Below are 71177 nucleotides of genomic sequence, written 5' to 3' on the forward strand. Positions count from 1 at the left end.
TAACACTTTTCGTAACAAAATTTTATTCCAACTAACACTTTTCGTAACAAAATTTTGTTCCAACTAACACTTTTCGTAACAAAATTTTGTTCCAGCTAACACTTTCCGTAACAAAATTTTGTTCCAACTAACACTTTTCGTAACAAAATTTTGTTCGAGCTAACACTTTCCGTAACAAAATTTTGTTCCAACTAACACTTTTCCGTAACAAATTTTCTTAGAGCTTTAGCGTTTTGCGAGCTAAATTTCTTGAAACCGTTGATTTTCGCAACTTAAAGTATGTTTCAAACTAACCCTTTTTGTAACAAAATTTTGTTCCAACTAACACTTTTCGTAACAAAATTTTGTTCCAACTAACACTTTTCCGTAACAAATTTTCTTAGAGCTTTAGCGTTTTGCGAGCTAAATTGATTGAAAACCGATAATTTTCGCAACTTAAAGTATGTTTCAAACTAACACTTTTCGTCACAAAATTTTGTTCGAGCTAACACTTTTCGTAACAAAATTTTGTTCCAGCTAACACTTTTCGTAACAAAATTTTGTTCCATCTAACACTTTTCGTAACAAAATTTTGTTCCAGCTAACATTTTTTGTAACAAAATTTTGTTCCAACCAACACTTTCCGTAACAAAATTTTGTTCCAGCTAACACTTTTTGTAACAAAATTTTGTTCCAACTAACACTTTTCCGTAACAAATTTTCTTAGAGCTTTAGCGTTTTGCAAGCTAAATTTATTGAAAACCGATGATTTTCGCAACTTAAAGTATGTTTCAAACTAACACTTTCCGTAACAAAATTTTGTTCCAACCAACACTTTTCGTAACAAAATTTTGTTCCAGCTAACACTTTTCGTAACAAAATTTTGTTCCAACTAACACTTTCCGTAACAGAATTTTGTTCGAGCTAAAACTTTTCGTAACAAAATTTAATTCCAACTAACAATTTTCGTAACAAAATTTTGTTCCAACTAACACTTTTCGTAACAAAATTTTGTTCCAACTAACACTTTCCGTAACAAAATTTTGTTCCAACCAACACTTTTCGTAACAAAATTTTGTTCGAGCTAACACTTTCCGTAACAAAATTTTGTTCCAACTAACACTTTTCCGTAACAAATTTTCTTAGAGCTTTAGCGTTTTGCGAGCTAAATTGATTGAAAACCGATAATTTTCGCAACTTAAAGTATGTTTCAAACTAACACTTTTCGTCACAAAATTTTGTTCGAGCTAACACTTTTCGTAACAAAATTTTGTTCCAACTAACACTTTTCGTAACAAAATTTTGTTCCAACTAACACTTTTCGTAACAAAATTTTCTTGCGGCTAAAGCTTTTTGCGAGCTAAATTTCTTGAAACCGTTGATTTTCGCAACTTAAAGTATGTTTCAAACTAACACTTTTTTTAACAAAATTTTGTTCCAACTAACACTTTTCCGTAACAAATTTTCTTAGAGCTTTAGCGTTTTGCAAGCTAAATTTATTGAAAACCGATGATTTTCGCAACTTAAAGTATGTTTCAAACTGACACTTTCCGTAACAAAATTTTGTTCCAACCAACACTTTTCGTAACAAAATTTTGTTCCAGCTAACACTTTTCGTAACAAAATTTTGTTCCAACTAACACTTTCCGTAACAGAATTTTGTTCGAGCTAACACTTTTCGTAACAAAATTTTGTTCCAACTAACACTTTTCGTAACAAAATTTTGTTCCAACTAACACTTTCCGTAACAAAATTTTGTTCCAACCAACACTTTTCGTAACAAAATTTTGTTCGAGCTAACACTTTCCGTAACAAAATTTTGTTCCAACTAACACTTTTCCGTAACAAATTTTCTTAGAGCTTTAGCGTTTTGCGAGCTAAATTGATTGAAAACCGATAATTTTCGCAACTTAAAGTATGTTTCAAACTAACACTTTTCGTCACAAAATTTTGTTCGAGCTAACACTTTTCGTAACAAAATTTTATTCCAACTAACACTTTTCGTAACAAAATTTTGTTCCAACTAACACTTTTCGTAACAAAATTTTGTTCCAACTAACACTTTCCGTAACAAAATTTTGTTCCAACCAACACTTTTCGTAACAAAATTTTGTTCCAGCTAACACTTTCCGTAACAAAATTTTGTTCCAACTAACACTTTTCCGTAACAAATTTTCTTAGAGCTTTAGCGTTTTGCGAGCTAAATTGATTGAAAACCGATAATTTTCGCAACTTAAAGTATGTTTCAAACTAACACTTTTTGTAACAAAATTTTGTTCCAGCTAACACTTTTCCGTAACAAAATTTTGTTCCAGCTAACACTTTTTGTAACAAAATTTTGTTCCAACTAACACTTTTCGTAACAAAATTTTGTTCCAGCTAACACTTTTCGTAACAAAATTTTGTTCCAACTAACACTTTCCGTAACAAATTTTGTTCGAGCTAACACTTTTCGTAACAAAATTTTGTTCCAACTAACACTTTCCGTAACAAATTTTGTTCCAGCTAACACTTTTCGTAACAAAATTTTGTTCCAGCTAACACTTTTCCGTAACAAAATTTTCTTGCGGCTAAAGCTTTTTGCGAGCTAAATTTCTTGAAACCGTTGATTTTCGCAACTTAAAGTATGTTTCAAACTAACCCTTTTTTTAACAAAATTTTGTTCCAACTAACACTTTTCCGTAACAAATTTTCTTAGAGCTTTAGCGTTTTGCGAGCTAAATTGATTGAAAACCGATAATTTTCGCAACTTAAAGTATGTTTCAAACTAACACTTTTCGTCACAAAATTTTGTTCGAGCTAACACTTTTCGTAACAAAATTTTGTTCCAGCTAACACTTTTCGTAACAAAATTTTGTTCCATCTAACACTTTTCGTAACAAAATTTTGTTCCAGCTAACATTTTTTGTAACAAAATTTTGTTCCAACCAACACTTTCCGTAACAAAATTTTGTTCCAGCTAACACTTTTTGTAACAAAATTTTGTTCCAACTAACACTTTTCCGTAACAAATTTTCTTAGAGCTTTAGCGTTTTGCAAGCTAAATTTATTGAAAACCGATGATTTTCGCAACTTAAAGTATGTTTCAAACTGACACTTTCCGTAACAAAATTTTGTTCCAACCAACACTTTTCGTAACAAAATTTTGTTCCAGCTAACACTTTTCGTAACAAAATTTTGTTCCAACTAACACTTTCCGTAACAGAATTTTGTTCGAGCTAACACTTTTCGTAACAAAATTTTATTCCAACTAACACTTTTCGTAACAAAATTTTGTTCCAACTAACACTTTTCGTAACAAAATTTTGTTCCAACTAACACTTTCCGTAACAAAATTTTGTTCCAACCAACACTTTTCGTAACAAAATTTTGTTCGAGCTAACACTTTCCGTAACAAAATTTTGTTCCAACTAACACTTTTCCGTAACAAATTTTCTTAGAGCTTTAGCGTTTTGCGAGCTAAATTGATTGAAAACCGATAATTTTCGCAACTTAAAGTATGTTTCAAACTAACACTTTTCGTCACAAAATTTTGTTCGAGCTAACACTTTTCGTAACAAAATTTTATTCCAACTAACACTTTTCGTAACAAAATTTTGTTCCAACTAACACTTTTCGTAACAAAATTTTGTTCCAACTAACACTTTCCGTAACAAAATTTTGTTCCAACCAACACTTTTCGTAACAAAATTTTGTTCCAGCTAACACTTTCCGTAACAAAATTTTGTTCCAACTAACACTTTTCCGTAACAAATTTTCTTAGAGCTTTAGCGTTTTGCGAGCTAAATTGATTGAAAACCGATAATTTTCGCAACTTAAAGTATGTTTCAAACTAACACTTTTCGTAACAAAATTTTGTTCCAACTAACACTTTTCCGTAACAAATTTTCTTAGAGCTTTAGCGTTTTGCGAGCTAAATTGATTGAAAACCGATAATTTTCGCAACTTAAAGTATGTTTCAAACTAACACTTTTCGTAACAAAATTTTGTTCCAACTAACACTTTTCCGTAACAAATTTTCTTAGAGCTTTAGCGTTTTGCGAGCTAAATTGATTGAAAACCGATAATTTTCGCAACTTAAAGTATGTTTCAAACTAACACTTTTCGTAACAAAATTTTGTTCCAACTAACACTTTTCGTAACAAATTTTGTTCCAGCTAACACTTTTCGTAACAAAATTTTGTTCCAGCTAACACTTTTCCGTAACAAAATTTTCTTGCGGCTAAAGCTTTTTGCGAGCTAAATTTCTTGAAACCGTTGATTTTCGCAACTTAAAGTATGTTTCAAACTAACCCTTTTTGTAACAAAATTTTGTTCCAACTAACACTTTTCCGTAACAAATTTTCTTAGAGCTTTAGCGTTTTGCGAGCTAAATTGATTGAAAACCGATAATTTTCGCAACTTAAAGTATGTTTCAAACTATCACTTTTCGTAACAAAATTTTGTTCCAGCTAACACTTTTCCGTAACAAATTTTCTTAGAGCTTTAGCGTTTTGCGAGCTAAATTGATTGAAAACCGATAATTTTCGCAACTTAAAGTATGTTTCAAACTAACACTTTTCGTAACAAAATTTTGTTCCAACTAACACTTTTCCGTAACAAAATTTTCTTGCGGCTAAAGCTTTTTGCGAGCTAAATTTCTTGAAACCGTTGATTTTCGCAACTTAAAGTATGTTTCAAACTAACCCTTTTTGTAACAAAATTTTGTTCCAACTAACACTTTTCCGTAACAAATTTTCTTAGAGCTTTAGCGTTTTGTGAGCTAAATTTGTTTAAAACCGATGATTTTGAAACTTAAAGTATGTTTCCAGCTAACACTTTTCGCAACAAAATTTTGTTCTAACTAACACTTTTCCGTGACCAAATTTTCTGCTAACAAATACCTTTTCTAACACATTTTAGTTCCAGCTAACACTTTTCCGTAACAAAATTTTGTTCCACCAAATAGTTTTGTAACGTAATTTCTTCCAATTAACAATTTTGTATCAAAATTTTGTGACAGCTAACACTTTTGGGAACGAGATTCAATTTGTATGGTTTCACCATGTATGTACAGATTTAAAACACAAAATGTTTAAAATATGCTTAAAAAATTTTCTTTGTCGCCACCTAATGAACAAAAAAATACGGTAACAAAATTTTTTGTTACACCCAATTTAACGATGTTTTTCTGTTCAAAAATTTTCGTTACGACATACCAGAAATTTTTGTAACTTGGAACAAAATTCGGAACAAAATTTTCGTTCCGAAACGAAATTGTTCAATTTGGAACGAAATTTTGTTACTCGGAACGGTTTCGCTAACGGTATTTCCGAGTTAATGGAAAATTGCATTATGCCCCATTACCCGGAAGACGTACGTAAAATCCCTGGACTCCAAAACCGTATAAGGTCACCAGAACCTTTCTAATTCTAAAACCCACATTGTTTCACACACAATAAAGCGAAATCGATTGTAATCAATTTTCGTTACTTTTACTATTATTACGTTCAGGAAGTTTCCTAAAAATAACATTGTTTTACACACAAGAAAGCAACAGCTTTTTTATTTTATTGCGATTTTTAATTTTCGTTGCTTCTACTATTAAGCTTCTTGCTAATTTCGATTTTTTAAAAACAACATTGTTTCACACGTGAAAGCAAAACCCATTGGACTTTATTGTGTTTTCGTTGCTTCTAACTAACCTTAATCTAACCTTAATTGCAACTTCGTTTATGAAATTTATAAAACAGCGCGTCTCCTGTGCGATATTTTGAAACTTGTGGTAATGTTTATCAATTTATATTGCTCTGTTAAATTGCAAATTAACACAAACCTAGGTTAAGCCGGGAAACCAAGTCTTCGCTAACTCGTTTGCATCGTTTGCACCCAAACATTTGTCAGGATTACACCAAGGTTCACTGTATGTTTCATATTCAGTTCTATTTTTAGCCAATAAAATTCAAAAACTACTCACAGAATTAAGTTAAATCTCAAGTGCAGTTTATCCACAAAACGTCGAAAAAAATTAACAAGAGTCATGGACAGTTTTTTTTTTGCGGCACAAAAGCAAAAATCTTATAGTGGTCGGTAAATCAAGATGAGAATCAGTCTTGAATTCGTATTGGAATCAGCCTTCTTTCTCGGACTCGCGCTCTAACAACTGAGCTGCGTAGGCTCATTAGTGAACCCGTCAAAAGTTGAATTACAATCACTGTCGCAGTGTTGAGGCAGCCTGCCTCGTATGCTGCACATTTTAGCGTTGTAATACGAGATCACCAGTTTGATCATTGATCAGCCATGGTTACACACGTACTGAGATCGGAAGTATCCATGCAGACCAGCGATCACGGCACACTCATATATAAATCACAATGCGCCAGACCCATTGAAGGAGCCACACCGAATAGCTTAGTTGAAAGGACGCCCCGTCAAGGCTTTTGACATAGGTTCGAACCCAACCACAGGCAAAATGTTGCTAGTCAATATCCTCTGTCATATGGAAATGCTTGGTACCGGCTGATGTGGGTTCTAATCTTATATCGACTATTGGGTTTTCCTGCGCACTTTCGGGTTCGAGTTCCAATTTCAGGCTGTTTTTTCACAACCTTATTGGCAACACCTGTTCGGCTGTGTAATGTTGTTTACATCGTCTTTCGAGAAATAATTAACGTTTACATGTAGCGATGCCCTTAAGCAACGTGCAGAGCAAGCCCTAAGGCAGTTTTCAAATCGTTTCGGGCCATGGATCACCGGCCCAGCAAAAATAATATCGTGGACGATTTCTTTTTGGAGCAAGATTGAAGTATGCATGCGAAACAACCATTTAAGCTTAAAACATAATTCTTTAAAATCAAGTTTTAAGAAGTGAGATTTAAGTATTAACAGCTAACATTTTGATACTCTTTCAATATGGAATATGCAATCATCTCTAGTTTATCAACAAATTTAGTGGACGTCCTATGGACCACCAAAAGAGTCATCATCAACCACTAGTGGTCCATGAACCACCAGTTGAGAACCACTGCCCTAAGAAAACGTCAATCATTTTTCTGCTGCTTTAACTAACAACAAATCACCTGCTGAGCGGAGGTTACCAGTTGATGACTGGTGTGTTCATACGGATGAGAAACTGACCAAACCCACGTATATCCAGGATATGTGTACATGTGTTGGATTGTGATTTCCAGGACATTTATTTTCCGCGTCACAACCTGAAAACATACAGTTTGCATGAATATATTGTCAGTAAAAGTTGTAAGTTGGCCTGGCAGGCAGGTTCTGGCTTCAGTTTAAATAAAACGGACCTGGATTTGTCGTAATTTCCACTTGTTATTTTGAAAAAATTGGCTTCAAACCCAAGTTTGGTTTCGCTTACAGTTCTGCTATTAGTGACATTTGTGATCAGTTACATACAACGAAGGTGCTCATTGGGGGACGAATAAGTTATTAAGTGAAAAAGACATCTGGCAAAAATGATTTTTAGATTTATTGAGACTTGGAAATCGTACTTGGACATTTTTTGTAATTATTGTAATTTCTCATTTTCTTCTGAGTAGAAATTATAAAAGATTTTTCTGAGATGCAAATAAAAATGAACTGCAAAGTTTTATTAGTATTCACAGCTTTGTTTGTTGGATGTAAGTTTGTATATTGATTTCGGTTTGGGCATAATATAAAACCCGAGTAAAAAAACTGTCAGTCAGATTAATGTCGCAAAGCAAACGATACATTCAATTGCAGAATAAAAATATTACACCAATTCGAAAAGCATAACAAATGTACAAAATGAAACCGGAGTTTACCAACAAATTTTTGCTCTTTTTATTGCCAAAAATGATTGCAAGGCAATATGGGTTATTGGAACAATGTATGTATTTGGAAACCCTTTATGTTGTTTTTTGGTTTTTGGAACAATGTTGGTTGTAAAAGTTCAGACAGTACAATAATGAGAGCGAAAGCCACGATGTTATGCCTTATATGGGCACATGCTTCAATCAGCGCTTCCTGAGTCGGGTTAAAGACTTTCGATGTCAAAATGGCTTATGACTTTACAATTAAATACAAAAAATAACACTGAAAATTTGGCTGTTAAAACTATTGGTGGCCTTCATTGTTCTAAAGCCCTTCTAAGCACGTGCTTTTTTGTTTATAGATTATTTGTTGCTTGTTTTATCCAGGCAATGCACTTAAGTGCTACTTTTGCGCATACAACTCAGCGGTGGGAGCAGCATCAGACTGCAAAACTGCACCCATTCCCGAAAAATACGTGACTGAATGCGCTTCTACTGAAACGGCCTGCCTTAAAGCGACCAATGAAGACGCAGGTAATGATGATGTGTGACTTCTGGACGTATTGTGTGACGTATTTGTGTGACGTATAGTGGACATATTGTGTGACGTATTTGTGTAAAGTATTTTTGTGAAGTAGCTTAATGTTAAGAACCACCGATCTAGAGTTTTAATAACAACATTTTGCAAATGTGAGCAATTCCTACACTCTGTGTTGTACAGGTACGAAACTGCTAGCTCGCGGCTGCGGCATCGCTACTGTCGATGTTTGTACTGACAGAGGGTGCGTATCCTCTTGCACGACCGGTGAGTACATGTGGTTCGCTATACATTGAGAACTTATATAAACCCAGTGTGGGTTGGTGGCGACATAACCACGTGATCAGACATAACGGATTTATTAAGTGCGTAAACCGCATCGGAAAATGACCACTTGTTATTTGTTCAATCTTATTATCAGTGGGCGGGCAACGCCTGGATGCGTTACGTTCGCAATGAGTCCACATACCTGTCTGTTTTAGGGCAAGTGCGTTGAATAATTTAGTCAAAGTTTTTGCATCAGGGAGTTGGCGACCCCGATTTAGCTTGGGTTGGAACAGTGCTGCCTAAGTTTCTTGCTCAGGGAAACACAAGTAGCTCCCTGAGCCAGGATTAGAACCATAAACTTCTTGAGCACAAGACGGTTGGGCAAACGGCAACATGACAATATATTTACCAGAATAATACAGCACAAAATTATTTTCACACATACCTAATTATAGTTTTGTATTCTGCAGACCTCTGCAACAGCTCAAACAGTGTGAAGATAAGCATCCTCGCTATGTTTGGAGCAATCGTCCGGGTTGCTACTGGCAAACTTTTGAACGGGCAAAGTTCACCACCTATGCATATATACAGGAAGTCAACCCGTTATGTCATTCTTTATTAGTCGACAACAACTATTGCTTTCACTCGAAACTAAAAACTCACTTACCTAAATATTTTGTATTGGGATCAATCATTCCACTATTTCTTTCTCAACCGGGGTGGCCGACTACTTTTGAGGAGTCACAAGGATAGTTTATTTGGTGTAAAAAAATATCTCTGACACTTGGGTTTCTTCTAAATGATTCCTCTGTGACAATTTTATATTTTAACCTCTGCAATGGCTCATCTATCTAAAAAAAAACGAAACAAATCTTAACATAGTATTTTGCTTTTATGTGTGTGACTTAGCAATCTAAATCTAAATGGTGTACGCAGGTTGGGCTTTGGCATAAACACCAACATAAGGACAAAACATTATAAGTTTACGTGAAACGTAACAAACGTTATTAGCCAAATCTTTGCAACTACACCAGCCATGGTGCATCACATTCCATATTTTTTCAAAACTAATCAGTTGCAGCAACTTCTTGTTCGTTTAAAATACTTGTGCATCTCGCGACAGCTCAGGTCTAGGTTTACTTTTCCCTGTAGCAGGCATTTCACTGTCCTTCCAGTCAGTCTGTTCCTTGTAATTGTTGAAAATAAAACAAAATAAGTACTTAAATAAGTCAAAGACATTTCTTAGAAATAAGGACGTGATGGCAACCCTGGTCGTATTAAATATGTCAGTGTCTGTTACGTCACGTAATTGTGCAACGAGAGGTTTTCTTTACTATTGTGGTTATAATACCTCATCAGTTTCATTCAGCATTTAATTGAGATCACAATATTAACTTGTATAATTTATGTTGACCACAACCAGTGGTATTGGTTTTATCACAAAAGTCATATTTTTCAGCCGGTTCTATCACAAAAAGTCCATTGACAGTAACCAGTAATGCTAACCGGTTCGCTAAACTCATAAAACTTTGTCAGCCGGTTCTATCACAAGAGTCGCATTTTTTAGCAGGTTCTGTTACAAAAAGTCCATTGACAGTAACCAGTAATGCTAACCGGTTCGCTGAACTCATAAAATTTCGTGAGACGGTTCAATAGAACCGGTGCGAACCGGCTGAATGCCACCACTAACCACAACTTAACATGAACAATTAAGTTTCAGTCCAAATGAGTCGAGTTTGACGAAATGAACGCTTACAAAACCCAAATAGACCATAATCCGTTTATTAGGGGAACACGCGTTTTAATATTTGTGGCAAAACAGAAAAGTAGGTGTCATGTACATTTGTTATCGTAAACAAGACATATTTGGATGATTTTCGTGTTTCTTGGTTGGTGATGTTAATCAGAATAAATCAAGCATGTGCGTTTTTTTTTTTAAATTAGAAAGGAGACATTATCATCAAAGAAACAAAAAAACAAATAAGTTTTGATACAATGACATAATTTATAGATGCTGCATTTGAAAAAATTCAGCTGAAAAAGTTAGAAATTAAAACTCAATTGTGTTGTAGACAAGTTGTAATATAGTGAGGAGTTAAAGATGCTGTATTCGTTTCTTCAATAGTTTTCCATAAAAAACCCGAAAACGACTGCTCCAATCATAGCGAGGATGCTTATCTTCACACTGTTTGAGTTGTTGTGGAGATCTACAAAAAAAAACTATAATTAGGTCTGTGTGAACATAATGTTTTATCGAAGTTATATGGAAACATATATTGTCATGTTATTTTTGTCATATAGTGGCCAAGATGGCCGAACTGTTTGTATTTAACGGCTTCGTGTTCACAAGGTTTCTGTTCCTATATCGACAGTTGGGTTTTCCTGTGCACTTTCGGGTTAAAGTTACTGTTTCAGGCCGTTTTGTTACAGCCCTATTGGCAATACCTGTTGGATTTTGTGTCTTCACACTGTTTGGGCCATTGCATCTATCTGCAAACACGAAAAAGTTAATTTGAATTTTGATTACTGTGAGTTTGATAAGTTAGTAAGAATAGTCCAATATGAGATATTGAGCTGATCCCCGTTTTGACCCATAAGGCCACATTAGTGAGGCTGGTGACAAGAGATAGGCCGTATTGGCCAGTTATGTAACTGAATGCGTGGTCAGTTTTCACCAACACGTCGTGACTGTGGAAGACATCTCATATCAACTTACCGGTTTTACACGACGAAGTGCATATTCCTGCAGCACAACTACCAGTTATTGCTCCTCCCACTCCACAACTACGAACTGTTGTGGTTCAGCCTGTTTAATAAAGTTAAGGGTAAAAAATGTAGCATTCCAATGTGGTACAACACAACATCTGAAACTTTGTATCAAAATCGTTCCTAATTTTTGATAGTTGTGGGTTATGTATTTGAAACATAAAATATACACGGAATTGGGCACAACGAGTTTTGATGATAAACACATTTTAAAATCGCACAACAGCATGTCAAGGTGAATCAATTTATAACCACTAACATCAAATATTATTCCGTATAGATCTGCAGAAAACTCATTTTTCTGTTTTTGTATTTGGGGGCCTAAAAACTAAAATAAATAAAAAATAACTTTGTACACACCCAAAATTGTTGTGGCTACTTTCATGCAAGATTTGCTGAGACTCGGACAATCTTGGAGATAATTGTCAGGAACCGGTGAGTTGTCGCAGTCTAATTCTCCACCCAAGACAGAGCCGCAACTGTAGCACTTGATAGCATTGCCTGAAATAAACCACAAATATAAGATATAAGGTCTCATCAGTGCAGCTGATGACAAGATATAGACCGTATTGGCTAGTGCAGCTATCCAACGGCACTCAGTTATTGGGAGCAACAGGGTAAAAACCCATGTTTTACCTATTCTGCGCGATTCCACAACTGGGCATACACCACAGAGTAAACTGGCTCACAATGGCCAAGCAACTTCCTGGGAACTAAAGTGAAGTCGGCAGAGTGACAATATATCAATATAAAACTGTTTACTTCCAATTATTAAGGATATTTAGCTTACATTCTTTTTTGTTCGCAAACCTTTTCAAATCAACGAAACATTTTTTGTACAAGATTTGAAAATGCAATTATTTTTTTACATTAAATTTTAATTTTTTGAAACACTGTTTCATGCAAAACGCCATCTTACCTCCCACAAACAATGCTGCAAAGATTAGAAGGATTTTGCAATTCATTTTATTCATTTTTATCGGAATTTCACAACTGTCATTTTAGGTAACCTACAAATTAAAACAATGCAAAAAGTAAATCAAAAAAACATTTTAGGCGCAGAATATGAATAAAGTTCAAATCTTTTGATGCATTAACAAGCAGCGTAGCTCATTGTAAAAAAACTGTCAAACTATCACAAAACTAAGCAGAAATGTTGCTTGTTGTTAACGCCCAGTCTATGACCAACTAAAGCAACATTTTTCCAAACTGCAATATTTAAAAAATTCAAAAACCGTTACCCGGAAAACGAACGTAAATTCCCTTAACTCCAAAACCCAATGGAATTACCAGGAACTTTCGTATACTTTTTCGTTTAGGAAATTTTCTAAGACCCACATTGTTATAAACAAGGAAGCAAAACCCACTGTGGTATTCAATTTCAGTTGCTTCTACTATTAACCTCCTTGCATTTGGGATTTCGTTTAGGATATTTCCCAAAACCCATATTGTTTCCCACACAAGGAAGCAAAACCCATTGTACTTTACTGTTTGAGCTAGAGATCTGCAACAACAAAACTATAATTAGGTCTGTGTAAAAATAATATTTTGTAGAAATTATATGGAAACATATATTAATGGTGTTTTTGACATATGAGTTAGTGGTCAAGATGGCCGAACTGTTTGTATCCAACCGCTTTTGGGTTAGAGTTCCAATTTTGGGTTAGAGTCCCAATTTTGGGTTAGAATCCCAATTTTGGGTTAGAGTCCCAATTTTGGGTTAGAATCCCAATTTTGGGTTAGAATCCCAATTTTGGGTTAGAATCCCAGGCCGTTTTCTTACAACCCTTTTGGAAACACTTTTTCGACTGTGTAATATTCTTTGCATCGTATCTCAAGAAATAGTTTATGTTTGAATGTAGTGATGCTGTTAAGCAGCAGGGAACAAGCCCTGAGGAAACGTCAATCATTTGACTACTTTAACTTTGACTATCAACAAACCACCTGTTGTGCAAATGTCACGTTTTGTTGAAGATTTAGCTGTGAGCGGATGAGAAACTGATCAAACGGGCGTAAAATTGGAAACAAAACCTGAAGTCCGAAACTCGACTCAAAACATTTTGTTAATCCAAGGTGACATTATTACAAATGTGACCGAATGTGAAATCAGGTTTAATCAAACCCCTTTTATTTAAACTCATCAGCTGTTTCCTGCTTGATGAATCAATTAGTTGTAATTAATTTGCTATCAAATTTATAGAGTTATTCTGGCAAATGTATTTTTATTCCAGCGTTTCGACGTCCTATACAGGTCGCCTTCATTAGGGTAAATAACACTGAACGCGACTAGTACAGTGCACGATAAACAATGGGAAAAATACGGAAACACGTTACAATTCAACGAAACCTCTGTGCGAAAACAAATGGTTGGGCCACTAATCTTTGTATTGGACGTCGAAACGTCGGGATAAAAATACAGTTGCCAAAAGTTGATATTATGCCTGACGGCGACAACTCATAATTTATATTGAGATGTTTTCTTTACTATTGTGGTGATAATACATCATCAGTTTAATTTGGCATTTAATTTAGATCACATTCGTAACTTGTAAAATTTATGTTGACCAAAACCCAACATGATCAAACATTAGGTTTCAGTCCAAATGACTCCGGTTTGACGAAATGAACGCTTACAAAGCCCAAATAAGTCAAAATCCGTTTATTAGGCGAACACGCGATTAAATAGTGGTGGCAAAACGGAAAAGTAGGTTTCAAGTGCATCTGTTATCGTAAACAAGACATATTTAGATTATTTTCGTGTTTCTTGGTTGGTGATGTTAATCAGAATAAAATCAAGTTTGTTCGTTTTATTTAAATTGGAAAAGAGACATTATCATCAAAAAAACAAATAAGTTTTAATACAGTAACATAATTAATAGATGCTGTATTTGAAAAATTTAGCTGAAAAAGTTAGAAATTAAAAGTCAATTGTGTTGTAAATAAGTTGTAATATAGTGAGGTGTTTATAGATGCTGTTTTCGTTGCTTTAATAGTTTGCCAGCAGAAACCCGGAAACGATTGCTCCAATCATAGCGAGGATGCTTATCTTCACACTGTTTAAGTTGTTGTGGAGATCTACAAAAACAAAACTATAATTAGGTCTGTGTGAACATAATGTTTTATCGAAGTTATATGGAAACATATATTGTCATGTTATTTTTGACATATAGTGGCCAAGATGGCCGAACTGTTTGTATTTAACGGCTTTGTGTTCACAAGGTTTCTATTCCTATATCGACAGTTGGGTTTTCTTGTGCACTTACGGGTTAAAGTTGCTGTTTCAGGCCGTTTTGTTACAGCCCTATTGGCAATACCTGTTGGACTTTGTGTCTTCACACTGGTTTGGCCATTGCATCCATCTGCAAACACGAAATGTTAATGTGAGTTTTGATTACTGTTAGTTTGATATGTTAGTAAAAACAGTCCAATATGAGATAAGTAGGCTGAGCTACAGACCGTTTCGACCCATGAGACCACATTAGTGCAGCTGGTGACAAGAGATATAGGCCGTATTGGCAAGTGTAGGCTTTACAGCGTACAACAACGTAGAGTGCTGTAAGGTGACTAAACTAGCTAACCTGTCTAACGTCTGTTTCCAAGAAGCTTGCTTTAATATAATCTACTTTACGTATTTAATAAGTTGGTTTTTGACTATAAAGTTCTTTGCGCTTTTATGAAAACATATGCTATTCCCAAATTGTGTACGAATTTACGCTGCTTGTCATTAAACGTTGAGTTATGTAACTGCATGCGTGGTCAGTTTTTTTACCAACACAACGTGATTGTGGAAGACATTTCATATCAACTCACCGGTTTTACACGAAGAAGTGCATACTCCTAACACACAACCAACAACAGTTATTGCTCCTCCCACTCCACAACTACGAGCTGTTGTGGTTGAGCCTGTGTAATAAAGTGAAGGGTAAAAAATGTAGTAGTCCAATGTGGCGCAATACAACATCTGAAACTTTGTATTAAAATTGTTCTTAATTTGTGATAGTTGTTGATTATATGAAGCATAAAATATACACGGAATTGGGAAGCGCGCAAACGAAAATCTAGTTGTTTTGGGTTAATAACGGGTTTTGATGATAAACATGTTTAAAATCGCACAACAGCATGTCAAGGTGGATCAATTTATAACCACTAACATCAAATATTATTTCGTATAGATCTGCATAAAACTCATTTTAGAGTTTTTGTATTTGGGAGCTTAAAAAACCAAAATAAGTAAAAACAAACTTTGTGTACACACCCGAAATTGTTGTGACTAATTTATCACAATAATTGCTGGTGAGGCTGCTACAATCTTGGAGATATTTGTCAGGAACCGGTGTGTTATCGCAGTCTGATTCTCCACCCAAGACAGCGCTGCAAACGTAGCACTTGATAGCATTGCCTGAAATAAACCACAAATATAAGATATAAGGTCTCATCAGTGCAGCTGGTGACAAGAGATATGCCGTATTTGGTAGGGTAGCCTTTCACTCTAGTTTGTAGGAAGTGACAAGCTATAATGCCATGCTGCACCTATTCTGTTCGATGCCACAACTGGGCATACACCACAGAGTAAACTGGCTCACAATGGCCAAGCAACTGATTTGGAACTAAAGTGAATTAGGCTCAGTGACAATATATTATTATAAAACTGTTTACTTTCGATTATTAGTGATATTTAGTTAACATTCGTTTTTGTTTAAAAACCTTTTCAAATCAACGAAACATTTTTTGTACACGTCAAGATTTTTAAATGCAATTATTTTTTTACATTAAATTTTAATTTTTTGAAACACTGTTTCATGCAAAACGCCATCTTACCTCCCACAAACAAAGCTGCAAAGATTAGAATGATTTTGCAATTCATTATTATCGGAATTTCACAACTGTTATTTTAGGTAACCTACAATTTAAAACAATGCAAAAAGTAAATTAAAAACAGATTTCAACGCAGAATATGAATTAGCTTCAAATGTTTTGATGCATTAACAAGCAGCGTAGATCATTACCAAAAAATGTCAAACTATCATGAAACTACTCAGAAATGTTGCTCGTTGTAAATCCCAGTCTATGACCAACTAAAGCCCAGTCTATGACCATCTAAAGCCCAGTCTATGACCAACTAAATCAACATTTTTCCAAACTGCAATATTTAAAGACTTCAAAAACCGTACCCAGAAAACGAACGTAAATTCCCTTAACTCCAAAACCCAATTGAATTACCAGGAACTTTCGTATTCTTTTTCGATTATGAAATTATATGACACCCTTATTGTTACAAACAAGGAAGCAAAACCCAATGTGGTATTCAACTTCAGTTGCTTCTACTAGCTCCTTGCTAATTACCATTTCGTTTAGGAAATTTCCCCAAACCCATATTGTTTCCCACACAAGGAAGCAAAATCCACTGCACTTTACTGTTTGAGCTAGAGATCTGCAAAAACAAAACTAAAATTAGGTCTGTGTGAACATAATATTTTGTTGAAGTTATATGGAAGCATATATTAATGTTGTTTCTGACATATAAGTTAGTGGCCAATATGGCCGAACTGTTTGTATCGAATCGCTTTTGGGTTAGAGACCAATTTTGGGTTAGAAACCCAGGCCGTTTCCTTACAACCCTATGGGATACACTTTTTCGACTGTGTAATATTCTTTGCATCGTATCTCAAAAAATAGTTTATGTTTGAATGTAGTGGTGTTGTTAAGCAAAAGGGAGCAAGCTCTGAGGAAACGTCAATCATTTGACTACTTTACCATTAACTATCAACAAACCACTTGTTGTGTAAACGTCACCTTTTGTTAAAGACTCAGCTGTGTGCGGATGAGAAACCAAACGGGAGTAAAATTTGTAACAAAACCTGAAGTCCGAAACTCAACTCAAAACATTTTTTTAATCAAAGGTGGCATTGTGACAAATGTGGGTGAATGTGAAGTCAGGTTGAATCAAACCCGGTTTTATTTAAACCCATCAGCTGTTTCCTGCTTGATGATGGTTTTTTGTAATCAAGTCGCTATCAGCTTTATAGAGCTGTACTAACAATTGTATTTTATACCGACGTTTCGACGTCCTATACAGGTCGCCTTCACCAGGGAAAAAAATAACACTTAATGTGCGTGGTACAGTGCAGGGTAAGCAAAGGATTTTGCCATTTCAAGTTTGTAGAGCTCTTCTGGCAATTGTATTTTTACTCTGACATTTCGACGTCCTATACAGGTCGCCTTCATCAGGGTAAATAACATTGAATGCGACTAGAACAGTGCACTATAAACAATAGAAAAAATGCTTTAACGGAAGCACGCCACAATGCAACGAAACCACTGCGCGATAACGGATGGTTGGGCCACTAATCTTTGTGTAGGAATTCGAAACGTCGGGATTAAAATACAATGGCCGGAAGAGCTCTATAAAATCGATATTACGCCTGAAAGCGACAACTCATATATTAAGATGTTTTCTTTACTATTGTGGTGATAATACCTCATCGGTTTCACTCAGCATTTAATTGAGATCACATTCTTAACTTGAATAAAACAAGTTTCCCAACATGAACAAACAAGTTTCAGTGCAAATGATATCAGTTTGACGAAATGACCGCTTATACAAAGCTATATCAGTCAAAATCCGTTTATTAGGTGAATAAGCGATTAAATATTTGTGGCAAAACAGAAAAGTAGGTCTAAGTACATCTGATATCGTAAACAAGACATATTTCGATTATTTTCGTGTTTCTTGGTTGGTGATGTTAATCAGAATAAATCAAGCATGTGCGTTTTTTTTCAAATTAGAAAGGAGACATTATCATCAAAGAAACAAAAGAAACAAATAAGTTTTAATACAGTGACATAATTTATAAATGCTGTATTTGAAAAAATTAGCTGAAAAAGTCAAAAATTAAAAGTCAGTTGTGTTGTAAATAAGTTGTAATATAGTGAGGTGTTTATAGATGCTGTATTCGTTGCTTTAATAGTTTGCCAGTAAAAACCCGAAAACTATTGCTCCAATCATAGCGAGGATGCTTATCTTCACACTGTTTGAGTTGTTGTGGAGATCTACAAAAACAAAACTATATTAGGTCTGTGTGAACATAATGTTTTATCGAAGTTATATGGAAACATATATTGTCATGTTATTTTTGACATATAGTGGACAAGACGGCCGAACTCTTTGTATTTAACGGCTTCGTGTTCACAAGGTTGTGGGTTCTAATCCTGTATCGACAATTGAGTTTTCTTGTGCACTTTCGGGTTAAAGTTGCTGTTTCAGGCCGTTTTGTTACAGCCCTATTGGCAATACCTGTTGGACTTTGTGTCTTCACACTGGTTTGGCCATTGCATCCATCTGCAAACACGAAATGTTAATGTGAGTTTTGATTACTGTTAGTTTGATATGTTAGTAAAAACAGTCCAATATGAGATAAGTAGGCTGAGCTACAGACCGTTTCGACCCATGAGACCACATTAGTGCAGCTGGTGACAAGAGATATAGGCCGTATTGGCAAGTGTAGGCTTTACAGCGTACAACAACGTAGAGTGCTGTAAGGTGACTAAACTAGCTAACCTGTCTAATGTCTGTTTCCAAGAAGCTTGCTTAATATAATCTACTTTACGTATTTAATAAGTTGGTTTTTGACTATGAAGTTCTTTGCGCTTTTATGAAAACATATGCTATTCCCAAATTGTGTACGAATTTACGCTGCTTGCCATTAAACGTTGAGTTATGTAACTGCATGCGTGGTCAGTTTTTTTACCAACACAACGTGATTGTGGAAGACATTTCATATCAACTCACCGGTTTTACACGAAGAAGTGCATACTCCTAACACACAACCATCAGTTATTGCTCCTCCCACTCCACAACTACGAGCTGTTGTGGTTGAGCCTGTGTAATAAAGTGAAGGGTAAAAAATGTAGTAGTCCAATGTGGCGCAATACAACATCTGAAACTTTGTATTAAAATTGTTCTTAATTTGTGATAGTTGTTGATTATATGAAGCATAAAATATATACGGAATTGGGAAGCGCGCAAACGAAAATCTAGTTGTTTTAGGTTAACAACGAGTTTTGATGATAAACATGTTTAAAATCGCACAACAGCATGTCAAGGTGGATCAATTTATAACCACTAACATCAAATATTATTTCGTATAGATCTGCAGAAAACTCATTTAGAGTTTTTGTATTTGGGAGCTTAAAAAACTAAAATAAGTAAAAACAAACTTTGTGTACACACCCGAAATTGTTGTGACTAATTTATCACAATAATTGCTGGTGAGGCTGCTACAATCTTGGAGATATTTGTCAGGAACCGGTGTGTTATCGCAGTCTGATTCTCCACCCAAGAGAGCGCTGCAAACGTAGCACTTGATAGCATTGCCTGAAATAAACCACAAATATAAGATATAAGGTCTTATCAGTGCAGCTGGTGACAAGAGATAGGCCGTATTTGGTAGGGTAGCCTTTCACTCTAGTTTGTAGGAAGTGACAAGCTATAATGCCATGCTGCACCTATTCTGCGCGATGCCACAACTGGGCATACACCACAGAGTAAACTGGCTCACAATGGCCAAGCAACTGATTTGGAACTAAAGTGAATTAGGCTCAGTGTCGATATATTATTATAAAACTGTTTACTTTCGATTATTAGTGATATTTAGTTAACATTCGTTTTTGTTTAAAAACCTTTTCAAATCAACGAAACATTTTTTGTACAAGTCAAGATTTGAAAATGCAATTATTTTTTTACATTAAATTTTAATTTTTTGAGACACTGTTTCATGAAAAACGCCATCTTACCTCCGACAAACAAAGCTGCAAAGATTAGAATGATTTTGCAATTCATTATTATCGGAATTTCACAACTGTTATTTTAGGTAACCTACAATTTAAAACAATGCAAAAAGTAAATTAAAAACAGATTTCAACGCAGAATATGAATTAGCTTCAAATGTTTTGATGCATTAACAAGCAGCGTAGATCATTACCAAAAAATGTCAAACTATCATGAAACTACTCAGAAATGTTGCTCGTTGTAAATCCCAGTCTATGACCAACTAAAGCCCAGTCTATGACCATCTAAAGCCCAGTCTATGACCAACTAAATCAACATTTTTCCAAACTGCAATATTTAAAGACTTCAAAAACCGTACCCAGAAAACGAACGTAAATTCCCTTAACTCCAAAACCCCATAGAATTACCAGGAACTTTCGTATTCTTTTTCGATTATGAAATTATATGACACCCTTATTGTTACAAACAAGGAAGCAAAACCCAATGTGGTATTCAACTTCAGTTGCTTCTACTAGCTCCTTGCTAATTACCATTTCGTTTAGGAAATTTCCCCAAACCCATATTGTTTCCCACACAAGGAAGCAAAATCCACTGCACTTTACTGTTTGAGCTAGAGATCTGCAAAAACAAAACTAAAATTAGGTCTGTGTGAACATAATATTTTGTTGAAGTTATATGGAAGCATATATTAATGTTGTTTCTGACATATAAGTTAGTGGCCAATATGGCCGAACTGTTTGTATCGAATCGCTTTTGGGTTAGAGACCAATTTTGGGTTAGAAACCCAGGCCGTTTCCTTACAACCCTATGGGATACACTTTTTCGACTGTGTAATATTCTTTGCATCGTATCTCAAAAAATAGTTTATGTTTGAATGTAGTGGTGTTGTTAAGCAAAAGGGAGCAAGCTCTGAGGAAACGTCAATCATTTGACTACTTTACCATTAACTATCAACAAACCACTTGTTGTGTAAACGTCACCTTTTGTTAAAGACTCAGCTGTGTGCGGATGAGAAACCAAACGGGAGTAAAATTTGTAACAAAACCTGAAGTCCGAAACTCAACTCAAAACATTTTTTTAATCAAAGGTGGCATTGTGACAAATGTGGGTGAATGTGAAGTCAGGTTGAATCAAACCCGGTTTTATTTAAACCCATCAGCTGTTTCCTGTTTGATGATGTTTTTTTTTGGCAATCAAGTCGCTACCAACTTTATAGAGCTGTACTAACAATTGTATTTTACTCTGACGTTTCGGCGTCCCATACAGGTCGCCTTCATCAGGGAAAAAAATAACACTTAATGTGCGTGGTACAGTGCAGGGTAAGCAAAGGATTTTGCCATTTCAAGTTTGTAGAGCTCTTCTGGCAATTCTATTTTTACTCTGACGTTTCGACGTCCTATACAAGTCGCCTTCACCAGGGAAAAAAATAACATTGAATGCGACTAGTACAGTGCACTATAAACAATAGAAAAAACACTTTAACGGAAGCACGTCACAATGCAACGAAACCTCTGAGCGATAACGGATGGTTGGGCCTCTAATCTTTGTGTAGGATGTCGAAACGTCGGGATATAAATGCAATTGCCGGAAGAGCTCTATCAATTCGATATTATGCCTGACGGCGACAACCCATATATTGAGATGTTTTCTTTACTATTGTGGTGATAAAACCTCACCAGTTTATTTTAGTATTTAATTGAGATCACAATTTTAACTTGTATAATTTATGTTGACTACAACCCATCATGATCAAACATTAAGTTTCAACCCAACTAATTCCAGTTTGACGAAATGAACGCTTACAAAGCTCAAATAGGCCATAATCCGTTTATTAGGTGAACACGCGTTTTAATATTTGTTGTGAAACAGAAAAGTAGGGTTTAAGTACATTTGTTAGTAAACAAGACACATTTCGATTATTTTCGTGTTTCTTGGTTGGTGATGTTAATCAGAATAAATCAAACATGTTCAAACTAGAAAGGACACATTATCATCAAAGAAACAAAAGAAACAAATAAGTTTTAATACAGTGACATAATTTATAGATGCTGTACAGTATTTGATTTTTATTTAGCAGAAAAAGTTAGAAATTAAAATTCAATTGTGTTGTAAATAAGTTGTAATATAGTGTTAGGAGTTTAAAGATGTTGTATTCTTTCTTCAAAAGTTTGCCAGCAGAAACCCAGAAACGATTGCTCCAATCATAGCAATGAAGCTTATCTTCACACTGTTTGAGCTGTTGCAACCATCTACAAACACACACGTAAAGAATTGGTTAATGTGAGATTTCATTACTGTGAGTTTGATATGTTACAAAGAAAAGTCCAATATGAGACAAGTGAGCTAATTTCCGTTTTGACCCATAAGAGCATGCACGTGACTTTGGAGGACATTTAGGAACAACTCACCGGTTTTACACGACGAAGTGCATACTCCTGCCACACAACCATCAGGCATTACTGCTCCCACTCCACAACTACGAGCTGTTGTGGTTGAGCCTGTGTAATAAAGTGAAGGGTAAAAAATGAAGTATTCCAATGTGGTACAACACAACATCTGAAACTTTGCATTAAAATTTTTCTAATTTTGATAGTTGTGGGTTATATGAAGCATAAAATATACACGGAATTGGGAAGCGCGCAAACGAAAATCTAGTTGTTTGGGGTTACGACGAGTTTTGATGATAAACACGTTTTAACCGGTGAGTTTTCGCAGTCTGATTGCCCACGAATAAGAGAGCTGCAACTGTAGCACTTGATAGCATTGCCTGAAATAAAACACAAATATAAGATACAAGGTCTCATCAGTGCAGCTGGTGACAAGATATAGATTCTTTGTACAAGTCAAGATTTTTAAATGCAAATATTTTTCTACGTTAAATTTTAATTTTTTGAAACACTGTTTCATGAAAAACGCCAACTTACCTCCAACAAACAAAGCTGCAAAGATTAGAAGGATTTTGCAATTCATTATTATCGGAATTTCACAACTGTTATTTTAGGTAACCTACAAATTAAAACAATGCAAAAAGTAAATTAAAAACACATTTTAGGCGCAGAATATGAATTAAGTTCAAAGGTTTTGATGCATTAACAAGCAGCGTAGCTCATTGTAAAAAAACTGTCAAACTTTGGCACGCGTCGCCTAAAAGGTTGCCGACCCCTGTATTAGACGAACTAACACTGCAGTTTTCCAAACAACAATATTTAAGCGCTCTAACAATCCGAAACGCGAAAAACGTTTGGAATCATTAATTATCAACTCTTCCGATGGTTTCCCATACGAAAAAGCGAAACACATTGTGTTTATTGGTAATTATTTTCGTAGCTGCTACTGTCGAACTGCGTGGTAATTTATTGATTTGCGTCTTTTATAGCATAACCAGAAGTGCTGGCTTAATTGTAAGGTACGAAACCAAATAAATGATTGATTTTTCTTTATCGCTATTCCTTACTCCTCGATCAAACACAACAACCATATATGGACAAAATCCAAAGTTAGAGCGCGTTTAATGGCACAGGATCAATGTAAAATTTTATTTCACTATAAATCACACTGTCAAATGCATCTTAAAGAATGGGGTATAAGTACGCACAATTAAATAATTTACGTTATTTCGGTTCCTTATTTATGTTTCTCTATCGTAGCGCAGCAACCATATATGGACAAAATCTAAGATTAGAGCGAATACATTTGCACAAGATTGATGTAAAAATTTATCCCATTGTACAAATCACTCAGTCGAATGCATCTAAAAAATAAGGTACGAAAGCAATTAAACGATTGATGCTATTCCTTGCTCCTCGATCAAACGCAACATCCATATATGGACAAAATCCAAAGTTAGAGCGCGTATATTGTCACAAGATTAATGTAAAATTTCACAACAAATTACGCAGTCGAATACAAATTAATGAATAAAGTAATAAGTAAGCGCATTTAAATATTTGATGTTTCACAATCTCTGTTCCTCGTTTCCTTTCCTCATTCGTACGACAACAACAACAACAACATATAAGTTATAAGATTATGGAAACCAAACGTTGCCACAACCGCGACGTAATTGCTTGTACGGGTCACAGTCATATAGTCCAATGCGCGTTCAATATCAGAATTGTAAGCAAATCCTAGTTTAAAGCCAGAACCAAATTTCCCCAAAAAAGTTTTAATTGGGTACTGACAGCCCGTTATTGCAGCAGAACAAAGAAAAGGCGCAATACAAATACCCACATTTTAGGATTTTCTGATTTATCGCAAAACTTTAAACATATAAGAACCAACCAGATTGTGCCACGTATATATTTACGATCAAACGTCAATTCGTGAAAAGCGTGTCTGCCTTTTTTAAAGGAAGCCAACTGTTAAACTTGAAACATAAGAAAAAATCAGTCGTTTTTTAGTATTTTTATGCGATACTAAATCAGACTATTCTTGTGACCCTCTTAACAGGATGTTTTGGGTAAAAAGTAATATTTTAAAAATTTAACAGGTTGATGTAATGTATAGGTGGTAGACCTTGACCGTTCAAAAGTTTGCTACTAGAAGCCCGGAAACGATTGCTCCAATCATTGCGAGAATGCCTATCTTCACACTGTTTGAGCTGTTGCATCCGTCTGCAAACACACAAAAACGATTGGGTTAATGTAAGTATAATATGAAATAGGCTATTGCTGCCAGGCATAATGTATAACCGAGTATTGCTCATCCAGCAGTTTTATTGTAACACAATAACTCAATCTACGATCGTGTTTTGCAGATGGTTGCAACAGCTCAAACAGTGTGAAGATAGGCATCCTCGCTATGCTTGGAGCAATCGTTCCCCGGCATTTGCTGGCAAAGCTTTAAAAATGCTCTGAAAGCAGTGAATGCAACGTATTGTTATAACCAAGATTCTGTAAATAACTACATTTGTTTGTCTAACGACTATATTTTTGCTGACAAAAACTCATAATTATTTCTTAATATTTGCGGATCTCACAAAGCAAAAACACAAATTTATAGAAAAAAATTATTTCACTGCATATGATTGCGAATGTTACTTGAAATCTATTTCTCTGTCTTCTCGCTTAAGTACGTGGTATTTGGCGTGTGTTCGTCGAAATAAAGAAACACGAAGTCATCAAACCGGAGATGACTGGGATTAAATCTCGGTAATTTGTCATGATAAGCAAAATGCACAACTGGGATCAGCCGTGATGCGTTTGCTTTGCAGACCAGCGTTCACGGCACACTCGTATATAAATCGTAGTACGCCAGGTCTTTTGAAGGTGCCATACCGAAATGCACGAATGGGAATGCTTGGTGACCGGCTGAGTAGGTATTACGCTTTGAACAGCCCTTGCGTACAAGATCTGCATGAGGCGTTGGGCCTATACCAGTTTAAACCAGCTTGGACCGGCTTTGTAAGTATTTCCGCGTGGGAATATGCGCCAGCACGTGAGGCGCGAGATGGCCCCTTTCCTACTTGAAATTTTAACGTCAAATCAACATATTTTGTCAAAAAAATGATTAAAATAGTTGCATTGTAGAGTGTTTCAGGATTTAGGGAACGAAATTCTATTATATGTAGTTTTGCCTATGCCAACATAAATACTTGATTTCATAATCTATGTAAGTGTATACCATGCTGTCTTTTGGAATTTCTAATAATGTTTTTTTTTTCTTAAAAGCCCGAACCAGGCTTGCGCGAAACGCACGTTGAAAACCACTGCAGTTTATTGACTTTCTCCCTCAACATCATTATAGAGTCTTCTAAAACCTGGCAAGTTTAAACTCTGCCGGGTTTGAGTCGTAAAAGTAAAAAAACCTGATAGGAAACAGTTTTATTTTGTTTTTGTTTTTTTCAAATCAAGTTACTAAACTGACACTTTATGTTTACACACACCTAATTATGGTTTTGTATTGGCAAACAGTGTGAAGATAAGCCTCCTTGCTATGTTTGGGGCAATCGTTTCCGGGTTTCTACTGGAAAACTTTTGAACGGGCAAGGTTCATCACCTATACATGAAGTCAACTTGTTATATTTTTCTTTATTAGTCGACAACAATCATTGCGTTTACCCGAAAATAAAAAAAAAACTTGTAGGAGGGTCACGAGAATAGCCTTATTCAGGGTCACCAAAAAATACTTATAAACGACTGGCTTTATCCAATGTCAAAAGTAGTAGGTTCGCGTTCGTACTAAAAACTCCCAATAGGTGGTCGCAACGTGAAAAAAATTTTGACGCCCTTCGTTGTTTTATCACAAATGCCCATGGAACATCTGCAATACTGGTAAGGCGTTAGGATGTGAAAGCAAACTAAACATAAAAATGAATCATTCGGGTTTTTGTTGGAAAGATGGCAGGTAAAGTAGGACTTCCTTACGATTCTGATTCTAACGCGCACTAGACTGTGTGACTGTGTGACTGTTATGACTGGTACAGGAATAAACTATTACATCACTGTTGTGGCAACGTTTGGTTTTTATAATCTTAGAATTTGTAAATGTTTGGTTGTTGCAATGCGGTTGACTTACAGAAATAAGGAACAGAAAGTCCGAAACATCAATCATTTCTACACTAGCCAATGCGGCCGATCTCTCGTCACCAGTTGCACTGATGAGACCTTATAGGTCGAAACAGTGTGCACTGACCGCAGCTTGTCATCAATCATTTCGTTGCACTTGCTTATATTACACTATTCTTTAATACGCATTCGTCGGTGTGATTTGTAGTGGAATAAAATTTTACACTAATCTTGTGGCATATATGCGCTCTAACCTTAGGTTTTGTCCATATACCGTAATTGCTGTGTGAAACAGGGAATAACGATAAGGAAACATCAATCATTTAATTGGTTTCGTACTTAACCAATTAAGCCAGCACTTCTGGGTATGTAACAATATACATAAGGCAATAAATTACCAAGGGGTTTTACAGTAGCAGCTACAAAACTGAAGTACCAATGAACACAATGTGATTTGCTTCCTCGTGTGTGAAACAATCGGAGAAATGGATGATTAATGGCTCGTTTTCCGCGTTTCGGATGGAGCGCATAAATATTGCAGTTTGGAAAACTGCGGTGTTAGTTTGTCTAGACCAGTGGTTCGGCAACCTTTTAGGCGAAGTGTGCCAATTTACTTGTTATTTCCTTGTGGTAATGGCTTTGCGTGCCAACGTTTTTTCCAAATAATAAGGGTTCGTGCCAGCAGATATCAATAATAAAGAGAAAGCAGAGTGTTTGGGCATGTGAGACTGAATTTAAGACAAAGACATGATAAAAACTATAAACAAGCAGTGTAAGAGGTTAAATTGATACTTCAATATAAACATGCAAATGGGTTGGCGTGCCATGAAAACCATCTGTTGTGCCAACCTTAGCACGTGTTCTAGGGATTGCCGACCCATGGTCTAGACCAGGGGCGGGCAACATACGGCCCGCGGACCGGATCCGGCCCGCGACGGGATTTTGAGCGGCCCGCAGACAGTTTCAGGTCTTACATGATAATGTGGTCCGCGTCCACAGTCTGCCGCAATCCCCCGCTACTTGCTTACTGCGTCAAATTATAGTTGTAACGGACAGTCATGCTCCCCAACAACAAAAACACTTTCCCGCCGTTGTTACCATTGCACCATACGTCCATTGTTACGACATAACTGCCAACCATGTGTGTGGCCTGCTTTCACGGTTTCCTTGTGGCCTGCTTTCACGGTTTCCTTGTTTCCTTGTTTCCAAACGTGTAGCCTAGTTAGTGTTTCAGCAGTGTCTTAGTCTGTGGTGTATAGAATTAAATTTACTGTGGTGAATAGTTTTATGTTATATCAGTTAGATTGTTTGGACTGTATTGTATTTGTGATGTTCTTGAATGTATTTGGTTTAGGTGGTCAAAAATCCGTTTTAAATCACTGGATAAATATGCGATTAATGTAGCGATTCAGGAATCCGGCCCGCCAGGTACTTCATTTTTCCATATCAGGCCCGCCGACTGGAGAAGTTGCCCGTCCCTGGTTTAACAGCTAGTAGCAGAACGGTTCCAGCTTTCATTGCTTATTATTATCATCAACAATCCTATCGCCTTCGTTTTTTAGGCAATGCGATAAAGTGCTACTCCTGCACCTACAACTCTGCTCTCAGCTCTGGAACTGACTGCCACACTGCACCGGTTCCTTCAAAGCATCTCATAGATTGTCCATTTATTATAAGCTCATGCAGCAAAGCGGTTACTGACATAGGAGGTAAAACAGTCCGTGTGAAGGTGTTGTGCATGTTTGCAAGCGAAATGCTTTACTTTGATCGAGGGCTAATTGTTGATCAACACGTTAACTGTTTATTAGTGTTAATTTTCCAATATAGCGTAACTTGGACTTTGATTGTCACAAAAACTGTTTAAAACTAATTTTAACGTTTCGGAAATATACAGAAGTTAAGCTAAAAACAATAAATTATTTCACCCTTATCGAAGGCAATAACGGTGCAACTTTGAAGTTTCGACAACATTTAAACTGTTTATCAGTGGTTAACTTCTAAAATAGCGTTTTTATAAACGGTAACTTGGACTTTGTCACATAAACAGTGTAAAACTAATTTAATGTTCCAGAAATCAAAAATATACAGGAGTTAAGCTACATAGCGTTTGGGTGCAATCCTAATATTTTTAAACACAGAAGATTTAAATTGTTAAGCGACCACAGACTTTATTTTTTTAATCCACAGGTTCTACCACTGTAGTACGTAGTTGCGGAGTTCCAGTCAGCGGTTGTATTGGCAACACTTGCACATACTCGTGCAAAACTGGTGAGTCTATATCATTTGTTTCGCTAACCTCCAACGACGTGAAGTGACTCATATAAGTTGCTGGTGGCCTTACCACGAATTCTCGATATATGACGCAACAGAACTGCAATATGCCAAACTGTGAAATTCTGATCTCAGTCCAGTTGGTAGAGCGAGGGTCCCGGAAAGACTTCTGTAGTGGGTTCGAATCCCACCACAGGCTGGATTTTTCTTGCCTGTGCTTTGCCATATGGGAATGCTTGGGGGACCGGCTGATTCGGTATAACGCATTTAATGAGCCTGGCGTACTATGATTTATCGATGAGTGTGCCGCGATCGCTGGTCTGCATCGACGCTTCAGGGCTGATCCCAGTATGAATATATGCATCTCATAATCTTCAGTTAAATTTGTGCCAAAACCTGAAACTTTAGTGTATTTTGAGGCAAAATTGCTGTGAAAAAATCGATCAATTCTCCCAAACACAAACTCATAAAACCATCACAAGTAAACAAACTAACACAATCGAGTAATATATCTTGAAATCAACACTTTTGGCGCGTTTAAATGTAAACATATTTAAAGTAAACATATCAGCGAATTCACGTCGCCATGTTTAACAAAAAACATATGTTAAACATGGCGATGTGAATTCGCTGATATGCTTACATTAAACAAACCGTTTTTGTGTTTTTGTAGATGGATGCAACGGCTCAAACAGTGTGAAGATAAGCATCCTCGTTATGATTGGAGCAATCGTTTCCGGGTTTCTACTGGCAAACTTTTGAACGGACAAAGTTCACCACCTTGATACCATGTTCCAGTATAACGATGTGTTGCATTTCTAGACGTGTTTTTATTATTTTTAAACATCGCTTTGCTATAACTTATGGCGTGCCTGACTATATTTAGCACAAAACCAATAAATGTCGACGTAAAAAAAATGTTGAAGCGTTTTGTTATTTTGAAACTTTGGGTTCAACATTCAAGCGTATTACGACGCCAAAGATTTAAAACAAAAACATAAGAATTTTTATGCGCAGTTGTAAAAACAAATTGTTGGAAGTCACTAAGTAGTATTTTGCCAGCCAAATGCGACCCGCATTGCTAAATAAGTACCAGCTCTAAAACAAATTTGAGTTATATTTAATAACTTCATTTGAAGCAACAACAGAAGTTGTTGCCAATCTGGGGCTTTACCTTGGTACTTCCCCCTTTATCGGCTGAAATCTGGGCTGCATTATTACGCCACCAATATTTGATTCGACATTAATTGTCACAATCACGTCACATTCAAACCAGAGTTGCAAGCGGGCCCGAAATCTGAGCCCGAACCCGGCCCGAACCCGAAACGTTTTTGCAAATCCCGTTTAGGCCCGAAATTTTGATTGACAGGCCTATTCAAGAAAACCTTGCAGCAAAGTATGAGAAAGAAAAAAAGTGAGAAGACAACAAACACAATGAACATCGTTGACAATGGGGTAAACAATACGTTTTAGAGGAGGGTGGGCATTAGGTCAAAGCCAGAGAATTGTTACTTAACTGAGTGATTTTGTTTAAAAAACAATGGCGGACACGGAACGTAAAGTCAGGCCCGTTTTAAGCCCGTTTTCTCACAAATACCTAAGCCCGAACCCGGCCCGAAAAGCCCGGCCCGACTTGCAACTCACGTGATTTATTTCATGTTTAGTTAAATACGATACACACGTGTTAGCCACTCACCTGTTTTGCAGTAATAGGTGCCGCTACAACCATCTTCTCCTGTTCCACAACCACGAATTATGTTGATTGTTTTTCAACCAAAACATAGTGTTGGTTGAACACGATGTTTTAAACAGGACTCCATTATTTCCCAGATGGGCATATGTGAATGTGCTTAAGGACAGGGTGGTGCAACCCTGGCAAGCGAGCCGCATGTGGCCCCCGGTAGCATTTGCACGGCTCGGGAACACTTTCTGCATACAATCATCCAGTTGCCTATAGTTGGAATAGTCCTCAATAAGATGCTAATTATTAAATTGGATTGGTCAACTTGGAAGCGCGATTGAAAATCAAGGGTTCAGGGTGCAGTGTGCTTACCTAATAAAGGTGGCAAGAGATGAACTTGGCGAACCTTGCAGGCGTTGTTAAAGTTTGTGAGTTTTAATTTTTCTGTAAATTTCTCAAAATATCTTCTTCCCAGTTGTGTACATTGGTGAGTGTTGGTTTGTCGAATCTGCAAAGAACAAAAAGTATATGAGTTTAAATGTAAGAAGTAAAACTGCGTTACATCGGTGTTTCCCATAAATTTTAAGTGGCGTCAAACTGTCTATGTTTTTGTTTGCGGCGCACTTTAGATATAAACCACAAAAAATGCTTGCCACCTAAAAATTGATAATTACAATTGATAACTTTGGTAACAATAAGGTTCGTAACTACCATGGTGCATTTCAAATGATAGTTGCACGTCAAAATGTGTTTCACCACAAAAATATAAATCTCCCCTTCACATCCACACACACTAGTGCACCGCAGTGGTTTCAAAATTGTTGTATTCGACACCATAACATGTGACCTTACAATATGAAATGACAAAAACTCATAATTATTTCTTAATATTTGCGGATCTCACAAAGCAAAAACACAAATTTATAGAAAAAATTTATTTCACTGCATATGATTGCGAATGTTACTTGAAATCTATTTCTCTGTCTTCTCGCTTAAGTACGTGGTATTTGGCGTGTGTTCGTCGAAATAAAGAAACACGAAGTCATCAAACCGGAGATGACTGGGATTAAATCTCGGTAATTTGTCATGATAAGCAAAATGCACAACTGGGATCAGCCGTGATGCGTTTGCTTTGCAGACCAGCGTTCACGGCACACTCATATATAAATCGTAGCACGTCAGGTCTTTTGAAGGTGATATACCGAAATGCACAAATGGGAATGCTTGGTGACCGGCTGAGTTGGTATTACGCTTTGAAAAGCCTTTGTACAAGATCTGCAAGAGACGTTGGGCCTATACCAGTTTAAACCAGTTTGGACCGGCTTTTCAAGTATTTCCGCGTGGGCATGTGCGCCAGCACGTGAGGCACGAGATGGCACTTTACCCACTTGAAAAACGTCAAATCAACGCATTTTGTCAAAAAAAAAATGAATAAAATAGTTGGGTGTAGAGTGTTTCAGGATTTAGGGAACGAAATTCTATTATATGTAGTTTTGCCTATGCCAACATAAATACTTGATTTCATAATCTTTGTAAGTATATACCATGCTGTCTTTTGAAATTTCTAAAAATGTTTTTTTTTCTCAAAGCCTGAACCAGGCTTGCGCGAAACGCAGGTTGAAAACCCCTGTTGACTCTCCCTCAACATCATTATAAAGTTGAATTGTGGCGCATCGCGATAAACGGTTACACGCCCCTGTGTTCACACAGTTATGGGAACTTTCTTTATTTGTCTCGACTCGTTGAGTCAATTTGTGTTTAGCAACATAAACTTGATATATATGTTTACAAATCTAAAATAAAGGAATTAAAACCCAACAAATTTCAAGTTATCTGGCAGTTATATTTTTTCATTAATTACTTGTTGGTTAAGTGCTTCTAGTTCCAAAGGTTGGCCAAACCTGAGTTAAAACAATCACCAAGCCGGAAACAGCTGCGCAGAAGCAGAACGCTAAGATGCGAAGGTGGAGGGCGTAAACAGTAGATTGAAATACGCTGCAGCTTTTAACCGTATTGTCAGCGCAAACCGGTAAAAAAACGCTTAGTAGCAACAGTCGCCGGCGCCGACGTAAGAACAGAAACAACAAAGAATGTGCGTCTGGGTCAGTTAAAATGGCAGCATACAGTTTATTTAATAAGTGTTAGTTAGCTCAACAAGCAGATTAACATTAAAATGTTATTTATTAAAAGGCTTTGTTAAAGATTTTAGTAACAAATAAAAATGAATGTCAAGATATTACTCTTACTCGCAGTTTTGTCTGTGGGAGGTAAGTGTGCTTGTGTCCAACCTGTTTTGCGCTTGTTTGAAACCAAAAACTGGCATGTGTAGTTGTTTGAAGCAAGTTCGATTAGCTTCGATTGCATAGTTTCATTGTTCCAACGGAGCTTAAGCTTAGTTGCATCTAAAACAAACAGATCGTATTTTCAGGTCATGCGATAAGATGTTATTCCTGTACATACAACGAGGCTGCCAATAACACAGTGGAATGCAAGACTGCACCGGTTCCGTCAAAGTATCTGAAAGAGTGCGCTTCCAGCACTGAATCATGCAGCAAAAAGGTTACTGGTCTATCAGGTGAGTCAACCCAAACCAATGTGTTTCGCTCAAAAGCTTTGAACATTTTAGCATAAAACCATAAAAATCTTTGCAAGTAGGAATAATATTTGTTACTTTTTTCATTTTAAGTTTAAGTCGTCACAAAAAGCTTTCATTAAGCTATCTATTTAGCCTTGTAACAAACATATTGCATTAAAAGCAATAAAAAAGTGTAACCTTAGTTCAGTTATGTGTTTGAATTCAATAATGTTTTAGGCGTGCGAACAAACAACGTTTTTTTTTGTGTTTGAAAGGCCTAAAAGAACATTCATATTTGTGTTAAACAGGAACAACCAACATAGTGCGTGGTTGTGGAACAGGAAAAGACGGTTGTAGCGGTAACACCTGCACATATTACTGCAATACAGGTAAGTTGTAAACATGTGTTTCGCATTTAACTAAACATGAAATAAATCATATTTTTTTAATGTGACGTGATTGTGACAAATAATGTCGAATCAAATATTGCTGACGTAATAATGCAGCGTTAGATTTGAGTGGATAAAAGGGGAAGTACCAAGGTAAAACCCCTAATTGACAACATTAATTTTTTGCTTCTTCAAATCAAGTTACTAAACTGATACGTTATGTTCACACATACCTAATCATATATTTGTGTTTTCAGAGGCTTGTAACAGCTCAAACAGCTTGAAGATAAGTGTCCTCACTATGATTGGAGCAGTTGTTTCTGGACTTTTACCGACAAAGTTTTAAACGAACAAAGTCCCCAACTTTTATCGTATCATAATCAATTTGTTTTTACATGTACGCCCTGGAATAAAGCGCTTTGCGTATAACCTAGATCAGTGTTTCTTAACCTTTTTAGCGCCTGTACCCTTTGAGCTTTCATGAAATTTTCTCGTACCCCCTGTTTACAATGGTCGACGGAAGTAAATAAAATTATACTAATAGGAGTTAAAATCAGTGCATTTATAACTAATGTGTTGAATGCATACATCAAAACAGTCTTGTAAGTTCAACAATATATACAGCACACCAACAATCAGTCAATTTAAATCAGTCAAAAACAAAAAACAAAGTAACTTGTCACGTTGTCACGCATTTTTGACAAATATGCCTAAATAGCCTATAATTTCACACTGCATGTCGTACCCCCTGCTTTGGTGCTTCGTACCCCCAAGGGGTACATGTACCCCTGGTTAAGAACCCCTGACCTAGATTGTAAGTTTGCCCGAACCCAAAATATACCAAACCAAACCCGATTTTTTTTCTTGAAAGGACCGAACCAGGTTGCAAGGTTGGTAAAATTTCGGCACAAATGAGGCTAAGTGTGAAGCCGGGATCATACCCGTTATTTTAAGACAAATTTAAGACAAATCCTACTTCCAATTTGGATTAGATGTACACTGAATATATTCTCGATTTCCTTCAAAAATATTTGATCGAATCCGTCAACAAATATCCTGTTGATATATTGATTTGCATTCTTCAGAAAAACACGTTTCGTTTCACATTTGTTGTGCACAATCTGCTGTTATGCTCACGGGCTGGTGGCCTTCAACCGTTCAGGCCAGTTTTGAAAAGATAACTTCACAGTTTATGACATCACATACAAGACTATATAAAATTGTGACAAACAATCGCCTTCTTATAAGTGTAGTGGTCTCCCAAGAAATCGTTTTGCCAGTTTGGACACTGATGCCCCATACCAATTGTTAAGTATTTCATACATAAATGTACACAACCGAAGTGTATGCAATAATCAAAAGCGTACCGAGGTTCACATCAGAGTTATAAACATACCTGAAATTGAAGCCCGAACCCGGACCCAACCCGGCCCGAACCCGAATCGTTTTTGAAAAGCCCGTTTAGGCCCGAAAGTTTGATTGACAGGCCCATGCATTGAAGCATCAGGAAAGACCAAGACAACAAACACAATAGACATTTGGTTTCGACACAAAAAAGTAAAGTCAGGCCCGAATCAAACCCGAAAAACCCAGCCCGACTTACAACTCTGCACTGTAAACCAATTTGGGTAAATCGAGCGAGAGAACTTTGGGTACAGCAGCAATATACCCAAATATTTTGGGTAAACTGTTTTGTTGCCCAATGGTTTATACCCAAATTTAAGTTACCCAAACGTTTTTACCCTACTTTATTGGGTAAAAAATTCTTTACCCAAATTCGTTTGGGTAAAATGGCATGGATACTCTACCCAAAAAAATTGGGTTGTTTGGGGAAAATGTTGGTGTTGGTACTGTAGCCACAATATTGAGGTTTTTTAATTCAACTAACTCTTTTCTTTTAGTGTTTGTGCTTTTTTTCAAATTGAACTGTTTTTCCGAACACTTAACGTGTTTAAAACACTTTTAGCTTGGTTTAATCTAAACTACGACCGGTTATTGGAAAATAATACCAATCGAAATTTTTTCGAAAGATCGAAAATAAAAATAATAAGAACAAACAAAAAAATCCCACGCTAAATCGCCCGCCCACAGGGCTTAAAATTGCGTCATGCTTGGCTGACCGCCTGCGCTCAACTGCCAAACAAAAAGTGCGGGAATCTTAACTCCCTTTAGTCCCTTGGGCTTTGCTGTTTTGCCCGTTCCTGCTTGAAAGTGCCTAAACTAGCCCTATAGAGACTAGAGCAGGGGTTCCCAACCGGTGGTACGCGTACCACTAGTGGTACGCGAAGGTTTTTCAAGTGGTACGCGAGTAGCTTCCGTTTTTTCACAAAAACCTGGATTCACAACTTTATATTTTGTTTATCTGGTTTTGTTTACAATTTTTTTCCTGATCCCTATTGTTACTGTTACGTAACTATTCCTGTTGTTTCGTATCATTACGATCTTCAAAATACAGGTCATGTCAATTTTTAACAAGAAGCACAGTTGCTTTGAAAAGCCGTGCAACGCTGTGGGACAGTGGGCGTTAATTTTGTCAAATGATTGCTCTTGATAGATATCATCTACTGTTTTATAGCTTAAGCTACAAATAGCGTTTGATTCGATCAAATTAGTTGTTCTGCAAGAAGTGGTACGCGTGGCAGTACAGAGCGTCCAAGTGGTACGAGATCGTAAAAAGGTTGGGAACCCCTGGACTAGAGAGATTGGTGCTATACTGCTGTAGAAAGTAGTGCGAAGGTTGATGGAGGAATTCAAGGTTTGACCGATTTTGTCGAAACTGTTCTTGGTGACTTGGACGTCGCACAGAAAGAGATTGATACTTGGAAGTAAGTTTCATATTAATTATTAATGACGTTTATGGTTGAAATAATAGCCCTATGTTTTGTTAAATTTTGCGTATGGGATAGCATATTATGGTTTGTATTTGTCTAGATTTGGTAATTTACTATGTTGCTATTGTTTGTTTGCTGGTAATATTTAAATATTCAGGCAAACACAACAAGGTTCGAGAGAAGCATTGGGTGATCGTCAGCAACCCATCTTGGTTGCACATGGAGATATTTCTTTTGCTTAAAAAATAACCTTGTTTTCTGAGCAAAACCCTGTATTGAGAGTGAATGGTATCATCAAAGGCATCACAGCCTTATTTTCATTGTACTGTGTACTTTACTATGAACACTGTCTGCATGTTGATAAAGTTTTACAATTTTTGCAAGTATCATTTTGATATTCCAGACTAGTCAATGTATGAATAATTGTGTTGTATGTTGTAATTAGTTTTTTCGTTATGTTTTTTCTTCTGTAGCATGTTTGGGAAAAAAGTGTGTTTCTTCTAACAATAAAACATGAAATCTGTATGATTTTTGTGTGAAAAAACGTTCAATCAATTTTGGGCATAGTGTGTAAAAACCCAAAATAATAACCACAGATAATTAGGTAAATTCGAATTATACCCAAAAATTGTTGGGTAATTCAATAGGGTAAAACCGTATTTTACCCAACCAATTTTGGGTTTAAACTACCCAAAAAAAATTTGGGTTTCCCCACCAAGATACCCAACGTTTTTGGGTTATTTTTACCCAAATTGGTTTACAGTGTGGTCCACATCTAATTGCTGAAAGGTCCGGATACCATTTGATGAGTAGCCCTTGGACAGACGAACAATTCACTGTAATATAACCGACCCCGGTCGTTCGTACTAATACATTGTATGTGGTTTCATTTTCCTGTTTCAACCAGGTTAGGAAATGCTTCAGCGCAAACATCACCATCTCTTCTGACAGGTTTAGTTTATGCAGTGAGCCGAATATTTACCGTCAAGTGCTGATGGGGAAAGGTTTTAGTCCGTTGTGCTTATATTTGGCAGGTTTTCAATGGCAAGCGTTTCACTCAGTTTATAGAAACTTTCTTTGTCAATAAATAAATGTTGGTAAATTCAAACCAAGCATATCATTGCAGAAGTTGATGATATGCTAAAACAAATCACACCATTGTGCAAATTGGTCAATAGAAAACATCTCATACAACTATACTTTGGCATCTTGTTATTGGTAACGACTTGATGGCACAAAGTTGCGTGTTGTATGCCTGTCTGTTTACCTAATAACGTGGCATGGAATGAACTTGGCGAATCTTGCAGGCGTTGTTAAGATCTGTGAGTTTCAAGTTTTGTGTAAATTTCTCAAAATATCTTCGTCCCAGTTGTGTGCATTAGTGAGTGTTGGTTTGTATAATCTGCAAAGAACAAAAAGCACATGAGTTTAAAATGTAAGAAGTAGAACTGCGTTACATCAGTGTTTCCTATAACTTTTTAGAAGCGGTTGTTTTTGTTTGCGGCGCACTTTGGATATAAACCACAAAAAATGCTCGCCACCTTGATATTGATCATTATAATCGATAAGCCTACTTTGATAAGTTGGGGTTCGTAACTACCAAGCAGTGCGGGGATTCAAACTTTTTGTCAGCCGGTTCTGTTACAAAAGTCATATTTTTCAGCCGGTTCTGTCACAAAAGTCATATTTTTCAGCCGGTTCTATCACAAAAGTCATATTTTTCAGCCGGTTCTGTTACAAAAAGTCCATTGACGGTAACCAGTAATGCTAACTGGTTCGCTGATCTCACAAAATTTAGGGAGACGGTTCCATAGAACTGGTGCGAACCGGCTAAATCCCACCACTGCTACCAAGGTACATTTCAAATGATAGTTGCACGTCATTAAACAATGGTTCACCACAAAAATATACTTCCAATACACCCCCCCCCCCCCCCCACACACACACACATTAATGCGCCGCACTGGTTTCAAAATTATTGTGTTCGCCACCAAGCATGCGCCTTTACCATGTGAAATGTGGGTGGCTGTTTTGCATAGCGCGGTTTTGAAGAGGTTGAACAATAGGAAACACGTCAGTTTGTCAAATTGTTCGACAACATACTGAGCAGAATTAAGCTTCATGATCAGGATTTGTAACATATTACCCGCGCAACAGGCATCAACAAATAACAAGCGGAAGAAAGACATTTAACAGGCGATAGTGACAAAATTATGGGAAAGATTGTGCCAAAGTATGTTGCTGACATCAAAAAATAAAGAAATCAGTGGAAACCGAAAGGTTGCGGTAATGTATAAAAATCACGTGACGTAGTTTCGCTTGGCTTGCCAGAGGGTGTAATGTAGAGACGACAGAGAAACTTTTAAACGAACCAAGTCCACAACTTTTATGCATCATAACCATTTGTTTTTTTACATGAGCGCCAGGGATTAGAACGCTTTCCATATAACCAAGAATGTAAGCTCGCCGGAACCAGAAACTGAACCAACCTGGACCCGTATTTTTGCGTGCCAGTGATATGTGCCAGTGTGCTTAACTAACGAAGGTTGAGTGGAATGAACTTGCCAAATCTTGCAGGCGTTGTTAAGATTTGTGAGTCCCAATTTTTGTGTGAAGTTAATGAAATATCTTCGCCCAAGCTGTGTACATTGGTGAGCGTTCGTTTGTGTAATCTGCAAAAAACAAAAAGCACAAATGTAAGAATTAAAACTGTGTCACATCAGTGTTTCCCATAACTTTTTAGTGGCTTCAAACTTTGCCACCAAGCATGTGACCTTATAATGTTAAATGTGCGCGACTGTTTTGCATACCCAGTCAGAAAAACTATCTCCCGCCATCCATGACTTTTCCCCCGAAATGGAAACCCGGGGAAAAAGTAGGATGAAAAGTTGATACTGAGCCAATGATATCAGGAACTTATATCTACCTAACTTGCCATGAAACTTGACACCGGACCACAGATAAATCATAGATAACACAAGTAGCTCCCTAAGCCAGGAATTAAACCAGCAACTTCTTGAGCACTGGGCAATTGGGAAAATGGCAACATGCCAAAATATTTACCAGAATAATACAGCACAAAATTATTTTCACACAGACCTAATTATAGTTTTGTATTCTGCAGACCTCTGCAACAGCTCAAACAGTGTGAAGATAAGCATCCTCGCTATGGAGCAATCGTTTCCGGGTTTCTACTGGCAAACTTTTGAACGGGCAAGGTCCATCACCTATACATTAAGTCAACTTGTTATATTTTTCTTTATTAGTCGACAACAATTATTGCGTTTACCCGAAAATAAAATAATAAAAACTTGTAAGAGGCTCACGAGAATAGCCTTATTCAGTGTCACAAAAAAATACTTATAAACGACTGGCTTTATCCAATGCCAAAAGTAACAGGTTCGCGTTTGTACTAAAAACTCCCAAAAGGTGGTCGCAACGTGAAAAAAATTTTGACGCCCTTCGTTGTTTTATCACAAATGTCCATGCAACATCTGCAATACTGGTAAGGCGTTAGGATGTGAAAGCAAACTAAACATAAAAATGAATCATTCGGGTTTTTGTTGGAAAGATTGGGTTCTGGCAGGTAAAGTAGGACTTGTTTACGATTCTGATTCTAACGCGCACTAGACTGTGTGACTGTTATGACTGGTACAGGAATAAACTATTACATCACTGTTGTGGCAACGTTTGGTTTTTATAATCTTAGAATTTGTAAATGTTTGGTTGTTGCACTACGGTTGACTTACAGAAATAAGGAACAGAAATTCCGAAACATCAATCATTTCGTTGTACTCACTTGTTACCCTATTCTCGTCGGTGTGATTTGTAGTGGAATAAAATTTCACATTAATCTTGTGGCATATATGCGCTCTAACCTTAGGTTTTGTCCATATACCGTAATTGCTGTGTGAAACAGGGAATAGCGATAAGGAAACATCAATCATTTAATTGGTTTCGTACTTAACCAATTAAGCCAGCACTTCTGGGTATGTAACAATATACATAAGGCAATAAATTACCAAGGGGTTTTACAGTAGCAGCTACAAAACTGAAGTACCAATAAACACGATGTGATTTGCTTCCTCGTGTGTGAAACAATCGGAGAAATGGATGATTAATGGCTCGTTTTCCGCGTTTCGGATGGAGCGCATAAATATTGCAGTTTGGAAAACTGCGGTGTTAGTTTGTCTAGACCAGTGGTTCGGCAACCTTTTAGGCGAAGTGTGCCAATTTACTTGTTATTTCCTTGTTGTAATGGCTTTGCGTGCCAACGTTTTTTCCAAATAATAAGGGTTCGTGCCAGCAGATATCAATAATAAAGAGAAAGCAGAGTGTTTGGGCATGTGAGACTGAATTTAAGACAAAGACATGATAAAAACTATAAACAAGCAGTGTAAGAGGTTAAATTGATACTTCAATATAAACATGCAAATGGGTTGGCGTGCCATGAAAACCATCTGTTGTGCCAACCTTAGCACGTGTTCTAGGGATTGCCGACCCATGGTCTAGACCAGGGGCGGGCAACATACGGCCCGCGGACCGGATCCGGCCCGCGACGGGATTTTGAGCGGCCCGCGACGGGATTTTGAGCGGCCCGCAGACAGTTTCAGGTCTTACATGATAATGTGGTCCGCGGCCACAGTCTGCCGCAATCCCCCGCTACTTGCTTACTGCGTCAAATTATAGTTGTAACGGACAGTCATGCTCCCCAATAACAAAAACACTTTCCCGCCGTTGTTACCATTGCACCATACGTCCATTGTTACGACATAACTGCCAACCATGTGTGTGGCCTGCTTTCACGGTTTCCTTTGTTTCCAAACGTGTAGCCTAGTTAGTGTTTCAGCAGTGTCTTAGTCTGTGGTGTATAGAATTAAATTTACTGTGGTGAATAGTTTTATGTTATATCAGTTCGATTGTTTGGACTGTATTGTATTTGTGATGTTCTTGAATGTATTTGGTTTAGGTGGTCAAAAATCCGTTTTAAATCACTGGATAAATATGCGATTAATGTCGATTCAGGAATCCGGCCCGCCAGGTACTTCATTTTTCCATATCAGGCCCGCCGACTGGAGAAGTTGCCCGCCCCTGGTTTAACAGCTAGTAGCAGAACGGTTCCAGCTTTCATTGCTTATTATTATCATCAACAATCCTATCGCCTTCGTTTTTTAGGCAATGCGATAAAGTGCTACTCCTGCACCTACAACTCTGCTCTCAGCTCTGGAACTGACTGCCACACTGCACCGGTTCCTTCAAAGCATCTCATAGATTGTCCATTTATTATAAGCTCATGCAGCAAAGCGGTTACTGACATAGGAGGTAAAACAGTCCGTGTGAAGGTGTTGTGCATGTTTGCAAGCGAAATGCTTTACTTTGATCGAGGGCTAATTGTTGATCAACACGTTAACTGTTTATTAGTGTTAATTTTCCAATATAGCGTAACTTGGACTTTGATTGTCACAAAAACTGTTTAAAACTAATTTTAACGTTTCGGAAATATACAGAAGTTAAGCTAAAAACAATAAATTATTTCACCCTTATCGAAGGCAATAACGGTGCAACTTTGAAGTTTCGACAACATTTAAACTGTTTATCAGTGGTTAACTTCTAAAATAGCGTTTTTATAAACGGTAACTTGGACTTTGTCACATAAACAGTGTAAAACTAATTTAATGTTCCAGAAATCAAAAATATACAGGAGTTAAGCTACATAGCGTTTGGGTGCAATCCTAATATTTTTAAACACAGAAGATTTAAATTGTTAAGCGACCACAGACTTTATTTTTTTAATCCACAGGTTCTACCACTGTAGTACGTAGTTGCGGAGTTCCAGTCAGCGGTTGTATTGGCAACACTTGCACATACTCGTGCAAAACTGGTGAGTCTATATCATTTGTTTCGCTAACCTCCAACGACGTGAAGTGACTCATATAAGTTGCTGGTGGCCTTACCACGAATTCTCGATATATGACGCAACAGAACTGCAATATGCCAAACTGTGAAATTCTGATCTCAGTCCAGTTGGTAGAGCGAGGGTCCCGGAAAGACTTCTGTAGTGGGTTCGAATCCCACCACAGGCTGGATTTTTCTTGCCTGTGCTTTGCCATATGGGAATGCTTGGGGGACCGGCTGATTCGGTATAACGCATTTAATGAGCCTGGCGTGCTATGATTTATCGATGAGTGTGCCGTGATCGCTGGTCTGCATCGACGCTTCAGGGCTGATCCCAGTATGAATATATGCATCTCATAATCTTCAGTTAAATTTGTGCCAAAACCTGAAACTTTAGTGTATTTTGAGGCAAAATTGCTGTGAGAAAATCGATCAATTCTCCCAAACACAAACTCATAAAACCATCACAAGTAAACAAACTAACACAATCGAGTAATATATCTTGAAATCAACACTTTTGGCGCGTTTAAATGTAAACATATTTAAAGTAAACATATCAGCGAATTCACATCGCCATGTTTAACAAAAAACATATGTTAAACATGGCGATGTGAATTCGCTGATATGCTTACATTAAACAAACCGTTTTTGTGTTTTTGTAGATGGATGCAACGGCTCAAACAGTGTGAAGATAAGCATCCTCGTTATGATTGGAGCAATCGTTTCCGGGTTTCTACTGGCAAACTTTTGAACGGACAAAGTTCACCACCTTGATACCATGTTCCAGTATAACGATGTGTTGCATTTCTAGACGTGTTTTTATTATTTTTAAACATCGCTTTGCTATAACTTATGGCGTGCCTGACTATATTTAGCACAAAACCAATAAATGTCGACGTAAAAAAAATGTTGAAGCGTTTTGTTATTTTGAAACTTTGGGTTCAACATTCAAGCGTATTACGACGCCAAAGATTTAAAACAAAAACATAAGAATTTTTATGCGCAGTTGTAAAAACAAATTGTTGGAAGTCACTAAGTAGTATTTTGCCAGCCAAATGCGACCCGCATTGCTAAATAAGTACCAGCTCTAAAACAAATTTGAGTTATATTTAATAACTTCATTTGAAGCAACAACAGAAGTTGTTGCCAATCTGGGGCTTTACCTTGGTACTTCCCCCTTTATCGGCTGAAATCTGGGGCTGCATTATTACGCCACCAATATTTGATTCGACATTAATTGTCACAATCACGTCACATTCAAACCAGAGTTGCAAGCGGGCCCGAAATCTGAGCCCGAACCCGGCCCGAACCCGAAACGTTTTTGCAAATCCCGTTTAGGCCCGAAATTTTGATTGACAGGCCTATTCAAGAAAACCTTGCAGCAAAGTATGAGAAAGAAAAAAAGTGAGAAGACAACAAACACAATGAACAGTAGTAGACAATGGAGTAAACAATACGTTTTGGAGGAGGGTGGGCATTAGGTCAAAGCCAGAGAATTGTTACTTAACTGAGTGATTTTGTTTAAAAAACAATGGCGGACACGGAACGTAAAGTCAGGCCCGTTTTAAGCCCGTTTTCTCACAAATACCTAAGCCCGAACCCGGCCCGAACCCGAACCCGGCCCGAAAAGCCCGGCCCGACTTGCAACTCACGTGATTTATTTCATGTTTAGTTAAATACGATACACACGTGTTAGCCACTCACCTGTTTTGCAGTAATAGGTGCCGCTACAACCATCTTCTCCTGTTCCACAACCACGAATTATGTTGATTGTTTTTCAACCAAAACATAGTGTTGGTTGAACACGATGTTTTAAACAGGACTCCATTATTTCCCAGATGGGCATATGTGAATGTGCTTAAGGACAGGGTGGTGCAACCCTGGCAAGCGAGCCGCATGTGGCCCCCGGTAGCATTTGCACGGCTCGGGAACACTTTCTGCATACAGTCATCCAGTGGCCTATAGTTGGAATAGTCCTCAATAAGATGCTAATTATTAAATTGGATTGGTCAACTTGGAAGCGCGATTGAAAATCAAGGGTTCAGGGTGCAGTGTGCTTACCTAATAAAGGTGGCAAGAGATGAACTTGGCGAACCTTGCAGGCGTTGTTAAAATTTGTGAGTTTTAATTTTTCTGTAAATTTTTCAAAATATCTTCTTCCCAGTTGTGTACATTGGTGAGTGTTGGTTTGTCGAATCTGCAAAGAACAAAAAGTATATGAGTTTAAATGTAAGAAGTAAAACTGCGTTACATCGGTGTTTCCCATAAATTTTAAGTGGCGTCAAACTGTCTATGTTTTTGTTTGCGGCGCACTTTAGATATAAACCACAAAAAATGCTTGCCACCTAAAAATTGATAATTACAATTGATAACTTTGGTAACAATAAGGTTCGTAACTACCATGGTGCATTTCAAATGATAGTTGCACGTCAAAATGTGTTTCACCACAAAAATATAAATCTCCCCTTCACATCCACACACACTAGTGCACCGCAGTGGTTTCAAAATTGTTGTATTCGACACCATAACATGTGACCTTACAATGTGAAATATGCGTGGTTGTTTTGCATAGCGCGGTTTTGAAGAGGTTGAACAATAGGAAATACGTCAGTCTGTCAAATTGTTTGACAACATGCCGAACAGCATCAAGCTTCATGATTATGATTTGTAACATTTCACCGGCGCAAGAGGCATTAAATAACACGGGAAAGCAGGAATTCAAACGGGCGCTGGTAAAAAATAATTATGGGAAGCATTGACATCAAAGAAAGAAGAAATCAGTGGAAAGATCAGATGACATATTTTCGATTCACGTGCCAGGGAGTGTCTGATTGTGACGAGTGAACCACTTCCGTCTGTGACACAATAGTGGTCGCAATGTCAGCTATATAACATGCTACTCGATCCAGCAGTGCAGGTGAATGCGGCGGTTTAACCTGAGTGGGTGGCAGTTTTGTTTCCAAAGTTTTGTTGTTGATGTTTTGTATTTAGATTTAAGGTGCTCTAAATTTTTGTGACAGTTAAGTTGTATTCGTGAGGTTATCAAGAAATTGAAATGTCACATATTTCGTTTAGTAACAACTTCTCTAATTAAGTCTTTTTCTATTAATAGCTTTTGCAAAATATTATTACAGACAACCACTGAAAATGATCAGCAAATTTTTGGTCCTATTTGCTGCCTTGTTTGTTGGGGGTGAGTATGTTTGTGATTCAAACTTAAGATTTAAAATAAGGATTCAGTCAAATTTCTAATACAAAAGCGACATAATATGGCATTTTCAAGGCCTTTGTGCCCTCTAAATCTTTAAATTTGGTGAAAATACACATTTTGATGTAAGGTTTTGCGACTGATATATTGTAAAGTTCTTAGCTTGTAGCAGAAACGTGCATTCTTTCATTGCTATTGCTGCCAGGCATAATAAAAAAGCTTATAAAGCTATTCTGGCAAATATATTTGTTATTCTTAAAAATATTTTTGCCAGAAGAGCTCTATAAACTTTTCATTGCTTATTATTACAATGCAACAATCGTGTCACCTTCGTTTTTAGGCCATGCGATCAAGTGTTACACCTGCAACTCGGTTCTCGGGTCTGGAACTGAGTGCAATACTGCACCGGTTCCTTCAAAGTATCTCATAGACTGCCCCCTCTGATACCTCATGCAACAAAGTGGTTACTAACTTAATAGGTAAAAATCTCACTGTTAAGTTGAAGTGCATTTCTGGAAACTAAACTATTTTACTTTTTGAAGTCAATAACAGTTTATTTAATCACAAACCTTGAATACCAAAGAACTGGTGTATATGGAATACATCATGCAGACGTTTCAACTATCTCAACATGCACTGATGATGACAACAGAGATTGTTGAAACGTCTACATAATGTATTCTATATACACAAGTTCCTCGGCACTTATGTTTATGATTAAATTACTCCAAGTCCGTGTATAGTGTTCCTAAATAACAGTTTAACTTTGTATTGTCAAAATTTCCACTGCGATTTGTTAGTGGTAAATTTCTAAAAAAATGTTTAGTAACGGTAATTAGGACGTTATGACACAAAAAACTGTTTAAATCTGATTTTACTCATAATCCGTTTTAGTAAACAGAAATCTGCTCGAGTTCAGACTGCATGGTGTCTGTATGCTTTTTCAATATTTTTAATCACAGAAGCAAAGATTTGACTTGTAAATCGACCACAGACTTTTTTTTAATTTTGCAGTTACAACCACTGTACGTAGCTGTGGTGCTGGAATCAGCGGTTGTGTTGCAGGCGTTTGCACATACTCGTGCAAAACTGGTGAGTCAATAAGATTTGTTTCGCTAACCTCTCAAATCGTGAAGTGACTCATATAAGTTGCTGGTGGCCTTACCACGAATTCTCGATATATGACGCAACAGTACTGTATTAAGCCAAACTGTGAAATTCTGATCTCAGTCCAGTTGGTAGAGCGAGGGTCCCGGAAAGACTTCTGTAGTGGGTTCGAATCCCACCGCAAGATAGATTATTCTAGCCTGTGCCTTACCATATGTGGGAATGCTTGGGAGGCCGGCTGATTCGGTATGACGCATTTAATGGGCCTGGCGTACTATGATTTATCGATGAGTGTGCCGCGATCGCTGGTCTGCATCGACGCTTCAGGGCTGATCCCAGTATGAATATATGCATCTCATAATCTTCAGTTAAATTTATGCCAAAACGTGTTGTTTTTTTGTTTCAAGCAAAATGTCAATAAGAGAATCCATAATTAATTTCTCCCAAACACAAGCCCATAAAATCTTCACAAGTAAACAAACTAACAAAATCGAGCAAAAATATATGTCTAGACCAGTAGTTCTCAAACTGTGCGTCGCGACGCCCTGGTGCGTCGTTTCAATTTTCCGTCGCAGAATAGTTCTGTTTCGTGGCGTTTTGTTGTTGTATCAATAAACACAACTTTAATAATAAGTTTCCTCATCAACTTTATTTGCTGGTGCGTCGCAAGTCCAGAAAACTTTTCCAGAGGCGTCGCAACAAAAAAAGATGGGGAACCACTGGTCTAGGCCTTTGTGGCATGTTTGAAACGAACAAGAACAAAAACAGGACCTACGTCAACATACTAAAACGATGTTTTAAATATTATGTGACAGTGACGTCAAATTCTAAACGTGTAAAAAACACATGTAATATAAAATCAAGCATGTGCGTTTTTTTAAATTAGAAAAGAGAAATTATTATCAAAGAATACAATGACCTAATTTATAGATGCTGTATTTGAAAAGTTTAGCTGAAAAGTTAGAAATTAAAATTCAATTGTGTTGTAGATAAGTTGTAATATAGTGAGGTGTTTATAGATGCTGTTTTCGTTGCTTTAATAGTTTGCCAGCAGAAACCCGGAAACGATTGCTCCAATCATAGCGAGGATGCTTATCTTCACACTGTTTGAGTTGTTGTGGAGATCTACAAAAACAAAACTATAATTAGGTCTGTGTGAACATAATGTTTTATCGAAGTTATATGGAAACATATATTGTCATGTTATTTTTGACATATAGTGGCCAAGATGGCCGAACTATTTGTATTTAACGGCTTTGTGTTCACAAGGTTTCTATTCCTATATCGACAGTTGGGTTTTCTTGTGCACTTACGGGTTAAAGTTGCTGTTTCAGGCCGTTTTGTTACAGCCCTATTGGCAATACCTGTTGGACTTTGTGTCTTCACACTGGTTTGGCCATTGCATCCATCTGCAAACACGAAATGTTAATGTGAGTTTTGATTACTGTTAGTTTGATATGTTAGTAAAAACAGTCCAATATGAGATAAGTAGGCTGAGCTACAGACCGTTTCGACCCATGAGACCACATTAGTGCAGCTGGTGACAAGAGATATAGGCCGTATTGGCAAGTGTAGGCTTTACAGCGTACAACAACGTAGAGTGCTGTAAGGTGACTAAACTAGCTAACCTGTTTAACGTCTGTTTCCAAGAAGCTTGCTTTAATACAGGGGTGTGCAACAGTTTTCGTCGGTGGGCCGTATAACCAATTCCGGACCTCAAACGAGGGCCACACATAGAGTTTTAGCGCAACACTGGCTTTCGCACAAAACAATTGTTTACTAGACAAAGGCCATTGTTACGTCACATTCGGTGCAGTAGGCTACTTGCAAGTTGCAACTGCTGCATGATCCACCGGTTGGAAAACGCCGATTAAGCTTATATTTGTTACGTATAGCAACTTGAGATATACCAAAACCTTGGGGAAAATTTTGCTAAATTCTCAGAAGAATTGCATTTTTATCATAATCAGTGCGTTGGTGGGGGCCACACTAAACAGCTTGGCGGGCCGGACTGTGGCCCGCGGGCCGTATGTTGCACGCCCCTGCTTTAATATAATCTACTTTACGTATTTAATAAGTTGGTTTTTGACTATAAAGTTCTTTGCGCTTTTATGAAAACATATGCTATTCCCAAATTGTGTACGAATTTACGCTGCTTGTCATTAAACGTTGAGTTATGTAACTGCATGCGTGGTCAGTTTTTTTACCAACACAACGTGATTGTGGAAGACATTTCATATCAACTCACCGGTTTTACACGAAGAAGTGCATACTCCTAACACACAACCACCAGTTATTGCTCCTCCCACTCCACAACTACGAGCTGTTGTGGTTGAGCCTGTGTAATAAAGTGAAGGGTAAAAAATGTAGTAGTCCAATGTGGCGCAATACAACATCTGAAACTTTGTATTAAAATTGTTCTTAATTTGTGATAGTTGTTGATTATATGAAGCATAAAATATACACGGAATTGGGAAGCGCGCAAACGAAAATCTAGCTGTTTTGGGTTAACAACGAGTTTTGATGATAAACATGTTTAAAATCGCACAACAGCATGTCAAGGTGGATCAATTTATAACCACTAACATCAAATATTATTTCGTATAGATCTGCATAAAACTCATTTAGAGTTTTTGTATTTGGGAGCTTAAAAAACTAAAATAAGTAAAAACAAACTTTGTGTACACACCCGAAATTGTTATGACTAATTTATCACAATAATTGCTGGTGAGGCTGCTACAATCTTGGAGATATTTGTCAGGAACCGGTGTGTTTTCGCAGTCTGATTCTCCATCCAAGAGAGCGCTGCAAACGTAGCACTTGATAGCATTGCCTGAAATAAACCACAAATATAAGATATAAGGTCTCATCAGTGCAGCTGGTGACAAGAGATAGGCCGTATTTGGTAGGGTAGCCTTTCACTCTAGTTTGTAGGAAGTGACAAGCTATAATGCCATACTGCACCTATTCTGTTCGATGCCACAACTGGGCATACACCACAGAGTAAACTGGCTCACAATGGCCAAGCAACTGATTTGGAACTAAAGTGAATTAGGCTCAGTGTCGATATATTATTATAAAACTGTTTACTTTCGATTATTAGTGATATTTAGTTAACATTCGTTTTTGTTTAAAAACCTTTTCAAATCAACGAAACATTTTTTGTACAAGTCAAGATTTTTAAATGTAATTATTTTTTTACATTAAATTATAATTTTTTGAAACACTGTTTCATGCAAAACGCCATCTTACCTCCGACAAACAAAGCTGCAAAGATTAGAATGATTTTGCAATTCATTATTATCGGAATTTCACAACTGTTATTTTAGGTAACCTACAATTTAAAACAATGCAAAAATTAAATTAAAACTGCAACAGCTCAAACAGTGTGAAGATAAGCATCCTCGCTATGATTGGAGCAATCGTTTCCGGGTTTCTACTGGCAAACTATTGAACGGGCAAAGTTCATCTTTGTATCATGTCCCAGTACAACGATGCGATTCATCATCGCTTTGCTATAACTTGTAGCTTGTCTGCCTTTATTTAACATCTGAGGTCAAACCAATAAATTTTGACGAAAAAAATATTTCCTTGAAACCATTTTGTTATTTTGGAGATTTTTGTTCGACATTCAAACGTATTAAGATGCAAAAGATTTAAAAATTGAGAATTTTTATGCGCATTTTGAAAAACAAATTGTTGAAAACCCGTAAGGGTTTTACAATTCATGCGGTCTGCATTGCTAAATAGGTTTCCCATATCACCTCCTAAAACAATTTTGGGTTTGTTTTCAAATTACCGAGATTTTGCCACATTTTGCTGATTGAATTTCTCCGCAGTTGCGTTGGCACTAGAAGTTGAAACTGTTTGCTTGCATGCGTTTTTAGTTTGTGGTTGGAAACGTAGAATCTCTAAACTTTGTAGAAATTAAACAAAGCAACAATCAAGTCGCAATAAAGCAGTTTTAAATAAATTTAACTGGCTAAGTACCTAATATCAAACAGCCCTAACTCGCCTTGTTTAAGACCAATTGTCTACTGTATTTTTTTACTGAGGCGTCAATGTATCGGGCCTAAACGGGCTTCTCAAAAACGATTCGGGTTCGGGTCGGGTTTCGGGTCCCAATTTCAAGCCCGTTTACAACTCTGATCTGATGTAAAAAAGTAGTCAAATATTAATGGGGTTACATTCTTGAATGGGCTGTTGTTTGAATGATAAGAAAATGAAGAGAAAATAAAAAAGGCGCTTTCATGTAGATAAATACCCTAATTTGAGTGCTCATGTCAGCCATAGAAAACACCAGATTTATTATAAGCTTGGAAAAGACCCCGGCACATTCTACACTCATAAACAAATCGACCTAAATATGGAGTGTTATATTGAATAAGAAACAAGCACTTAATGTGGTTTAATGTTCCATTCACAGTCTGTATGACATTTAATATCCCTGCTATTCTTATTATGTTGGCCTAATTATGAATTGTTTTTTCTTACGTCCATATCAGCACTGAATAAATTAAGATGAACATAAATTCAAAACTGGGATCAGCCCTGAAGCGTTTATGCAAACCAGCGATCACGACACATTCATACAAATCATGACGTACAAACATTTCCCAATTTTTATTATAGCAGCTTTATTGCAAATAACCACATATTAGCGGTAGAGCTACTTACACCATACGTTATTCCTGATCCAAAAGTGCTTAATTTTCGATAGGTAGCGCAAAGAGCTGAACTATTTATTTAGCGGCTTTAATGGGCTGGGTAGGGAAATATTTACATAAAACTTTTACATTAGTAACTAATTTTTTGAGTAAGTTTTATTGAATTTTAAGTGCTAATACCTTACCCCGACCCTAATAGCCCTAACCGCGAACATTTTTTGAGATATACCGTTTTGAAAATTAAGCACTTTTGGATCAGGAATAACGTATGGCAGGGGAGTCGAAAGTGCGGCCCGCGGCGGCATTTCAAGTGGCCCGCAGCTGTTTTTTCAAATTGCGTTGCGTATGGCCCGCCATCGTCCGGATTAGGTTGTTAGGATTTGGCGACTTGCGACTTCACGCAAAAGCCTTTCATGGAACTTTATTTCCCAGTAAAAAGAAAGTGTACATCGTGCTGACGCAACAAAATTCCACAATTTCTTAAATCCCGTATATTTGTGTTCTAATTCTAAAAAACGCTGGCCCGCGGGCGTCTTCACTTGGTAAAAATTGGCCCCCATTAAAAGAAGTTTGGACACCCCTGACGTATGGTGTTAGTAACCCATATTAGCGGTGTGGATCTTTTTTTTTGATAAATGTACATTTTGTTGCGTATATTCAGATCAGATTCGGTTTTCTTAGCACCCAGTTTACTGTTCTGATTAATTTAACAAAATGCAAATTATATGCAAATCCATAGAGCCTCAAACGGAAAAATATATGATCTCTCCCAGTCTCACCAGTTACTTCGTTTTTGTTGTTAAAACATAACACTCAAGCCGGAAATAGTTGCGCAACTTTAAAACGTTATGGAGCGCAAACAGCGAAGGGCACAATTGGTGGATCACGATTAAACGCTGCAGCTACAACGTGTTATAAAGAGTTATGATGCGGTAGCTATTAAAAGTGAGTGAGTCGCGTTGTGCAGCTATGGGTAAACACGACAGAGGGGAAAACGTTGGTGGAACCAGTCGAGGGGGCTCTGAAAGCTATTCCTTATGTTATGGGAATAAGGCTCGGATTCGACAGAAAAATAAACCACTAAACGAAATCCTTAAGAATAAGGTGGACACAGTGCATGAAGTCATGCACGTATCTTAAGAAAAGAGCCACAATATTATCACTGAATTTACAATTCATTCGCAATGTCACTTCAATAACATAATTAGTGCTAACTTTACAAAAGCGAAAGCCAACTGTAAAATTACAATCGAACAACGCAAAAGCTTCTAAACTGCTTGTGTTTGTTCTCATATACGATCTGCATCAGTTCATTTAAGTAACGCCACATAATTGATTCTTTGCGGTTACAAAACCTAGTTCATCCAAAGCAAAAAGTAACAGGTGGTCTTAAATTCAAATTTGTTATTTTAAAATGAGACAAAAATTAATCAAGCAAGTAAAACCAATAAAAGCAACAAAAGAATTTTCAAATATTCAAATGGTTAGTTGTGTAACAACAGTCGTAGTGTCTTATTTTCCTTCCAATCGTTTTTCCTTATTTAATGCATTGATAATTTACCACATTTGTTGGTTTTATTTCGCTTAAGAAACCTGAACAAAAATCTGATATGTTTACATCAATATAATGATTTAAAAGATAGTGTTTTATCATTCCTTGACGTGACTCAAGTTGATATAAACGGGTGTAACTGATGTGGCTTTCATATCATTGATGATGGCATGAGCATTTGCCGAAACGTTTGAACCATAAACCGTCGCTTTTTACGTCCATTTGGGCCGTTATTTTCACCATTAAACTTATGAACAGATTCGTATAAGGTTCCAATTGTTAGTCAATTAAACCTAAAAGAGGAACTAACTTAAATGAAACGGGGGTCGCAAGCAACACAGAACTGAATGTAAACTTTCTACGACACCGTGGGTGGTTTAAGCTTGTGCAAGTTAGAATTGATTAATTGAATCGTGTAGCGGATGTAACATGAAATTATGTTGTGGTTAATTATGGCTCAGTCGAGCTTGTGGTAATAGCAGTAGGAGTAATAAGTCAACACGAGAATCGAACATTTTGTGCAAAAGTTTTAAACGTTGTCAACTTTAAAACAGTCTTAATGTTTAATTGCTAAAAATATCGAGGTTTAAAATGTTTTGGAAGCATAGTTAGGCACTACTTTTAATTTGATAGTGTTTGAATTTTAGAATACGCACTTTTTTAGCATTAGGCTCTGAAACCTTAAGTTTAAAGCTATTTACTCGGCTAAGTACATATGCTTAGAGTCATAGTTTACTCCGAAGTTAAGTTTTCGAGTCTTTGTTAGGTACAAACTTACTTTTAATATAACAGTGTTTCAATTTTAGAAAAACGCATTTTTTATAAGCATTACGCTCTAAAACCTCAGGTTAGAAGCTATTTACTTGACTATAGCCTTATTACAGTATTCTACAGGAGTTTATTAATATCAGTGATTCTTAACTCTATTATCTCGTCAAAACCTCATTTACAACATCCGACCAAATCCCTCGAACTTTTATAATTAGAAGAACTTCCGCAAACCACTTAAACAACTTCGACTAAAACAAAATTACGAGCGAGAGTTAGAACCGAAGGATGTAATATTTTTAACCCCCAGTGGTTTGAACGTGTTAAGCTTATAATCAAACACTAGAAGTGGGCATTGGGTGTTTTATTTGTTAACACTAGCATAAGTATAATTTTAAAACAAATGGCAGAACTGTTCAGAACATCTGGTTTAGATAAATGACAACAGCTAATTTAACTTTCAGTGCGTTGTGTTATTATGTCGACAAGAGCTTTTCTCGCGTTTAGTTTGTTATGCTTTTATGTTCATTCCTTAAGAAAACGGAAGGCAAGTGACATTTAACCTCTGGAGGGAATCGAACCCACAAACTTTAGAACAACTAAAGATATAATCGCTCGGTTTAGACCCGCATTAGTCAAATACATTAATAAGGATGTAATGGTCGTTTATCAGCGCATTTGCACCTATGAACTTATATAGCAAAGTTTCTGTAAAATGTTGGCGATACTCCCTACGCCCGTATTAAACGGACGTCATAAGTTTACTTTCACGTTCACGACTAAGAGCATAGAACTCGAAGATATAAATGAGTTTTACCGGCTTAAACATTCTATGCCGCAATAAGTAAGCTAAAGTGTTGTATTGATCAAATCATTAAGCAATGTAGTACGTCGTTTTATTTATGTATAGAGTACATCGTTTTTTTAGAAATCACTGTAACATAGATTCGAAGTTTTATTTGTCTGATCTCATAACAACACAATTTTTGAAACCAAGCAACCATGAAAAATATTCTCACATTTCTGCTTGTGGTCGTTCTGATCCAACAAGGTAAGTGGAGTTAATCCAAATGAAGTTAATTTGAAAAAGGAAGGAAGCAATACATATAATAGCCTACTGCAGTAGTTCTCAAACTGTGCGTCGCGACGCCCTGGTGCGTCGTTTCAATTTTCCAAGGGCCTCGCAGAATAAATCCGTTTCGTGGCTTTTTGTTGTTGTATCAAAAAACACAACTTTAATAATAAGTTTCCACATTAACTTTTATTTGCTGGTGCGTCGCAAGTCCAGAAAACTTTTCAAGAAGCGTTGGCTGGCGACGTTTGAATGCAGCGTTTAAAAATACTTGTTGTGCAAAATGGGTAATACGGGTTGTTACTGATTCGTATGTATGAGCTGCTTTTTATATCATAATGCTTTCATAGCACATCAGTATCTCGCAAAGCAGTGATTGAAAATTTCAGTATTACAACATTATAAACCGACAACAAGAAATATGATAGCTCCTATTTACTGAACGCTGTTGTCAAATGTTAAAATTACTTGCAATCAGTGGTGGGATTCCAATTTTGTCAGCCGGTTCTATCACAAAAGTTATATTTTCCAGCCGGTTTTGTTACAAAAAGTCCATTGACAGTAACCAGTAATGCTAACTGGTTCGCTGAACTCATAAAATTTCTTGAGATGGTTCTATAGAACCGGTGTGAACCGGCTGAATCCCACCACTGCTTGCAAATGAATAATCGCCTCCTCCACCAACTTGCAGTAAACGCTTCCAACCTATGTAATGTTAATTTCCTCACAGTGACAGCGATTAAGTGTTACCAGTGCGCCTACAGCGAACTAACTGGGAACGTGACAGACTGTGAGAACGGACAAGTGGCGACAAAATATTTGACTGCTTGCACTGATTCTAGCACAACATGCCAGAAAACTGTCACCAATGTTTACGGTGAGCAATGTTGTTTACAAATACTTTGACCAGTCGTTTGTTTCATATTTTTTCACTTTTAGCTTAACTGTATTTTCTTCGGTACCGCAACTTACGTATTTTTTTCAACTTTTATGTCAACACTGTCTCTTTTGCTATGCTTTTTGATCTTCACTTTGCGTTTTTCGTTTCTATTTTCACCTTTTTCCTGTTTTCCTGTTTTGCTTTCGACACTTGATGTCTATTTTCATTTGTTTTTGCCTTGCCTTGCCTCTTTCAAACATAAGTTTTATCCCCAGAATTTTTTTTCGTCTATTTTTCCTGTTTGTCATTTTTTTACTAACACAATATCTATATTACTGCAGACAAGAAGGTTATTACCCGGAAGTGCGGGGGACCAACAGTGCCCCCTGACGGATGTAGTCAGGCTTATTGCAGCTACGTGTGTAAGACTGGTAAGTGAAAACTAGTTCGTCGGCAGGTGGTACTAATGTACAAAATGTTGACGATTTGAAACCACAAGTGACAAATATTAAGAATTTAAAAGTTTTTTGAGCAAAATAACAAAACATTTTAACTTGCACAACGACGGACTATGATAAAGGGCATTAAAGCTTTACCGGAAATTAGATAATTAACTGTCGGCATTAAGCAAACGTTAAATAATTTTACAGTCGACACTTGTTGAACAAAATTCTTAGCTTGAGCTTAAGCGGATAGTTTGTGATCCTAAATAGAAAGTAAACTGTTGCTTTTAAACTCGACTAATACAAGTGTTTTTGATTTAGACGGTTGCAACGAATCAAACGATGTGAAGACAAGCGTGTTGCTGATGTTTGTGACGTTGGTGGCCCAAGTTTTGTGGTCGAGTGTTTAAATCCACTGTAAATTCCAATGTTCAACGATTCGTGTCAAGTTTTAATGTTTTTGTATATTCGCTTTATTAACACACCTATTCACGCATAACGTATTTTCCTGTAAGTAATTACGTAATAAACTTATTCAGTGACTTGTAATGTCAAATATTAGAAATAACGGATTTGTTCATTGGTTATAGTATTTTCTTTTACTGACAATAAGTTTTAGCTACGACCACTGTATACAAAACAAACTGCATGGTATAAAGATCGTGACGTCGTAAAGAGATCGGACTGATCGCCAAATCGTTTAACTTAATCAGTGGATTTAGTTCGAAACTAATCCCCACTTTTCAGGCGCCAGTGGCTTGGATATTGTGAAATACAGTAACTTCTTTACATCAGTAACTTAGGCTGCGCACCTCTGACATAAACAGTTTTAACCAACAGCACAAACAACACAAATTTGTTGTACAAGCAACGTATTTTACAATTAGTAAACTCAAAGATACATAACTTTACACCAACCACAGGCAGTATGCTAATGCTAACTGGTTACCAGTATCAGATAGTGACTATCTAAACATATGCTTAATTTAACTTACCATTTTACTGAAGGGAATGACACAAATACCACTTCATTTAAGTTGCAAAAACGAACAAAACGCAAAGTTCAATGTGACTTACTTGTTGCGGAAGATTTGTAAAAAAATCCAATGCTTTTTCCAAATAATCCACCGTCTTTAAATACTCGTAGTTAAATGCAGATTACAGAAGTTTGTGGCAATTTCTACATCCATTCAATACAGTTTCTCAGTGCACCATCACATAACTTATTCACTGCAAGCTGTTACAGACGTTCCAGAGTGGAAAAGTCTGTACGCGCCTCACAAACAGTCTCGAAAACGCTTTTTTCGCGTCGCCCAATCAACGCGTCTGCCTCAGGTTTAGTGACTCGGCAGAAAAGAACATTACCTTGCAGTTTTGGGGCTTTTGGTTGCTGGCAGTTTTGTTGCAAGTATTTTAACAAGCTGCGTTGAGGGGTTACAGTTCAGGATCTTTAGGTAATGTTGAGTTTAAGATTTAGTTTTTATAAAACGGATTTGGTTCGGGACTGGTTTCACACTATGGGCCTCATTTGTGTCGCAAATTTCATCAACTTTCGGGCTTGACTTACGGGTTTGAACGTCGATCCTCTACTTCTCCGAATCGAAAGATCCCAGCTTAGATGGTCCATCTGGACGACCTCGAACTCGATGGCTCGATCAAGTTGAAAGTCTGACTTGGAATCGCTTGGGACTTCATCCAAATGAACTGAGGGAGGTGGTGACTGACCGTGAGGTGTGGAGGCTCAATCTTGGAGCAGCTGCCCCCGCGACCCTCAATTAAGGATTAAGCGGGACAGAAAAATGATGCATGAATGATGATGATGACTTACGGGTTTTCTTAAAAGACCGGTTTGAGATTCAGGCTTGTACTTTTATGTTACAATTTGCTGCTGCATTAGTTTGTCATTTTCCATTTGCTGAAGTAAACATTCATTTGACAAAACATTTAAATATTATGCTAACTACGTTCACGCCATTTCAATAGCGATTTTGTCATGTACAAACACAGCATAATTAAAATTCACAACGGTACAATAGGCACAGAAGGATATTCAGTGACCTGAACCTCACTAAACGATGTAAAAATATGAAGGAGGCACAAAATCTGCCCGAGGCAATCTAAATGTTGGCCAACGTGTTTTGAATTTGCCTGCTCATGCTGCAGGTGTCTGTTGAGTCGATTGGAAGTATGAAGCAATATCCAGAATAGCACATAAATTCCAGTGTTTATTGAACACAATTGCCTGTGATAAAAAAGTCACTGCTGTTAAACAAAAGCATCAGGGCAAGGTTTCAATTATTTATTTGTTTTTATTTCGTTGATTGATTTCCTGTCAGTTTAGTGTAAAAAAGTCAACGTGGATATGAAGCGAAGCCCTGTTCTTCTGTTTTTGGTGAGTTTCTGTTTTTTTGCTCAAGCGCTGTAGCTGTTTTTTAACAGCACGTTAGCTTGATTTAAGTAAAGAAATTGAGATAATAAACTGACTTGGCCTGAAAACAAATTGGCAGGGAGCAAAGCAATGCTTTTATATAATAAATACATTTCACTGGTAATAATAACCACAGCTATTGGGGAAACGTTTGAAATAAAATGCACTTATTACACAGACCTTAATGTTTGCTACAGTTTTAAGCAAGCTAATGTTAACTTCCAAAAATTTCTTTTCAATTTTATTTTAGAAGTTTATTTCTTATCTTTTGAGCCGAAAATGCAAATCTTACGTTGTGTGAATGCGAAACGGTGACAACAGCGATCCTTGAAACGTTTAAATTAAAATGCATTTCCTTTATACGAACCCACTGACAGTTAGGATAAGACAAAGTCCGTTTCTGAATAAAAATCGACTTCCAAAGTTTCATTCATTTAAGCCAGAAGCTAAGACTTCGTAGAGATAAGTCGAAGTTGTGTCAGTGTTTTAGATATCCCAGCTTGTTATTCTGGGTTGTGCGGCAGCAAGACACGTGAAGTGCAACTGCCCCAGGCGCTCTGTTTCCAGTCTGCGGTAAAACCGAGCTTAAAATACTGATATTTGCTTCACGAAAACTCCTTGTTACCTCAAAAGTCATGACAGTTTAACATCGCAATTTGTGGTGGGAAATTCCAAAACTTTAACGTTAGCACTTGTTTCTAAGCTATATGAAGCCAACGCCATCAACCTATGCACAAAATCAAACAAGGTAGTGCATATACAACAATTGCAGAATGTTGTTTAAACAGAGTTTTTCAATCTTTTTTGAGCCATGGAACACAGTCTTGTAGAAATAATACTATAAGCAATAAAACAGATGCAATGAAGTAAACAAACTCACACTCAACTACTAAATTAATTAAGCAGTAACATGTCCACGAACTTTTATTCTTATTATTACACGAAAATATGAAGCAAATACCGATGGAACATACAAACTGGTGATAGCAGATAGTCACTTTCATAAAAGAAAGCTATTTACGCCCATTGCGATAACCAGCGGATTTGGACAGCTGTTGTATGGAACACTTTTAACCGAAAATCACTGGTTTAGACGCTTAATCAAAGCGAAACATTAACTTACTTGCTGCTACTAATCACACCAAAACGCAATGTTTTGTTGAAATACAAAATATAAACCTTTAATTTTCGACATTTTGGAGAAGTCTTTTGACTTTTTGACAAATCAAATTATTTGATAAAATTGACAAATCAAATTATTTGACCTGCAATGAAGGCCCGAAACAGTTTTTTAAAACTTATTTTCAATTTCTATTTTCAGGCTTGGTTTTTCACCTGCGTTTTGGCGAAGGAATGCGTTTTCGACAAAAGCAAAAGCTCAACCGACTGTGCAACCGTGGGATTATCAAAAGTCCCATCAGGTATCGAGTTCATGTTCAGTGTACCAAGTTTATTTCATTATTTTTTGAAAAATATATTGAAAGCAGTTGATCAATATCAGCGCAAAACAATTGTATGCTGCGCAAAACATAATGTTTGGACTGTTTCATAAAAACTGGTACAAAGCGTATATGCTCCGTTCCTTAAATCAACAGAAATATATATTTTGCCTTAAGTAAACAGGCATCATCAGTTTCTGTAGAGCGAAAACATGTGCAAAACAGCTTTAAAATAAGCAACTTTCAAGCAAAACTTGTTTAAACTTAATAACTCGGGGACGGAATTTTTTTATGCGATATTCGTTACAAATTCTATTAAAGTCTGCAGAACCCGTCTACTCCATACAAACCTGGGAGCAATAGTGTTACATCGCAAATCAACTTTTGTGTAGGCCGTTCCCCAAACTAACTTACAAGTAGTATAAACAGCGCCTTCATGTGGATAATTTCGCTTCACGTGTTTATCAAGGTTGCTGAAAACGTTGGAAGTTTGTTTAAAACGTAAAATAAACTTACATATTTATTTGCAGACATCAACAATGCTACGATGGTCCTTCTACTTCATGAGAACCATCTAAGTTCGATTGGAAACGACGCATTTGTAAATCTAACTCAACTTACTGTATTGAACCTTGCCTTTAACTCAATCACTTCGGTGGCTTCCCACGCTTTTCAGTAAGTTGATTTTCTATTAAGGTTTTGTAAAGTCTGAGTGTGTGAATTATGTATTGCGGATATTATGCCATGTTTTTGAGGGGTACTTTGTGTAAAATTGTAATGATTTTGGTTTTCACTGGTAGCAACAAGAGCGATTGGCAAAACTTGTATATTGTTGTGTGTGTTTGCTGAGAGCAAAATGTATTTGTTTTTAAGTGTGTTTTATGTGTGTTTGTGCCCGTGTGTGTGTGTTCCTGTGCGAATGTGTATTGTAGCTTTTATTTTTTCGTTATTCTTCTCCAACAAGAACTAAAGACTCCTTTCAATAATAAGAAATAAATAATAAATGCTTTTAAATCAAATATAGAAATGAAAAGCTAATTGCCTGTTGATGGCTCTAAGTATTTTAAACAGTCAGAATAAATCATAGCACTCCAGGCCTATTTGGGACTTTATACCGAATCAGACCGATCTCCTAAGCATTTCCATATGGCAAGGCGTAGGCTAAAAAATCTTACCTGCGGTGGGATTCGAACCCACGACAAAACCTCTCCGAGACTCAAAAATACATTTACGTTTCTGAACCTATATTTCAGAGGTTTGTTGCATCTGATCCATCTGCGTTTGAACAGCAACAAGTTGACTTCAATCTCCGGGATTTTCAGTGAGGATTTGGCAAACCTTCAGACGCTCAGACTGGAGAACAACAAGTTAACGAGTGTTGCACACACAGACTTTGCAAACCTGCTTGCGCTAAAAGTAAGTTATATCAACCAGTGTTACAGATTGGTATAAAGCAAAGGCTAGAATTATAAATAAGCAATACAACTATGTTTCAGTGTAGTATAAAATAGTTCCTGAAAAACTTTTTTTAAGTTTAATGACGAATATAACGACCAAAAAAGAGCATGCTTTATTATTCAAACGTTTTGCTAAATGCTCATGCCACCATCAGTGAATTTTATGCCTGTGTTTGGGCCGTTTTATTCGTCTTTAGGTTTATGAACAGATCCGTGTAATAGTGTTCCAAACAATTTGTAACAGTCTAGGTCCAGATTTTTTACATAAACGCTTAAGGCAATTAATTTATGGGCCACATTATTGGTTTTAAGAACAAAAAAGTGCACAAATTCAATACGTCACATACAGTTTCGGCAATCTCGTATTTAACCCGTTTTTTATCAGTATCTGAATTTGTCTTTCAACCAAATCTCTTCCATTGAAAGCGGTTCGTTCGACTCCTTGAAAAACTTGAGCCAACTTTTCCTCCAGGTATTGTTACGTAACACATATTCTATTGTTATTCATTCTTCTTCTATTGTTACCTTATATTTTTGTTTTCAGTCGAACCATCTCAAGAAAGTGGACGGACAATTGTTCCATACAATGACTTTTCAAATCATCAATCTTTCTGACAACAGCAAGGAACTTTGTACGTGTGCGTTGTTGACATCATTGGGTGGTTGGCAGGCAGCCAATATTATGTGCAGGTAAAAGTATTTTTTCGCAAAATTCGGGTTGGTACAAACATAAACACAGAAAAGTTAAACTATTTCTTGTTCAATTATCAAAGTTTTTTTATGACATCTAATTCTTGCAACCCTTAAGTTGTTTGTGATATTTCAGGTGTATGGTACAGAACCATAGAAAGCTTTTGTTGTACATTCTTAAACATGCAAAACAACTCAGGAACTTTGTATTCACAAATATCCATTTTTACTCGTACATTTTTTTTCGTTTTCCTGACCAAAATAATATGCGTCGCAATATTATAAAGCTTCTGCATGAAAGAGCTTGACTTATTCCGAATCTTTGCATAACCAATCTGCATGTTACTATTGTTTACTTGTTTCCTCCAGCAATAATTCAAAACTCACGGATACAAAGCAAGTCAATGGATCCCTTTGCCCAACTCCAGTCCCCAACACAACTAAACCTCCAACTTCAAAAACAATTCAGGCTACAACTTCAACATCTGATACTCAAACCACGACACAAGATTCTAACACAGCAGAAACAACTTCATCAGCTCAACCAATCACAGTTGTTGGTTCGGTAGCCCCGGAGTCACCTGATGCAACCACTACTACTACTGATGTTGCTGCTGGTACTGCTGGTACTGCTGGTACTGCTGGTACTGCTGGTACTGCTGGTACTGCTGGTACTGCTGGTACTGCTGGTACTGCTGGTACTGCTGGTACTGCTGGTACTACTGGTTCTGCTGGTACTGCTGGTACTGCCGGGACTGCTGGGACTGTTGGTACTGCTGATGCTGGAAGTGGGTCTTCTTTAACAACTACAGAAGTACCTACAACAGCAAATCAGGCAAGCGAGTCTGCTGTGCCGGTTACTGCAGACATTTCTACAACTGCACAAAACACAATTACACAAACTACGAAGACAAAATCAACTACACCATGCAAAGAATGCACAACCCAGGCAGCACCAGTTACCACAGATAATACAGGGAACAAACACACCACTAAAGCCACTAAAGTTCTCACAGCTGCAGCAGCAACGACATCAAACACCGCTTCTACGATTCCGAAAACAAAGAAATCCGGGCATAAACAAAAAGTGGTTCGAGTTGTATCGGGTGAGTGACTACATTTTGATTATTTTAGTCTTTAATGGAAAAACAGCAGTCAAATGTCTTTAGTGTTGAATTTTTCAGGACTTTCTAAAAAAAGCTTTTAACATAAAATGACTAGTTCTGTAGAACATAAGCTGCAGGCAGTTGTACCTCAAGTTTTTGTTTTGTTTTTAGGGAAACCATTTTTGGCAAAGTGTCCATCCAATGATAACACAAAGCTTAAATGGACGATTAACGGAACAGATCTGGCGAAAGCGGCAAGTAAAAACAACATTTCATTTACTTCCACCACGAAAGGATTGCAAATCAAAAGTGAGCAAATATTCAACAAGTCAGACACTCAAGTCAGACTTGGACAACTAGATAATTCTAGTTGTCTAGTTGGGCAAATTAGAGCAAAATGGCGGTAATTCTAGTTCTAATCTAATTTAGAATTATCGAGTAAGCTCTAATTCTAATTCTAATCTAATTCACAGTTTTCCCAAAATCGCTAGTTTGTCCAACGGCCTATTAGGCATGTGATCTGAGCATGCATTGTGTAACCAAAGCGCACAAAACCATGCGATTAATAAGACCAAACTACATCACTGAAACACGTTTTTCAGTGAAATTTGGCACTCAGCTCCGTTTAAACATGTTTTAGATGCACCGAATCGTATTCTTTTAAATGTGCAAATTTACAAGTTTAAATTCGAAACAAACTAAAGTTGGTTGGCTCAAATCTAATTCTAGTTTGAATTCTAGTTTAATTTCTAGATTTTGAGAAAATTCTAATTCTAATTCTAATCTAGTTTGCAAAAAAGGAGATGCTCTAATTTTAATACTAATCTAATTTGAAAAACCGAAAAAAAATCTAGTTGTCCAAGTCTGACTCAAGTAACTTAAAAACTATCGCGGGTTTCTATCGCGTCGCCACTCTGTTGAAATGGGTTTGATGGCTCCTCTACAGCAGTGCTTTTTTGAAATGGTACACCCTTTTAACGTTTACTTAAACTTGTACACCTCAGTAAAAAACATTCCCTTTTGTAATACACTGAATCTGTGGGCTCAACAAAAATAAAAAGAACACAGTATAAACCCATTATGATCTATTTCATGGCAAAGAGCTCAATTTAAACTTTCATTGACTTTTAACATAATCACTTCAGTCAGTTGGTTTTATAACATAAACCTGCCTGTTGTGATACCTGGTGATGAAATGTACTACTCTACAACAATAAATAAATTTAGAAGCACTGGCTGACTGCTTGAAGCTGGTTCTGTGGTGCAGTAACTCGCTTTGTTGACTGCAAGCACGACCTTTAAAATTATAAAAATCAATCTGTTTTTTCGCTTTGCAGATTTCAACCAATCAGCAGTTGGCAATTACTGCTGCATTGTGGGAAAATCTAAACCCGCTTGCACCTTCGTAGCGCTAAAGAAAAAGCCACGAGTGGGCGCTGGAACGTCGCCTGCCGTGTTTGTCGCTGTAGCGATTCTGATTATCTTCGTCATCACCGTTGTAGGATTTCTATTGTACAGAAAATACAGGGGCAGCTCCGCTGAACGTTACGGTCTGCTACAAAACCAGGTTTGCTTGTTTCCACATTTTCAACAAAGAATAGAAATAACCTAAGAACAATACATGGGGGGTTGGGGGGCACAGGTCTTACGAACGAGGCCCGAAAGTTTATTTTAGGAGGCCACGGTGCAAGAAAGGTTGAGAACCACTGTTCTTATAAGTTAGTAACATAAATGGTAAAAAAAATCCAATTGCCATTTTGATTTTTGGAAGTGTAAAAATCTTAAGGCAATTAGTAAAAATGTTTCACATTGGATGTGACGTAATAAAAACTGTTAACTGATCGAAAATCTTGATTGTGACGTGCCAGTCTATAGTATCGTTGATCAAAGTATATTTCATAAAAATATGTATGTGATTTTCTGGCTTTACTACAGTATCGTTGATCAAAGCCAGTTATTGTAAGTTTATTTTTAGAACGTCTTTCGTCCAGTTATTGATGCTGAGGAAGGACAAAGTGATGACTACCTGTAATTAGCATGACTCAGCAGGTTTTCCGCCCTCTAAAGTTTCAAAACAATTCATTTCGCAAAGCGACAAAAAATACAGAATTCATCTGAAGCAAGAACGTTGTGGATTGAAATGTTTTGATTGTCCCGTTTTAACAAAGTTTTTATGTGTCTAGTTTATGCTGTGCTTATTATTGTGATGTAAATTTTGTATATGATGCGCTGTGTGTTTATGTAAATGTGCTATTTATGTTTGGAAAGCAGTTTTACAAACCGTAACACCAAATTTGTGTGTGAACTTAAATTCGCAAAAAATTGAAACTATGGAGGATTTAATTCTGACCATGGGATGGCGCCCTTCTGTCGAGCGCAGAGCCACTTTTTTTTTGTAGACACAAAAACCTAATTCGATGAACATCTGTAAAAAACAGCTTGTAGTCGCAAGGTTGCGGGTTCTAAACCAGCTTAATGCGCATTACTTATTGCACCACTTTGATGTTATATAACTTCTTTACTTGTGCTGTGTTTGTGTTTACTTTCTTGTTCTTATCACGTGACCACGTTCCACAAACAATGGATTGTCTTTTCGCCTCGTATCTTTTACATTTTATTTTTTTAACGGGGTTCGAACCCAGGACACTCCCGGGGACGAATCCAGCTCAAGGTTTTTTTAAGTCTGTACATGGGTCAGGAGCGCCAGACCATTTGCTCATCTTTTACATTTTTTTTTTTTTTTTTTTTACGGGGTTCGAACCCAGGACTCTCCCGGGGACGAATCCCGATCAAGGTTTTTTATGTCTGTATGTGGGTCAGGCGCGCCAGACCGTTCGGCCAAGTTCATTCAGCAGAGTTTTCAGTCAAAGTTATAGCGCCCACTCTTGGATGTTTTTCGCAAAACCCAGGTTGGATTCTTGCGAGGAAAACAATACGCGGTTCTCGAATAGCTACGCATTGTTGAAACAGCGAAAAGACAAGGAACCGGAACGAGAAACGAAAGCGCAAAAAAACAACCAAGAACTTTACAACACGATAATTGGCAATTACGTTACATGTAACTACGCAATTACGTCACATGCAACTACAGGATTACGTCACATATAGCGTCGCAATTACGTCACATATAACTTCAATTGGGTGATTGCGAGTTTAAATGAAAATCGCAATAGTGAAGATTACACAGAGACGACGTGCAAATAAAGAAACACAAAATAGTTTTTGAAACTTATGTAGAAATTCTGAGAAAACTGTCGATGTGAAGTACATTAAAGTATTCAACCTCACAAACCAGAGTTGTAAACGGGCCTGAACTCGAAAGTAGAAGCACGAAACCCGGCCCGACTTACAACCCTGTCACAAACACATGTGGGTGAGTGAAATACTGTGAAAATAATTAGTTGGGTGACAAAGCAAATACTAACGAACGAACGGGTAAGCCAAGCAAAGTCAAATGGCGGGAGATCGATATAACAAAAACAACTTTACTCATACAGACAAAAGCGAACAAACCATTTTAACAACTTTACCAGTAATTGTTGAAAATAACCTGGGCAGATATATATATATGACCCTGCTTGGAAGAGGGACGGGTCAAGGGTCGACAAGAGAAAATCTGAAAACCATTTTGTGATGGATGGGCAACACTGGACTAGATCACTAGTTTTTGAATTGTGTATCCGACAGGGTTTGTGGGATATGATAGTATAGAAAGAGTTTTGCTACTTTGTAAAGTTAGCTACGCGAAACAGAGAAAGGAAGAATGAGATAGAGAAACTGCTGCTTGGTTGTCGGGATTGTTGTTGGTGAAAAATCACAAGTAATCGTTGGAACTGCGTTCGTGTGTTGGACGGAAGGCACTCTGTGAAAAACATCAAAACTGAATCAGTTTTTGATTTTAATAAATCGGTAGAGTTAGGGTTTAAAACTTTTCAATATTTAGTAATTTTTGGTAGCAAAAACCGGAGATGGACCGTGGAAATCTATTTGTGTCAAGAGATTTCCAACACACATTTTTAATGACTTCGTTGTTTTGCAAATATTAAGCAGAAATAGAAACAATTGGTAAAATTACATTTTTTGAAACTGACAAACACTTTTTGACAACAAATTTAAACATCGCATATAATGCCGAGTTACAAACACACAAATAGGTTTTGTTGCTAAGTCATCGTTTTATTTTTATTTCGGCAAAAATTTAGAACCTTTTAGGATCTATAGGTAGTCTACAACCGACATTTAGAAAACTGGAGGCATTTTAAGATTCTAGAACAGAAATTAAAGTTTCTAGAACCAAAGTTCAGTATTCTCAACGTTTAGGGAACTAGATCAGTTAATTTTGTCTTGATCAAACGTTAAGCAATCTACAACAAATACCAGAAACATTAGGTGAAAAATTTAACAGCGTTTTGTTACGTAACATTGATCCTTACCTCGTCATTAAGCAATCCATAGTTCTCCCCACTCTGGTTTCTTCTCCACCTTCTGTAAGCGTAACATCCACCTAACATTACAGCTACCACTAGGAGCACTATAATAATCGCCACCACCACCGTAGAATTGGATCCAGCCGAAGCTGGTGGGGCAGATTTCACCGTCAACTTCACACAATCAGGGTCCGAGTTGGATTTCTGGCAGCAGTAAATGCCAGAATCTTCGTAAGTCGCGTCTGCAAAGTGGAGGAAGTTAAAAATTGTGTTTAACGGTAAAGATTAGTGAAGGAACGAGTTTCGATACTCGGTATCTAAGGTGTATACACCTGGGGTTCATCCCCACATATTTGTGATGATTCACTAACAGATTCTCTGATGAGATGCTAGTCACATAAATCTAAGAGCAAAATGTTTGACATTACAATTTAAACGAGTATTGCTCTTCTAGCAGTTTTTTCGTTTTACAAATAATTGACGTTTTGACGTCACACACAAGCGAATCTACGTTTGAAATTGAAAAAATGTTAAACAACTCTAGACGTAAAAAGCTTTTCACAAACCATGTTTTTACACTTACTGGAAACAGTGAGATATGTGTCGTTATAAGTCCGTTTGTCAGTTTCTGATGCTTTAGTTAAATTGTGAAACCAAGTAACTCCAGAAGGGTCGCCCAAGCCGCATTTGACAGAGAAAGTACTGTCTGCAAAAACAAACAACGGGTACAGAAAAAAGTGAAGCAATGGTCTACACAGGGAAAAACAATTTGGTACAACAGCAACGGGTCAACAAACGGACACCAGACACAAACAAAATACACTTTATATTCACCTATCATTGTCGTTTGAGCTTTGTCTGGGACTGTGTCAGTAGGCAAGGTTGCTGGTGGATTTGCGGAAGAGGGTGCTTCCGACGAAATGGTTGGGGAGATGGTTGGTGGTGTTTCTGTGGGGCCGTCTGGTGTTTTTTCCGTAGAGGTTGGTGATTTTTCCGTAGAGGTTGGTGTTTTTTCCGTAGAGGTTGGTGTTTTTTCTGTGGTGATGCTGGCTGGTGGATTTTCTGTTGGACCAGCTGGTGTTTTTTCTGTAGTGGTGGTTATTGGTGTTTCTGTGGAACTGGCTGGTGGATTTTCTGTGGAGCTGGTTGGAGTTGGAGTACAAAGTTCTTCTTGGTTGATTGAAGACAGTTTCTGTTCTTTAAGGTTCTCTGGAGAACTTAAAAAACAGAAAAAAATTTAAAACCACTTCCCACAAGACTTGATACCACGACTAACCAGTGGTGGGATTCAGCCGGTTCGCACCGGTCCTATAAAACCGTCCTACGAAAGTTTATGAGATCAGCGAACCTGTTAGCGTTACTGGTTACTGTCAAAATTTTGTCCCGCCACTGCACACAACTAACAGTTTTTAAAGCAATAGACTTTACTGAGTTGGCAATAGTATATTTGTAATAAGTAGGCGTAAATAAATTAAAAACAACCATAACATAAATACACATGGCCACTCTTCTTAAATTTAAATATTGTAATATCCTTATCAGTTAGATTACTTGGTTACATGACCAAACAGGACCATAAAGTACATACATTGTAACCTTGGGTTTATGTTGTTAATGCATAGTTCAGTTATTGCATGATGGCTGATTTTGTACACTGCAGTAAATCTTTGAGACCACACTCAGCTTTTTCAGTTACACTTTGTTTGAATATGTTTATATGTAAACCACTTTGAGTACATTTACTATTATATTTTTATGACTTCTGTTTAAAAAGATAAAGATAGAAAATCTAAAAAACGAAAACAAGAACATACCTGCAAGTAAAATCTGTTCCATTTCCAGCCTTGGTTTGTGTAAAGTTGTACAAAGCACAACCGCAAAACCAAGTGTTGTTGCTCAAAATCAAAGTGTTGTTGGTGACGTTCGTGTTTTCAAATAATGTCGAACTTATTGTGGTCAACTTATTGTACTGAAAACAAGAAACAACAAAATTATTGCGTTAGTTCATCAGTAAACCTTGGTTATCTTGGCGAAATCAGGACAAATGTCCGGATTAACTTAAACGGGTCCGGATTAACTGTGATTTACTAATTTTTATTTGATTGAAGGGTAGTTGCATCTAACTTTAACGCAATGTGCCCCAAAGTAATTCTAAAATAAGAAAAATCTACTAACACAATACCCTACATCACCATGTTATACAATTACCTAAATGTCGAACACTGATTTGAAAAGGTATATCACCCAAACTGCTGAAAGTTAGGGCTATTATGTTTGGGGTAAGGTATCTTCTTTAAAAATACAACAACTTTCCCAATGTTAAATATGAAAAGCCGAATGTTTACCACTAAGCCTGTGTAGCTCAGTTGGTAGAGTTCGAGTCCCAGAAAGACTACTGTCGTGGGTTCGAATCCCAGCCTTGCCATATATCTGGGAATGCTTGGGAGACCAGCTTGATTCGTGCCACGATTTAGAAATGCTCAGCCGTGATCGCTGGTCTGTATAAACGCTTAAGGGCTCATCCCAGTCCGTGTGTATGTTTACTTAGCTACTCCTATGGTACCTAATTAATAATTCAGCTCTTTGCGCCACCTATCGTAATGTAGAAACTGTGAGCCTGCCGTAAGTTACGGTATTAGCAGCCCCACCCAAAGATAGCCGCTACTGGTCTATTGACATCTCCCACCTGCAGGTTGACGGTGGTCAGCTCAGTATTATTGGCGAATGCATCAGCATCAATCGTCGCAATCGCATTGCTGGCGAGTTCGAGAGTCTAAAAACAAACGACAGTCAAGTAATATGTTAACTCTTTTTCACCAAAAAACAAAAAGTGTAACATCACGAATAAATCGATAGGACGTGGCCGCACATGGCAAACCGCACCACCGTTTGTCATCACATATAAATTGCTAATGGTCACCTATTTTACAGCAACAACAAGGAAAAGGCGTGCTTGTCCCGTTTCTATCAAAATTAAGCGTTAAAACACTTCTATGACGACAAAAAGAAAAAAGGGTTTAGGTATCGAGCCTAAGTGTAAAACGTGTGGTGAAAGGTAACATTATAACACTGAGGTTGCGTGTTCGAACCCCATCGCAACAGGGGTATTCCTGTTTCACACATATATACATATTTTACTCCAAACAGATATGAAAGTGACAGTGACAGAATGTGCAAGTTAGAGCTAGATTTGCCACAATTGTTTCAACGCAAACCAGAAAAGACCAGCCCAGACTTAAACTCCGGCAGGAAAATAAGAAAACAACATTTATAAAGGCTAAAGTAAATTGGAAAAACTTTAGTTAAATTACGAGCTTCACTTACTTGTAAAGCAACGAGGTTCACAAGATCTGATGCGCCTATCGCTGTGATGGCATTGCTGCTTGCATGAAGCCATGTGAGTTTACTGAGGTCGGACACAAGGTAATCTGTTAGACTGGCAATTTTGTTTGATTCCAAATGTAATTCCTCAAGTGTAGCAAGGCCACTGAAAACATAATAAGTTTATTTATAAACCTTAATCAAAACGCTGCTTAAAGTAAACCTATAAGGTTTAAAACATGCACATATTTCGTTTGAAAACAAAGAAAAAACTTGGGTCTAAAATGCTAGGGAAATTGTCAAATACTTTGGACAAATAGTTAAGTTTGTAGGGGTCTTCTGGCAAGCATTTTC

The 71177-nt window shown here is 37.1% G+C and overlaps 6 protein-coding genes and 2 long non-coding RNA genes across 9 annotated transcripts in view; 5 read left to right on the forward strand and 3 right to left on the reverse strand.

Moving 5' to 3' along the window:
• Positions 1-18206: 18206 nt before the first annotated feature.
• On the reverse strand, positions 18207-20161 carry LOC145220985 (uncharacterized). Of its 2 annotated transcripts, XM_080087994.1 has the most exons (4): positions 20116-20161; positions 19553-19696; positions 19112-19201; positions 18207-18372 (listed from the first exon to the last, which is right to left on the reverse strand). In XM_080087994.1, the coding sequence occupies exons 1-4, from the start codon at positions 20159-20161 to the stop codon at positions 18284-18286; spliced, it is 369 nt and encodes a 122-aa protein (XP_079944120.1). In that variant the 3' UTR covers positions 18207-18283. The 2 variants fall into 2 exon arrangements, 1 of the variants encoding a protein (XP_079944120.1); XR_013858504.1 differs by lacking the exons at positions 19553-19696; positions 20116-20161 and adding an exon at positions 18617-18661 and having other exon boundaries at positions 18319-18372; positions 19112-19171.
• A 7622-nt stretch (positions 20162-27783) lies between these two features.
• LOC145203797 (uncharacterized) lies at positions 27784-29790 on the forward strand. Its single transcript, XR_013853398.1, has 3 exons — positions 27784-28325; positions 28804-28884; positions 29561-29790. It is a non-coding gene; the product is annotated as an uncharacterized LOC145203797 (long non-coding RNA).
• Positions 29791-32738: 2948 nt separating this feature from the next.
• On the forward strand, positions 32739-33956 carry LOC145220969 (uncharacterized). The gene is made up of 4 exons (XM_080087993.1): positions 32739-32835; positions 32997-33143; positions 33452-33532; positions 33790-33956. Exons 1-4 carry the CDS (start codon positions 32790-32792, stop codon positions 33876-33878), a joined length of 363 nt encoding a protein of 120 aa, XP_079944119.1. The 5' UTR covers positions 32739-32789; the 3' UTR covers positions 33879-33956.
• Positions 33957-36256: 2300 nt separating this feature from the next.
• LOC145221006 (uncharacterized) lies at positions 36257-36891 on the forward strand. The gene is made up of 2 exons (XR_013858515.1): positions 36257-36357; positions 36521-36891. It is a non-coding gene; the product is annotated as an uncharacterized LOC145221006 (long non-coding RNA).
• Positions 36892-40734: 3843 nt separating this feature from the next.
• Positions 40735-43150, forward strand: LOC145211986 (uncharacterized). The gene is made up of 4 exons (XM_080080074.1): positions 40735-40759; positions 41278-41685; positions 42164-42244; positions 42921-43150. Exons 1-4 carry the CDS (start codon positions 40735-40737, stop codon positions 43007-43009), a joined length of 603 nt encoding a protein of 200 aa, XP_079936200.1. The 3' UTR covers positions 43010-43150.
• A 3871-nt stretch (positions 43151-47021) lies between these two features.
• On the reverse strand, positions 47022-57102 carry LOC145212003 (uncharacterized; the record flags this gene model as incomplete). Its single annotated transcript, XM_080080075.1, has 5 exons — positions 47022-47698; positions 47887-47982; positions 48822-48911; positions 49263-49406; positions 57033-57102. Coding segments are annotated over 5 exons (489 nt in total), but the record flags the coding sequence as incomplete, so codon positions are not given.
• A 954-nt stretch (positions 57103-58056) lies between these two features.
• Positions 58057-65678, forward strand: LOC145220904 (uncharacterized). The gene is made up of 10 exons (XM_080087988.1): positions 58057-58347; positions 59705-59804; positions 60353-60497; positions 61076-61238; positions 61665-61751; positions 61824-61969; positions 62339-63075; positions 63247-63384; positions 64413-64642; positions 65051-65678. The coding sequence occupies exons 1-10, from the start codon at positions 58318-58320 to the stop codon at positions 65105-65107; spliced, it is 1833 nt and encodes a 610-aa protein (XP_079944114.1). The 5' UTR covers positions 58057-58317; the 3' UTR covers positions 65108-65678.
• A 348-nt stretch (positions 65679-66026) lies between these two features.
• Positions 66027-71177, reverse strand: part of LOC145220921 (uncharacterized) — an 8797-nt gene continuing 3646 nt past the window's right edge. The window contains exons 4-10 of the mRNA XM_080087989.1: positions 70827-70989; positions 70189-70275; positions 69317-69471; positions 68337-68719; positions 68086-68208; positions 67509-67744; positions 66027-66937 (exon numbers count right to left, since the gene is read on the reverse strand). Coding sequence (XP_079944115.1) covers positions 66890-66937; positions 67509-67744; positions 68086-68208; positions 68337-68719; positions 69317-69471; positions 70189-70275; positions 70827-70989 — 1195 coding nt within the window. The 3' untranslated portion in view covers positions 66027-66889. The remainder of the gene's footprint in view (positions 66938-67508; positions 67745-68085; positions 68209-68336; positions 68720-69316; positions 69472-70188; positions 70276-70826; positions 70990-71177) is intronic.

This window comes from Phallusia mammillata, chromosome 1, assembly GCF_965637545.1.
Source record: "Phallusia mammillata chromosome 1, kaPhaMamm4.hap1.1, whole genome shotgun sequence".
Taxonomy (NCBI): Eukaryota; Metazoa; Chordata; class Ascidiacea; order Phlebobranchia; family Ascidiidae; genus Phallusia; species Phallusia mammillata.

What these genes read in the sequence shown, in the direction of transcription:
- LOC145211986 (XM_080080074.1), top strand. Translation starts at nt 40,735, where the DNA reads ATGATAAAAACTATAAACAAGCAGT. An exon ending in AAAAACTATAAACAAGCAGT is followed by an intron (nt 40,760 to 41,277) that starts GTAAGAGGTTAA and finishes ATGTTATATCAG; the next exon opens with TTCGATTGTTTGGACTGTAT. An exon ending in CACATACTCGTGCAAAACTG is followed by an intron (nt 42,245 to 42,920) that starts GTGAGTCTATAT and finishes GTGTTTTTGTAG; the next exon opens with ATGGATGCAACGGCTCAAAC.
- LOC145220904 (XM_080087988.1), top strand. Translation starts at nt 58,318, where the DNA reads ATGAAGCGAAGCCCTGTTCTTCTGTTTTTG. An exon ending in CAAACCTGCTTGCGCTAAAA is followed by an intron (nt 61,239 to 61,664) that starts GTAAGTTATATC and finishes GTTTTTTATCAG; the next exon opens with TATCTGAATTTGTCTTTCAA. An exon ending in ACGGTCTGCTACAAAACCAG is followed by an intron (nt 64,643 to 65,050) that starts GTTTGCTTGTTT and finishes GTTTATTTTTAG; the next exon opens with AACGTCTTTCGTCCAGTTAT.
- LOC145220969 (XM_080087993.1), top strand. Translation starts at nt 32,790, where the DNA reads ATGAATGTCAAGATATTACTCTTACTCGCAGTTTTGTCTGTGGGAG. An exon ending in CGCAGTTTTGTCTGTGGGAG is followed by an intron (nt 32,836 to 32,996) that starts GTAAGTGTGCTT and finishes TCGTATTTTCAG; the next exon opens with GTCATGCGATAAGATGTTAT. An exon ending in CACATATTACTGCAATACAG is followed by an intron (nt 33,533 to 33,789) that starts GTAAGTTGTAAA and finishes TTGTGTTTTCAG; the next exon opens with AGGCTTGTAACAGCTCAAAC.
- LOC145220985 (XM_080087994.1), bottom strand. Translation starts at nt 20,161, where the DNA reads ATGAATTGCAAAATCATTCTAATCTTTGCAGCTTTGTTTGTCGGAG. An exon ending in ATTAGTCACAACAATTTCGG is followed by an intron (nt 19,202 to 19,552) that starts GTGTGTACACAA and finishes TTTATTACACAG; the next exon opens with GCTCAACCACAACAGCTCGT. An exon ending in CACTTCTTCGTGTAAAACCG is followed by an intron (nt 18,373 to 19,111) that starts GTGAGTTGATAT and finishes TTGTTTTTGTAG; the next exon opens with ATCTCCACAACAACTCAAAC.